At 38.4% G+C, this 59921-nt stretch overlaps 7 protein-coding genes and 1 long non-coding RNA gene across 11 annotated transcripts; 2 read left to right on the forward strand and 6 right to left on the reverse strand.

The window, feature by feature from the left end:
* Window positions 1-1052: 1052 nt before the first annotated feature.
* Window positions 1053-3863, reverse strand: LOC110849924. The gene has a single exon (XM_022097404.1). It carries the CDS (start codon window positions 3861-3863, stop codon window positions 1053-1055), a length of 2811 nt encoding a protein of 936 aa, XP_021953096.1.
* On the reverse strand, window positions 3860-5551 carry LOC110849927. The gene has a single exon (XM_022097407.1). The coding sequence runs from the start codon at window positions 5549-5551 to the stop codon at window positions 3860-3862; it is 1692 nt and encodes a 563-aa protein (XP_021953099.1).
* Window positions 5552-10611: 5060 nt separating this feature from the next.
* Window positions 10612-12422, forward strand: LOC118435736. Its single transcript, XR_004834976.1, has 3 exons — window positions 10612-10700; window positions 10773-12060; window positions 12153-12422. It is a non-coding gene; the product is annotated as an uncharacterized LOC118435736 (long non-coding RNA).
* A 6446-nt stretch (window positions 12423-18868) lies between these two features.
* Window positions 18869-20742, reverse strand: LOC110849928 (tyrosine-protein kinase receptor Tie-1). The gene is made up of 5 exons (XM_035851880.1): window positions 20673-20742; window positions 19855-19964; window positions 19646-19801; window positions 19226-19456; window positions 18869-18898 (listed from the first exon to the last, which is right to left on the reverse strand). The coding sequence occupies exons 1-5, from the start codon at window positions 20740-20742 to the stop codon at window positions 18869-18871; spliced, it is 597 nt and encodes a 198-aa protein (XP_035707773.1).
* A 4002-nt stretch (window positions 20743-24744) lies between these two features.
* On the forward strand, window positions 24745-26478 carry LOC110849857 (glutathione S-transferase Mu 1). The gene is made up of 5 exons (XM_022097320.2): window positions 24745-24904; window positions 24979-25110; window positions 25438-25626; window positions 26029-26124; window positions 26189-26478. Exons 1-5 carry the CDS (start codon window positions 24860-24862, stop codon window positions 26402-26404), a joined length of 678 nt encoding a protein of 225 aa, XP_021953012.1. The 5' UTR covers window positions 24745-24859; the 3' UTR covers window positions 26405-26478.
* Window positions 26479-41302: 14824 nt separating this feature from the next.
* On the reverse strand, window positions 41303-44486 carry LOC110849753. 3 transcript variants are annotated; one of them, XM_035852267.1, is made up of 6 exons: window positions 44295-44486; window positions 44133-44210; window positions 42369-43190; window positions 41863-42298; window positions 41674-41798; window positions 41303-41599 (listed from the first exon to the last, which is right to left on the reverse strand). In XM_035852267.1, exons 2-6 carry the CDS (start codon window positions 44181-44183, stop codon window positions 41516-41518), a joined length of 1518 nt encoding a protein of 505 aa, XP_035708160.1. In that variant the 5' UTR covers window positions 44184-44210; window positions 44295-44486; the 3' UTR covers window positions 41303-41515. The 3 variants fall into 3 exon arrangements, with proteins under 3 accessions (XP_035708160.1, XP_021952887.1, XP_035708161.1); XM_022097195.2 differs by having other exon boundaries at window positions 44133-44213; XM_035852268.1 differs by lacking the exon at window positions 44295-44486 and having other exon boundaries at window positions 44063-44179.
* Window positions 44487-45802: 1316 nt separating this feature from the next.
* Window positions 45803-49353, reverse strand: LOC118435968. 2 transcript variants are annotated; one of them, XM_035852543.1, is made up of 7 exons: window positions 48768-49353; window positions 48626-48703; window positions 47736-48560; window positions 46757-47566; window positions 46240-46685; window positions 46042-46166; window positions 45803-45960 (listed from the first exon to the last, which is right to left on the reverse strand). In XM_035852543.1, the coding sequence occupies exons 4-7, from the start codon at window positions 46780-46782 to the stop codon at window positions 45877-45879; spliced, it is 681 nt and encodes a 226-aa protein (XP_035708436.1). In that variant the 5' UTR covers window positions 46783-47566; window positions 47736-48560; window positions 48626-48703; window positions 48768-49353; the 3' UTR covers window positions 45803-45876. The 2 variants fall into 2 exon arrangements, 1 of the variants encoding a protein (XP_035708436.1); XR_004835086.1 differs by lacking the exon at window positions 47736-48560.
* A 6896-nt stretch (window positions 49354-56249) lies between these two features.
* Window positions 56250-58662, reverse strand: LOC118435643. The gene is made up of 6 exons (XM_035851987.1): window positions 58505-58662; window positions 58339-58416; window positions 57468-58280; window positions 56951-57399; window positions 56749-56873; window positions 56250-56681 (listed from the first exon to the last, which is right to left on the reverse strand). Exons 2-4 carry the CDS (start codon window positions 58387-58389, stop codon window positions 57004-57006), a joined length of 1260 nt encoding a protein of 419 aa, XP_035707880.1. The 5' UTR covers window positions 58390-58416; window positions 58505-58662; the 3' UTR covers window positions 56250-56681; window positions 56749-56873; window positions 56951-57003.
* Window positions 58663-59921: the final 1259 nt, after the last annotated feature.

Here is a 59921-nt window from a genome sequence, read left to right on the forward strand (position 1 = left end):
GTTAACTATGAAGCTAAATGTAAACTAAAAACGCCTACCATTAATTCTGGTTAAAACTGGATTTTATGTAGTCGTGGCTTCCACGTCACCTTAACCTTCACAATAACCTTCATATAAAATATATCATATTCTTACATGCGTATGAGCCGGTCACTTTACTCTATGAAAACTGTCTCTTACATAAAGTGCAATGCTCTCAATCTTCATATCACACAAAATCATGATAAAAATACATGCCTGCATATCATTACATTTAACATACTCCCACTTTTTACTTATGAGTGGGACACGAAATAAGGAAAAACACCACAATGTAATGATAATCAATTATGTTTCGTAACGCACGGGTCTCTTGACACGTCGTCCAGATCTGGTATGAATTGTTTGTGCTGATTTGATCTCAGGCTCGATCTCTTGTTGTTTCTTCTTTTTGGCAACTGCAACCTCTTTAACCACTTCCGGTACCGGTAAACTTTCACTTGTGGAAACCTCTAAGGGGAAAAGTCGTTGTAATGGGCGCTGAAGATATCCATGCTCCGTCTTGACTTGGGCGACACGCACTTCACCGTCCTTCCCTGGATGGAGTCGCGAAATCCTCCCCATTGGCCACAGCAGTCGCTTCTTATCATCATCCCGATAAGAACGACATCTCCAACTTGACACGGAGTCGATTTCCTCTCCTTCCCTCGTTGCACAAGTAGACCCAGATACTCTTTACGGAATCGGTCTCGAATTTGATGTTGCAGCATCTTCATTGACTTATACTTTGCAGTCATTCCTTCAATTCCGACAGCTTCTGCCTCCGGATACTCTGACGACTGCAGATCTTTGATGAACATTGATGGCGTTAGAGGAATCAAGTCATCCCCGTCCTCAGTGACGAATGTGAGTGGGCGCTCATTGATAATCGCCTCGACTAGATACAAACACGTTTCAAGCTGGACATGATTTAGGTGACTGTTGCCCTGCATTCTCTTGATGAGATCTTTGCAACTTCTGATGATGCGCTCCCACGATCCTCCCCACCACGCGGCAGAGGGAGGGTTCATGATCTACTGGATCCGTTGCACCCTTGTTCTTGCTGTAATGCGGTCCCAATCCATATTCTTCATGATGTGGTCTGCTCCCACAAAGTTCGTCCCATTATCGGAGTAGATAGTGGATGGACGACCTCTTCGACTGATAAATCTTGAGAGAGCTAACAAGAATGCTTCCGTGCTCAAGGAGTCCACCAGTTCCAAGTGTATGCAGCGGTAGATAGCGCACGTGAAGATGACCATCCACGTCTTCGACTGGTCCTCCAAATACATTGGACCAGCCAAGTCGATCCCAACAACTTGGAACACTGCGGCGGTCTTGACCCTGTTCTCTGGGAGTGGTGCTGGCTGCACGATGTACGATTTTGACATGTACCTTCTGCAAACCACGCATTTCGAAATAAAACTCCTCACAGCTCGGCGTCCTTGGATAATCCAACATTTCTCTCTCAGTCGACCCATGAGAAATTGTGCACCACCATGACCATTGCTGCGATGCACCTCCGCAATAAGCTGCTCCACGAGTGGATGTGAATTTGGTAGTAAAACGGGACGGCGGAAATATTCGGTGTCTTGACGGAATAGCAATTTTGTTTTGACCCGAATTACTCCATCCTCGTCTTTCTCAGTCTTGAGTCCTGCTATGACCGCTGATTTTTCCTTTGAAAATGCATCCTGTTGCGTCCTGAGGAACCATTTCCTCTCCGCCCGGTCCACTTCCTTTTGACTCAAGTCCCATTTCTTCACTCCAGCTCGATGAAATCCACTGACTTCTTGGTCTTGATGTCGCTTCCGACACTTATCCACAAATCTTATCACCCAGGCAAATAAGCGCAAATTGCTGGTGTAAGATGAGTATCGGGTGAGATACCACGGAATTTCTGCTTCTCCCACCTGCATCCTGGTCGTGACACACTTCTTGACTTCTCTTCTTACTTCCTCCTCGTCATATTCTACTTGTGGTGATGGCCACTCGTGCTGCGGTTTAGTGAGCCACTCCGGTCCCTCCCACCAACGACTTTTCACCAACTGCGATGGCGTGCATCCTCGCGATGGCAGGTCTGCAGGGTTCATGACCCCAGGGACAAATCTCCATTGAGATTGACTCGTCAGCGAACAAATCTCCTTCACACGATTACCGACAAATGTCCCCCACTCGTCATTCCTCCGTATCCATGCTAGTGCAGTACTGGAGTCGCTACAAAAATATGACTCGATATTTTCCATGGACAGTGCCTTTATTACCGACGACCGGAGTCTCGATCCGATAAGGCACCCCAACAGCTCCAGTCGGGGAATGGTAATCTTCTTGAGAGGGGACACTCTCGCCTTTGCTTGGAGTAAATGGACTCGCACCACCCCTCCTTCGTCCACCCTCACGAATACGACGGCGGCGTAAGCTTTGCTACTTGCATCACAAAATGTGTGAAACTGCAAATTCTCAGCAGTTCTCGAGTTCCCAAATGCATGACGTGGGATGTGAATCTTCTTTAATTGAGGAGAGTCGTTCCACCAAATCCTGAACTCCTTGGACAAATTCTCCTCCACCTCTGAATCCCATCCGATATTCTTACCACACGCCGCTTGTAACAACAGCTTTGGAACGAGTGTGGTTGGGCACAGATAACCCATTGGGTCAAAGAACTTCTGTACCAAAGATAACACGAGACGCTTGGTTACCTTCTCCGGTACCTCATCACTAGGTATGTCGACTCCCAAACAGTCCTGGATCTTGTTCCACTTCAACCCTAATACTCCGGTCAGTTCTTGAGGGATGGCGACACTGTCATGTACCAATCCGCAGACCGTGGTGGTCCCGATTCCGGTACCCTCCACAGTACTCCACTCCCACTGACGGAGTTCCATCATGGCACTGGCTAGGATTGATGTTGACTTTTCTCTGTACTCTTCCAAATCTTGGACTGAATCCACGGACATGACGCTGTTGTCGACATACATAGACTTGAGAAGGATCGCTGCAATTTCTGCATCTTCCGGGGCGACATCCTTGCAATGCTTCTCTATCACTGCACCAAGCAGAAAAGGGCTGCAGTTTACGCCAAACACTACTCTCTTGTGACGAAGTTCCTGCACGATTTTCTGTTCGATGTCCTCCCACCATAAGAATCGTAGATAATTGCGATCACTTGGTGATACATAGATCATCTCGAACGCTTTACGTATGTCGGCGATAACCCCAATCTTCTTCTCCCTGAATCTTAACAGTATGGACGGGATGAGTTCCAGTAGGTTTGGACCTTTCTCCAAGCAGTCGTTGAGAGACGGGTTCCTGCTCACTTTACAAGAGGCGTCAAAAACAGGCCTCACCGGCGTTGTCAAACTTTGGGGCTTGATAACTGCATGATGAGGAAGATAGTGAACTCGCCCAACTTCTGATCCAATATCAATCTGGTCCACAACCTCAATAATGCCTTCAGCCAGCCAATCACTGAACATCTGGTCGTATGTATTTATCATTCCGACTGCGGCCAATTTCCGGGTTGTCGACTCGAGTCTCTTCATGGCAATCTGCCTATTGCTTGGAATGGGGGGAGCGGTGCTAATCCATGGTAGCTTAACAGTGTATCTTCCGTCCCCACCTCGTGAAACTGTATTTTGGAAATGCTGTTGAGTTTCACGCTCTCTTTCTTCTTTACATTTCACCTCGGCCGAGTCCATAATCCCAATTGTCTCCAAGCTCCACAACTCAGACACGGAGGCTTGATAACACATCAGGGCTGACGATAAGGTGAGCATTGCTGTCGATTCTATTCGAGGGAGTCGTCCGCTGAGGGTCCATCCGAAGATGGTTTCGATGGCAGTCATTCCGCACTCCAATTGCAGAATTTTCCCGGTGATGAGTCTTCACAAATCTCTGGCTCGTCGAGAACTACAAGTTCATGGTACATGGTCTTGGACATATTTGATAGCCGGAGTCTGAATTTTCTGTGCTTCTGCTTCGCCGCCAAGGCTCCACCAAACAGCACCTTCTGTGACCAGACCTCCTCCAAAGCACGAAGTCCAAGCGTTTCAGTTGTGTCGCGTCTCACGCATGACCCTTGACTTCCGTTGTCGAAGACAAGTCGCACAACTCGATTCTTGCTACCGTCGTCTGTGTAGCAACGAATTTTAAGAGTTTGTAAAAGCACATTTCCCGAACATTGGAAATTTGTCATTGCTGCTGAATTTTCAGGTGATTCTCTCTCTCTCGGGACAAATTCCATCTTCTTTTTATCAAGTTCGGGACACATTACGGCAGCATGCTTCTTGCTACACACGATGCACTTTACTGCTACTTTACAGTTTCTTGATAAGTGACCAGAACGGAAGCATAAATAACAACACTTCTTCGCACGTATCTTCTCGTTCTTGTCCTTTAATGTCATTACTTGGGCCTTAAAACAGTCTGCACTTGCATGCCCAGATCGGTCACAAAACACGCACCCTTGACTTGATGCAGAGAACATGCTCGCTGCTGTGGCACATTCCTCTTTTCTATTGTTGTTGTGACTTGATTTGTCCTTCCTCTTGTCCTTGGCTGAATCCGACTCGAATCCCGCCCTCACCAACTTCCGCTGATTCTCACTTTCGACTTCCTTTCGCAGGAACTTCATGAGAAAGAAGAGTTCTGTTCGGGGCGGATCCAATTGCGATCCATCTTGACCGTAGAGGGGACTGCGCTGCCACGCCACGAATATATCTTCGGGAAGACTGGACTCCACCATTGGGAACACGAATTCAGCCGTCTGCTCAGTGGTCACATTTAGGGTCTCCAACGCTCGTAGATGAGATTCAAGCTTATCGTAGAGTTTTGAAAGTTGCACCTTCTCTTTTGATTTTGTGTTGCTGATGACGAGCTTCAATAATTCTCGCACATAAATTTGTTTTAGCAGTCTGTGCTTCCCGAACCGTTGCTGTAGAGCTTTGATAGTTTTTGGATAATTCTCATCGGTCATGGGATAGCCTTCGACTACGTCACGAGCTCTTGAGCCAACCACCATGCATTGTAACAAATACTGAAATTTGTCACTCGTGTGCAAATCTTCATCTTCATCTATTTTTCGGAATTGTGACCACCATCCGAGCCACTCCATCAAACCCCCACTAAACTTCTTCAGCTCAATCTTGGGGAGTTTGAAACTTCTCTTCTTGCCGGATGAGCCTGAACTGACTGATCGGTCGTCCTCCGTGCCATAAAGACTGCCCGGTGGACTTGGCGAAGTATTCTGCCTCATCTTCTCCATCTTTTGAACGACGGCAATCCAATTCTGTGAAACTGCATCCACATCCTTTCTCTCCTTTTCATAATTTGCTGGGTCACATTTCTCAAGCACTTTGTAGCTCAGTTCTTGATACTCCTTAATTGTGGTCTCCAAAAGAGTGAAGGTAAGCTCCAAATCATCTTTGTCTGTGTCGTCCTTCTCCACTTCCTCGTTGACCTTCACGATCCTCTCTTTCACCAGCTTTAAGACGGTGTCCCTCGCCAGCGTGATTCGTTCCAGGGTCGGAGCCATCTCAGTAAATCAACAGACCCAACAAAACACAAAATTAGTTCAGGACAAATTACAATTCCAAATCGGATCAATGCCACCTCAATCGCTCCCGAATGCTCGGGATTTGGCCCTCAAAGAGGCAAAATTCACACGTGTGATATTTTCTGCAACGGTTTCCTTCCTCACGGATGTGGCGACAGGGTCCCCTCCGGTTACTTGGACAGGAAATACTCAAAATATGGAAATTTATCACCTGGTTGACCCCCGAATACTCAGGGTCGGGTCCTCAAAGAGGCAAAATGTGATGATTCCTATTTCTGATGTCGTCGTCCTCCTCGCCAGGTCACTCAAGGTCTCACTGGTCACAAGGCAGGGCTTCTTAAGTTTTGTTGTCCTCGTCCTCCTCGCCAGGTCACACTAGGTCTCACTGGGCACAAGGCAGGATTTCTGTCCTCACTTTTCCTCAGACGTATCACGTCGAGGTCACCAAAATGTTGAGTATCACGAAAATCTACCAGACTATCGATATAACTCACAAATGTGTCGCTGATTAATGTGAAGACTTATTTGACAACTACAATTCCAATTTAATTTAACTATTGCTTGCAGTGAAGCTTTTATTTCTATAAAATTGGCACAAATTAATAATTTTATGAGGAGACCTCTTGACTTGAGGTGCTTCTCCTTGTGAGTCTACTTCGGGACTTTTTGTTAAAGTTAACTATGAAGCTAAATGTAAACTAAAAACGCCTACCATTAATTCTGGTTAAAACTGGATTTTATGTAGTCGTGGCACTTCCACGTCACCTTAACCTTCACAATAATATTCATATAAAATATATCATATTCTTACATGCGTATGAGCCGGTCACTTTACTCTATGAAAACTGTCTCTTACATAAAGTGCAATGCTCTCAATCTTCATATCACACAAAATCATGATAAAAATACATGCCTGCATATCAGTACATTTAACAGATTTGCTAAGTTCTATCAGTACCATGTAAATTAATTAATTATTTTCGTTTAGAATTCGTGAATTGATCCTATCACCGATAATTAAAGCCAAAATTAGGAACAATCAAGTAATCGATTCACTTGCAGTGGTATGTAAATATTTGAATTTTATAGAATAAATATCTTATTTGTCCTTTAACTTAATATTCACAATGATGAGGTGTGAGGTAGTTATCTCCGATTTTTACCGGACTTATTTTATGCAAAATGTTAACGCTCAGAAACAAGTGAACTCGTATGTATTTTTGCGTTTTCTTTCGCATGGACGAAATTTTTAAATATATTTTCAGCCAAAACTTAGATTTTTCAAAATGCCGTAACTTTTCAAATTTGGTCTCGATTTCAAAATACAAAATTTTTGCTCAGAATTACTTTACTAAAATTATAAAAAGTATTATTTTTTAACTTTTAATTTCCAAAAGTATAAACTTTTTTTTGCATTTTCATAACTCCAAAAATATTTCGCGTGATAATTTCAAATTAAAAAAAAATAAATTTTAGAAAAAGCTGCCGAGCAAAAATTGTTTCCTAGCTTGAACAATTTAAAATTAATCGGTCAAAACCGGAGAATAATAAATCATTCTGACTTGATTTTAGGAAATTTATTACACCCAGCCCGTCTCATCTGTATCACTTCCATCAACCTATCATATCTCAGACAAGGCAAGACAAATGTTTAACAATATTAGCAACACTGACCCTAAAACAAGCGATCCATACTCTGACCTTATCGTAAATACATTTGGGACTCATGTATACAAAAATGCCATGTTTGGCAATTCCAGCCACACAACATTATATTTTAAAAATGTAAGTCAGAACGTCGATATTCCAGATTCTTTATCAGAATATAAACTTTCCCCAAATCCTCCCCGACTCGTGGAGAGTTACGTAACAACCAAAATCGGCAGAAACCCTGCGTATAAAAGAGTGAACTCGGAACATGATCCCCGAGACAGGACAAAAGTTTATGACAGTGAGACCATGAAATCATTCAAAATCCCTTTAATTGACGGAAAACTGGAAAGTATAGAAACTTTTTTCGACCAGAATGATGAATTTTCTGTTAGACGTAGGAAACTAAAAAGTGCAATAGTTTGCTCCGAAAAGCTAGAATACGTTAAAGTGTCCGATTATATTATGACGAAAGTACTCTTCAAAACTTACCTAAAAAGATTAACTGCAACAAAACTTATGTCAACTGTGAAATCCACGATTTTGCATAGAACATGTCCCCTTGACGAGGGGATGATGAATGGCATTTCGTACTTGTTGAAGTTTGACCCCCTTTTTGAAAGTAAAACCAAAGTAATTTGTGTCGACGGAAACATAATGTATGAACACAGCGTACCCTTGTTTCCGCACATGTGCACGTCAATTAATCCTAAAAATTCTCAGTTTAAGAGTATTTCATGCATGTGTAACATTGGATTGCAAAATTTCCCATTGGGAAATTCTTGTGTGTCTGTTTATTCTGGCTATGATTGCAACGAGAGTGATTTTCTTTTCAATATTAATGAAGAAAACTCTGTTGTAAAGGGTTTTAGTGGTGCGGGATCATTTAGAATTTGCTAAGGGGGGGGGAGAATTTGCAGCAAACATTGTGCAAAAAGTGTACATGTTCGGCAACAAATTAAAAATTTGAAATAATTAAGATCATAAATTACTATTTTGTGTGTTTACGATGAAATTTATTCTAATCTAAATGTATATGAATCAGAAAATTAATCTCAATTTTTATACATAATCTCGGCTATCCTCCTGTAAATTTATGACACTGTTAACCTTTTACCGACGAAGTACACAAATTGGTCTTGTATTTTATTTACCGTTGACGTCTTGTGTATTGCATAAATTACCCTGGTACTAAAATTTCTCAAAATAAGAACATTTTTTGGGAAAACTCGATGGTAAAAAGTGTTGTTTTTTATTATTTTTATTCCTAAATTTTGGAATTTTCCCTATACTAATTATGTAATGTAAAAGGTGGATTTATTTTTATTTTCCGTCAAAAGTGTCAAAAATTGGAAATTGGTTGAAAATTTTAATTGGTGTATGCATGTAACATGAGAGAAACATTATAATGGAGCGAAATGTTAGTAAAAAATCTTTAGTACTAAAGAAGTTAATAATTAGTGCAATACATAAAGCGATGTTGTTTAGTAATTTAGCATACGCGTGTATTAGACGTGCATATGTAGAAAATTACACTCCTTGTACATAACTGTCAAAATATTGTCTAGCAAAGTGAAAATAAATATTACATGAAATAACACAAATGCAAACATTATGAAGCATGTTAACAACTTAAATGAATAAAAATTGTTTATAGGAATGTATGTTTTCTATGTATAATCGCATTTGTACTCGTTTTAGGATTTATCACTTTCATCAAATGATACGTATGTGTGTCTCATGGAATTTTACGCTTTTTCTAATATTAACCGACAGTGAATACTTATATGAAGGTATGCACACTTGGAAGGAAGTCTACATTTACTCTCTCCTCCTGACGACTTTTGCTTAAACGCAGATATACATATGTAGTTATTCCTGCATCAAATGCTTCAATGTAATCACATATTTCTGTACATATTTATACACATCCATAGCTCAATAATCTGGACATTGTGTCCCAGCAAAAAAAATTATTTTGCACTCTCCAGCAATGCAAAATGTGCTTAGAAACAAGAAACGGGACTTCAAACTTGTTGTGTCTTGACACGAAGCGTAAGATGAATTACAGATAACACTTTACTCGGCACTGCAGAGTCCGCACAGTGTGCCGGGAACCATACAAAACGGCAAAATAATTTCAAGGTCTACGTACATAATCGTCCCATGATGGTAGAAAAGCATAAAAATGTGGTTGATTTTGGTTTTCGAAGAAAAAAGCACCCCCCCCACCCCCATATTTTACCAAGGTCATTATACATATGTATATGTTAGTTGCATGTTAGTATTTCAAATTTCAGAAAGATTTTCCCGAGCGTTTTTGAGGTTTAAGGACATTGGAGTCCTTCAAATTGGAAGATTTTCACAAAAACACCGATCCTTCGTTACATGTCTTTTTTTGCAAGACAATGGTAAGAGCTACGGACATGTTTAATATCTTATTTTTACCAACGTTCAATTTTGAAAGTGGATGTGGCTTTATGAAGAATTTCAGTCTCTTTGAAAAAATCGTTAAAAATTCTTCTCCTGACCAAACCACCTTACGAAAATAAAAGCGGACCAAATTTTTTATTCTTTTCCACACCCATGAGAGGATTATTGAATGCAAAATAATTTTCTCGATTTTTAAGGTCCCTGACACACCGTGCGTTTGCTCATGAACCCACGAGCAAGAGTAAAAGATTAATCTAATATCATATATGTAATATATACATATGCATATAATCACGGGATCTTTTGCAAAATCTTGGACAGCACAAGCACAGAATAAATCCAATTTCATTAGTACACGAGTGAAGTTCCATTAACAATAAAGTCACAGTGTAAAGTCCCACATCTTCAAAAATACCTAACCGAGAATGACTCTCTTTGGGATATTTATTGTTGTGTTAATGGCTTTAGAAGCCCTTACGTAAGTGGACATTTATTTAACAATATGGGAACACAAATTATGCTAACTTAAATAAAATTCTCCAGTTGCAGTTCGAGGTCTAATGGGGCACCTAAAATCGTTATTAATCATAGCAACATGGTTTATAACGTTAACTTCTACCGATCGAAAATAGATCCGACGTAAGTACAAATCTGCATATTTCATCTTAAGGCCAAATTATTGTTCACAATTTGACTAATTACATACATTTTTTGTTAGGTCTGCAAAACTTGAACCAGTTGTAACTGCAGAAGTGACAACGGGAACGTGTGAAAATTTACCAAATGAAATTGAGCAAATTTCGTTTGGTAAGAACGATTATTTAGTGGATTTCAAGGAAGCCTCTCCGAATTGGGAACACGTAGGGGTACATGAACAGGTAAAAATATTGTCATCTTGCTCAAAGTTTATATTAAATATGTAGATTGTAACAATAAAAAATTGGTCTTGCACATTTAGAATCAAATTCAATTGGAACCTTTTATCATCGTGAATTGTACGTCAATTCAGCAAAATTTACAACTGAATAATGTAACTGATTTCAAGGTAAGAATTGATGTAGATACATGGTCATACGTGCAAAATGAATTTTTTCAATTATTGATTTGTATATTACAGGTTAATCTAAAAGTGGTGAAATACAATTTGAGCAATTTGTACGATTTTTTATTGTACACCCTTCAAACTAAACGGTGACACGGATTTCCTAATATCAATCAGTGCCAAGTATACACATAAAAGTAATCCATTGTTTTCATCTAGAATGTATCCATCGATCTTATCAAGCATTATCGAAGCCATAATTCAGGGCCAACCAGCATTAGACTCACTCATACCTGTGCAAGTGAGTCTCACTTCACTCAACTTCACTCATTTCCACCTCGAACCAAATTGCCCTTCACTCCCCTCACTCGCGTGATGGAAGGCTGAGTGAGGCTTCACTCACTGATAAATCTCATTCTCACTCCTTCATTCCCTTCACTCCCTCATTCCTCACACGTCACTCATTCCCCTCGCTCATCCATTTCCTTCACTCTTTCTGTCACTCAATTCAGTCCCTCGTGTCATCATAATTAAAATATTTTGGCACCATCTAGTGGGGTAACGTGAGACTGGACTGGGGCAATGTGAGATTCGACTGGGGTACTGTGAGACTGGGTTGGGGCAACGTGAGATTAGACTGGGGCACGGTGAAAATTGCATGGGGTAATATGAGACGGTACTATGTTAATATTGCAACGCTTATTTGAGTATGTAAACTAACCCAAGCAACCTCAATGCGAATTTACTGCGAATCCCAATGCAAGTTTATGCAATTTTTGTGCATAAAAAGTTGTAATCATTAATTTGTACAAGATTCGTGCAAAATTTGTATCAATTTTTGTGCTGCTAATATATTAGCACAAGAAATCCACGAAACTATCACAAATTAATTAGTAGCAAATTATTACAAAGGAACAAGTGAATATTTAGTGCGTATTTGTTAGCACTAAATTTTCATGAGATTTCTTGCACCAAATAATTCATGCATAATTCGTACCTGGGAAATTGTACAAACTCAAAATGCAGTAAACAGGTGCCAGCATATTCACACAAAATTTGTACCGATTATTCTGCAATAATTTAGTACTAAATTAGTATCATTTCTCTATTCGCGATTAAATAAACAAACCTCAAGTCAGTTATTCTTTTTGCCATGCCGTGACATCAACTCCATCATCTCTTCTCCATTTTTAATTTCCAACCAAAAAATTTCGACAGTTATGGTCGAAAATCAAATTCCTATTTCGGATAAAAGTTCCTCGATTCCTCGAGTTTGAAGGCGACAAATGAGTGGAGATTGTGCCGTCTACGTGGATTTCAAAAGATTGGACGACTCATGGCATGTGATATGTCGAAAAATACGGTAATTACATATATACATATTGTTGTTGGCTACTTTTGCATTAATATATATTCGGGTTATTTATGTAAATATACGTTTTGCTTAATTTATAGATTCATACGTTGGGAACACATACAAGGAATAAACCTATCGACTCATGTGATAACGGCAAACGGGATCGCCCTAAATTATCAGAAAAAGAGCCTGAGGTGAATAATGAGGCATTTCTCAGGAATTCATTTTAATTTAGTCTTTCTCTATACGCCGTAAGTAAGTATTCTACCGATTAATTTCGATAAATATTTGTGTATCCCAATTTGCAATTATCTGTTAATTAGTTAAGTATTTGGAGATACCTAACATTATTGTAGAAATATGTACGACAGATGAATGTGAAATAAATAAATAATAATTGAAATGCGAGCAATACGTGCAAATGAATTTGTATTAATTTCATGCGTACCATTAGCACACAATTAGTAATAGATTCGCACTAAATTTGCACTAAATTCTCACCTCATTAATGCATGTCAATCATCACCAAATTTACACAAAATTCGTACACATTTGTTTGTGTTAATTTTGTGCATATTTGGTACAAGTAAACTTGCAGTGATAAATTATTGGTATGAATTTTGTAAATGTGACTTGTACAAAATAAACACAAGTCAGCTTCACATTTTAACGGAAAATATGCATTAATCCAGTTGTACAAATTTGGTACATTATTTGCAGATTTTGGTTGCTTGGGAATTATCTGCCCTATATTCCTTCACCCTTCTTCCCAGGAGGAGAAGGAGTGAGAGAGATGAAGGAGATGAAGCCTTCATCTCCTTCACCCTTCATTCCACTCATTTCTCATTTGGGCCTCCCTCACTCACCTTCACTCACTCGATCAAAGTTTTCACCTCCCTCACTCAGCTTCACTCTCCTTCACTCCCTCATCGTGAATGAAGCTTCGATTTAGGTAAATTGAGTGAAGCTGCACAGGTATGGACTCACTTCATGCAGTGGTATTTGAATTTTGCAAAAAAGCGTACTCACATCAGCCTTCACATATCTCGCCAATTTAGCATATCAACATAACAGATTTGCGAAGTCATACATATTTAGCGAATCACTTCATGATAAAATTTTTCTTATCTTCGCAATTTTGTTAAATGAGATGCGATGCGAAATAAGACGTTGTCTATGCTCAAAATAAATAAATATTTCATTTTATCTTTAACTTAATACTTTAACATAATAATAATTATTCCGAATTTTTAGGAAATGGATTACACAGAGCCAATCACAGGTGTCTCGCTCCAATCCATCCAGCACACCATATCCCCAAAGGCAAGAAGCATGTTCGAGCAAATTACTAACAATGACAACGAAACAGACAATCAATATGCAACCTCACTTATAAATATATTCGGTTCGCATGTCTACCAAAAAGCCGCATTTGGAAATTACAAGCATGTAACCTTATTTTTTAAGCAGCGGAACAATACCCCCCGTTGGGATATTCCAGCCTCATTACTATCTAATTTTGGTAATTTTTCCCATGAATCAGACCCCTTTGAACTAGTAGAAAGCTATATAACTCGCTTAGGAGTAATAGGAGCACCATACCATAAATCTACGATTTCCGGCGAAAGCGATATCAAAGCAAATTTAATAGGCGGAGAGCTAGAAAGTATAGATACATTTTTTGACAAACAGGATACCCTTAAACATACAAAACTCAAACGGGCCATAGCTTGCGCAAAAAACCTTGAACATGTCAAAGTTTTCGGCCACATTATGAAAAAACTAGTTATCCTAAATAAGCAAAAAAAAGGTAAATGCAAACAAGCTTATGGCGACAGTGGAGGCTAATCTTTTGCATGGAACGTGTCCAGGCGACGATGTTATGAATGGCATTGAGTCAGTCAGGGATGACCCTTTCCTTAAAGGAAGAATCCAATTAGTTTGCATTGATGAAAATATAAAGTACGAACACAGGGTTCCGTTGTTTCCCCATTTATGCACGTCGATTAACCACAGAGAATCTCAGTTTTTGAAGATTTCATGCATGGGAAATATTGCATTCCAAAATTTCCCGTCGGAAACAAGCTGTGTGTCAGTTTATTCAGGTTATAATTGTGAGGATGGCTATTTTATGTTTAACATTAATCAGAAAAATTCTGATATGAAGGGTTTCCGTGATGCGATATCATTTAAAATGTGTTAATAGGAAAGGATTTGCAGGAAACATTTACAACTATATTAGTAAACTACTTACAATGCCATGACGCGTGTGTTACACATGTATATGTAGGAAATTATACTCCTTGTAAATGTCAAAATATTGTCTAGCAAAGTGAAAATAAATATTACATGAAATGGCACAAATGCTAACAGTATGAAACATACTTAATAACATTCTGCATAATCGCAATGAATATGAACTGATTTGTCAAATCCTACACACTGGTGGTTTTTATACGCATTTTCAATCTCAACGACCACAAGATGAGCATGCATTTAGGATTAGTTATGGTAAGTGGAATAATAAAGGTAGAAAAAACGGACTCACATCTTTTATCGCACAGTAAGATTTACTTTTCAGAAACCAAATTAAAATCAGGACAGAAATATTTGAATTTTTTATTTATTTAACTATTACTGTTTCACTTAAATCAATAGAGAGTGGAAATATGTACATACGTACATATGTTCATATTTAAGTGTATACATAAGTACACTCTAAATAAAAGTTGTGCTAAATTAACCCAAGGTTGAGTAAAAGAAGAGAATCATGCAACAATTTGGCTAAATCTACGTTTGGGTGAATTTTGCACAAGTTGGATAAATTTTGCACAATTGTTGTGTCATCCTCTTTGTACTTAACCTTGGGTAAATTTAGCACAACTTTTATTTAAATTATATAATTATGTATGTAAGTATGCATGTCTGACTTATAACCCTTGTGGCCGACCCAGTTTATACACCGCATCCGCAAACATCTCCTCGTACAAGACACTTTCCCCCACGATTTGAAACATTTTCAACTTTGTCTCCAAATCCCCCTCGAGTCGATCAAAGTAAGTGTTAATCAGACCCTGAAATTTTGCAAGACTCCCGCTCTCAGCAGGATTGTTGTACGTGACAAAATCTCCGTACGGGTGTGGATCGATAACATTTTGGGCCAATTTGTTCATATAACGACCCATCCTGTTCCAGATGAAGTAACACGGATACAAGGCTGCGAGACCTTCAGGGATCGAGGAGTGGTGCGATTTGGAAATTATGTGGTCCACGTAAGCTGCAAAATTAATGAAAATCATTAAATTCTAATTTAGCTTGCAATTTTTGGCAATATGAGAAATTATGATGGGGATATTCACGTCAATTTCATAAACGTCGCTTCACGGATTATGTATATTCACAACTTTGTGATGTTTGTGAAAAGTTGGGATGCGGAATTTCAACCAATTAAAATGTTATATTTTTTTTCAAAAAATCACACAAAAAGTTTTTAGCGTTGGAGACCGGTTATCTAAGTATACGTTATCATACGTTATTTACATATTTATCTACGGTTGAGAAACGGCATTTTGAGTGACGTGAATACCCCCAATGTCTTTACGAAATTGTATTAGCGCCAGGCAAATCTCGCCATATTAAAAAAATCAGCCTTTTTCATAAAAATACTTACCTAGTGTATACTTCTCAACGAAATATGCTTCTTGGAAGTCATAATTTTCATACTGTCGCTTAAAGAAGTTAACCATGTTGTCCGAGTTCTTGTGAAGGCGATGCTTCAATTCCGCATCCGTCTCTTTGTCCTCCATGGCAGTGAACGCGCCATAAAATCCATTAATGTAAATGTGATCTTGTTGCATCAGAATGGCAAATCGATCCAAAGGAAGCGTCCCAGCCCCAATTTCTCGATACAACGCATGGTTCACGACTCCCGCCACGGCGTCAGGGGTGAAGTGAGAGTCCACCAAGTCAGTAAAATTCGGGGCGGGAATAGATTCAACTTGCAGGGCTAAGATCGTCTCGGCAAATTTTAACTCATACTGAATACTTCGCGTGTAAGCGTGTAACATTTTCTTCTTGGTTTTGGTATCATTTCCCAATCGGGCGTAATACTCGTTCAAGACGGTGACAAATTGTGCGGTCTTTTGTCCTCGTGAAGTGCGGGCGATGGGGGTGAAATGAGGATGGCTGGGATTGTTGGGTAGATCTGCGATGGCTGCGACACGAGAGGCAACATGGCCCCAGATATCACGAGCAGGATAAAAGGATGCCAGGGCGACGGCAATTTCGCCATTTTTTGCGAGGCTAAGGTCGTGAACGGAATATTCTAGGGAATAAATATATTAACTTTGGATCATAAAACATATCTCCAAGAAACTGTTTTTAGGTTAAATATGATCTTAAAGCGATGCAAGGCTCAAGAAATGCAAGAAAACAGCACCATCTAGCAGACTATCCCGATTGTACTACAAAGGGCAGCTGCTAGTTAGCGATAAATTCTTACACTTTCTTGAAGAACAATAAGTTCAGAAAACGTTCAAGAAATCAAACACTGAAGCAATTCACGTAATCCTTGATAACATTATAAAATTCGTAAATTCTGTATCAATTTGTAAAACTTTTACAAAATTGCACAAATATTTTTAAGGAAAATTAGCTTACAAATTTTTGTAAACTTATTACGATGAAGAGCGTCATTTTATTTTGTAAAAGCTTGTAAAATGATGTATTTTTCAAAACTTATGGATTTTATAAGTTACCAATTACAGCACGAATTGCTTCACTGAATGTTTCAAATTAATTTGTTTTTACCCAAAACAGGGGGGACCATATGAACCCCTCTGGAAAAGTTGAATTGGACATAAAGCTCTTCCCAGGCAGATCCATAATTCTGGCGGGCAACCCCTTGCAAATATTTCCTCCTGTTGGGATCCATTTCTCGTTTGGCCAAAATTCCAAACGCTTTAAGACGGTTTTCCGAAAATAAGTGGTCTTGTTGAATCAAGGCTTTAAGCGTTATGAGGGGAAGGGTCCCTTTAGCCAGGGCTTCGTGAAGGGGGTGATGAAGGGTGGCATTTCTGAAATATTGAGCAACCGGGATCCTCTCCACCATTTGGGTGAAGGTAAGGGAGTCGTCGATCTTGTAGCTGAGAGTGACATGGCAAAATGCCAATAGAGCGACGAGAAGTATGGGGAGTGGCGTCATGTCGAACATTTTTGGAAAACTTGAGATTTTTGAAGATGATTGCCTGTGGCGCTTATATTCGCACTTTTAGTCGCATAATCATTATCAAATTTCATGTAACCCTCTGGATTAAGAGGTACATATTTCTGAGCATGGTTTTTGCGTCATTGAGACACGAAAAAATTAATAGAATTCTACCGGATAAGGCTATTAATCTGGTAAGGTAATTCTTGGAAGGGCAAACCTTACGTAGCATTTACGGAGTACTTAGGATTAGAACTTCTTAAGCCATGGTGTCGCTAATAACTTATATATGTATGCAACATGCAATAACAACTACCGGAAAAAACAGGGAATCCAACACGTGCGTGAATACCTAAACATATGTACCAACTATGTACATACTACGTATGACATGTACCTACATAAGTACAAATACAGTGGAATTATTTGTGCTAGTCACCTCATTTGCATATTTTAACTCATTCGCGAGAGAGGGTATATTCAACATGTAAAACCCGTATCGCCGAAAATTGACATAGTGAGATTTACGCAAATAAGGTGACACGCACAAATAATTCCACTGCACATATTGTACACGTACGTATACGCATTAAATTCATTGAATCATTGAATCGAATTTATTTAGGTACATATATACATACACGGTATTGCTTACAAGTAGTTAAATATCATAATTCGGAAATGACGATAGTATTTTTTCACTGAAATTCAACTTATCTGGAAGAAAACATCAATTTGTCATATACTTTACAATAACAGGATTTTAGCTTAAGATTAACCAGTACATTATCTGGTATTCCATTTAGGAGAATTTATAATTCACATAAGTCGTGAATACAAATACAGAGTAAAAGGGAAGCAGATTCAATTAAGCTTAATTGCTAAACCGCATGTCAATGTGACACACACATTGATCTTCATCTTCGTGGCATACATACATATATACTTATGTACATATGTATCACTTGCAGAATTACGCGTGCACATATTTATGTATGCAACACACATGTATTTACAAATGTGGGTTAAATATGCAAATAATGTGCTTTATAATTCTCTCTTTGAAATACACTTCTAGAAACCTGATATTGTCAGGCAGGTTTTGATTTATCAGTATTAAACTTGCTACCTCTTGGTATTAAAATTATACCGGTCAGTAAAAATTATATGGCAAAACTTTAATACCGATTTATTACTATTACCACCTACACAGTATTACTTATCAATACCACTTTGGCAAAGCTATATATCACTACCGCTTGGTATTATTTTAATATTGGATTTCTAAGAGTGTATTAAAAATTTTCATTGCATCTTCATAGTTTAAAATCATGAAAAATTACTTCTTAAATTAAATTACTCGTGAATTTACAGATTGATTTATTGATTTTGTAAAAATTCTTGAATTTCCTTCTCATCTTATCGGGTATATATGTAATTTACTCGTTAAAGCACTTAAAAAATACAACTTCACGTATGCCACTTTCATAAATGGACCAAATGTGTATACGCTAAAAAATCTTTCAAATAGTGTTATCTTAAAGACACATGATTTAATTATAACCTTATTAAAGCGATACAAACTAGCATAACTTCAACAATAAAAAATCAATAAAGGGCAATCACAAATTTGAGGTACTGCAATAAGTATATGCGTAATCAATGAACACGTAAGGATTAAGTTAATACATACGTATGGTCATTTTTTCGGCATGATACGGTTTTCATATTCAGAAGCAAGTAGAAAATCCAGATTGGAGGATATTTCCGGAAATCGAGATCTTCTCGATGGATCCGCCTCCCAGCATTTCCTCATCAATAAATATCTATTAACATGAAACCTACATATTTACATATGCAGCAGGTCGAAAAACATATTAATTTCTCAGGTTATGACGCTTACTGCACCACGTGAGAAATATTTTCGTAAACCAATAAAATTTTGAAAAAAATATGTTTCATTACAATGTTTTCATACATTTCTTGTCGCGCGTATTCCGGTGCCTCCAGTCTCAAGCCTTGGTCGAGGAAGGACACGAATTCTGGTCCCCATTGACTTCCGGCAGTGTAAGGTGTATCCCCCAGACTGAACATTTCCCACATGAACACCCCAAACGCCCAGATATCTGACTCGCTAGAGAATTTAGAATGTTTTAGCGTCTCAATGGCAAGCCATCTCCATGGGAGCTGAGTTTCCTAAAAGCAAGTAAGAAATTACTAACAGCGGTGGTAACAAACAGATTGAAAATTATTTCACTAGCTTTTAAAAAATTCAGCTTATAATGAAAAACGAAAAATTAAATTTATTAAATGCATTAATCAGAGTTAAAATTCTGGAAATCAAGGTTTTTAAGGTTAATGCAACCCAACAAATTTTATAATTACCTTTTTGGCAAACACATATTTCTTGTATTGGTCATAAATCTGTCTGGAGAGGCCGAAATCGGAAATTTTCGCGACAAAGTGTTCATCAACGAGTACATTCCGTGCGGCAAGATCTCCGTGAATTATCTGCACGTAACTTCCGGAGTTAATTTTTATCTTAATTATCAAAAAAGAATATAGTACTAGTCTCTACGTTACGAATTTATTACCTGCTTTGCAGACAGAAACGTCATAGCTGAACAAACTTGTTTTGTCCAAAGTAATAGCGTGTGTGTGTCAAACGGTTTAACCGTCTCAATCTCGGTGGGGGCGAGATAACCTGGTAAACCATAAATCTGCATGGGCATAATTTAAAATCGGCGTCGCCAGCTGTTTTCGCCTTTCGCGTAAAAGATTTTCTAATGACCCTCGCGAACAGAATTGTACCGCAACCATTAGCGGAACTAGATTTAGAGAGTAAAATATTTATGTGGAATTATAATTGAGAAAATTGTGAATAATTTCTCAAAATACGTAGGGATGAAGGGGTATTCTCAGATTTTGGCCAATATGATTAACTATTCAAGCCCGAAAATAAGAGACCAATACTTATGCTTGTGGTCGTCGCATTTTTGAATTCTTCCTACTGCATGCATCTTTAGTCGTGGCGGAATTGTCGAATAAATAACAATTTGTACAGTGATATATAAACTTGGAGGAATGACGAATGAAGAATGAGGAATTGCACTTAGGATTAGCACAAATTTTACAATTAAAAAATTTGTGCAATTTTCAAAATTGCAATTAGTCATTTTTATTTCTTGAATTCACAATATCGCCAAAAGTCAGCGTTTTAAAAAATCTGAATTTTGGCACGGGCCAAAGCCAAAACATGCGAGTTAGGAAAAATGCAGAAACCTGTCCCGCTTATTTCTGGGTGTGAACAATTTAAAATGAGTCTAGTCCAAATAGGAGAAAACCACTTAATGCATACGCATTCCTAGCATGTATGTACATAATTTGTACCCATGTAATTTATTTAATTTACCTTTGCCACCTTTATCAAATTGAACTCCAACAAGCTCAACAATGTTGGGATGTTTACCAGCATAGCTCATGATCTTCACCTCGGCCAACAAGGCGGCTTGCTTCGTCTCGTCCGCATTTTCTGCTGACGTCTTCACGGCGATGACCGTTTTGGAGTCTAGTAACCCCTGAAAAACTACACCAAACGCGCCCTTGCCAAGTAAAATGGATTTCTGCACCTTCAATCTCTTGGGAGAAAGGTGCAAATGTGTGGGTAAAGGGAGGCGTTGAACGGCTTGATACATTTTATGTCCATTATCGTCCAGAATGTGGGGATGATGGCTGATCGCTGGCAAGTAGACTGGTTCGTTGGGGTCATGGATTTCGGATGATTGAAATTTCCTGTAGTCTGGCGAAGTCTAGGATTTTGTTTTCAATTTAGACTTGTTATGTAATGATTCATCTAGTAAAACCGCGGCATTTTTGTATGCAAAGCTTTAATAGGCCCACTACGCTTTAATAGGTGCACGGGTTCATCTTTCATTTACCTGGCTTCTTTTCCTAACGATACAAATGACCAATCCTAGACCGAAAATCAACAGTAGAATGACCCCCACCAAGATTAACGCGAGCATTGGTCCTTCCCCTTCGGGACTACTTTCATTTTCAGGAAATCTTGTTGTAGTGGAAAGTGGATCTTTGAAGGTTGAACTAGCAGGGCTTGTGGAGAATTCTGTAGTTGTTTCCGTAGTAGTTTGAGATGGGCGGGTAGACTCGGGTAGCTGTGTCTCCTCGGTGGTGGATTCATTACTGATGTAACCGAGTTGGAAACATTAAAATCTTTCGAAGTATGTATTACATTTACTAATTTTTACTTTTTATTCTAACTTACTCTTCCAAAGGAGGAGCAGGTGTTTTAATGATTTCTGAGACGGGTGTGTCCTACAAAAACCAGGGAGTGAAAATAATGCTATTTGGTCGCTAACAGTTAATCACTAACAATTAATACAGGCTGTACAGTGGGGACAAATGTTTTTGCCAGACTATGCAAAACAGGGTCAACCACAAAGGCTTAATTTCAGATTATGATTTTACAATTATAAGTAGTTGCATGCCTTACGTTAAAAGCTATCGTCAAGTAATCATAGATCGCACTGTTGAGCAAATCCGTGATCTCGGTGGTAAAATAATTCGCTAATCGTTCCCCAGCTTGTGGAAAAACTTCCCCTTCGACGGCTTCCATCCACTCCGATGGGACAGTGTCGGGGCGGAAATTAGTTATATTAGTGGTAACGATTGACCCTGTTTGGAATTCGGTTTTACAACGGGACGCGTTCAGCTTGATGAATCCATTGATAGCGGAAAATTCTCCGTAGAAATCAAATACGCGGTCCGTCCAAACTCTCGCAGTTCCGCCAGGTGCGAAGAAGGGAAACACTAAAACGGTACCTTTCGAGATGATGCGTCCTAATAACAGTATTAGACTAATTTGACTAATAAAATTACTTCGACAATTGAATCAAGCAAGTGTTTAGTATCCCACAGTACGGACTCGTATATAGACTTTTGTTTCGTAAATTTTATCGAAAGTATGAAGCAATTCACGCCGTCTTTCGTAACTTTGTAGAATCCGTAAATTCTATCAACTTTTACAAAATTTTGCAATTATTTCTATGGAAAATTAGCTTACGCATTTTTGCTAACTTGCTCTGATCAAGGGCGTCTCATTATTCTGTCCAAGTCTAAAATTAGGTATTTCGCAAAACGTACGTATTTTAAAAGTTACCCAGTGACTGCGTGAATTGCCTGTATGGTTCTTGCTTGTTCAGTAATTGACAAATGGAACATAGGTATCTACGAAATTGATGCTGAATTTTAATTATTTTACCATCAATTCGAATTTGACTTTTTTCAGAGGTGAAGCGAATATCGAAGAAGCCGTGATGAAGGTCTGGTCCACCGGGAAGAAATGAGCCAGGGTTTTTTCTGTCCGAAAAGTAATTCAACAAGCCGGAACCCCTGACATTTCTAAAGTTAAGCATATTTATATTTAACTAGAGCATATCTCAGAGGATAAATACTACCGATTTGAAAATGATGAATACCCAAACATTGCTTCCATCTCATAAATTGCTCCTGTTAAGTTGAAAAATAATTCCTTGGGAAGAATGTAAGGTTCCGTATACCGTCTCGTTTCAACCAACCAGGTGTGGAAACAGAGCAGTTTCCATTTAACAAAATTTCCAAAGGCTTCCTCTGCCAAAGCTGTAATTTTTCGAGGTGCAGAATGTATTGCTAATTTTGTAATTTTGATTCAATCTAATTCATGAATTTATTTTTCAATACATTAATTTTGGAGTAAGTTGGAGTACAACGAAAAATGGTGCAAGCTTTATTTAAAACTGTGAACAAAGAGTTCAAATTTGCCAAGCTCTTGCGTTTTACATAGATTAAATTAAATATGTTGCTTGTACGTGAAAACCCAAGCTTTTGCACGTAACGTTAGCGCAACCAAAATAAGACCTTATCTACAACTACGTTTGCGTTGTTAATTACGCTATGTGTGAACACACCCAAATGGTAAATATGTATGGATATTAAGGATTTTTGCCCTAAATTCTCTCATAACCACAAAATTTCGCATTTAGGCCAATGGTAAATTTAGCCGTTGCGTAAAAATTGAATGCTAAACCCTAATTTGCAATTCTTAATGTTACATAAATTTAACTCACGTGGCCTCAGATTTTCATCATCTTCTGGTTTAGGGATTTGGGGACAATAACCTTTTAGGCTTGTGACAGGTTCACATTTTATTAATTTAGATAATCTTGCAACTATAATTATAGAGAAAAGAACGAAGTTACGTAATGTTCCAGACCACATTTTTTCCCGAGTCGATTAGAATGTAGGACTTTAAAATCCGAACATATATTAATTTCAGAGTTGAACTTGGGTATGTAGGTATCGATGAATGAAGTAATTTCTTGAACGGTGTAGCCAAAAATGTATATTTAAAATGTAATCAGTCAAATTTCACACAAGGTCTCGTAAGAGTCAATTGCCAACATGTAAACCACTATCAGTATTTGACCAGTGTTTCAATTGTGTATAAGATAAATGTACGTAAATCGAGCCTTTGTCGGCTATATGCACTTACGTAAATTTTTCTAGGTAAAATACAATTTTTAGAAAAGGTTTGTCTCATGTACGTAAGCAGCAACCTGATTTCATATGTCTGTCATATGAAGCCAGTGGAATTAAGCATTAAAGAAATTCCCAATCTGTAAATTTCCAAATTCCATGAAAATTCACAATTCCGTAAATTGTATCCTGGAAACATGTTTGTAGATGTTTAATGGGAAATAAGCGACTAGCGGTATGTACATATATACATACATAGGTAAGTGCATGAAAATATCCAAGTTCGATTTACATAACTAATATGCTCTTTGTCCATGGACATACTATAGAAAGTATTCATCTGTAGTACTATCGCTATAGGGATAGAAATATTCTAACGAGTGAGTATACGTATGTCATGTGGTGAATATTCAGGTGGTAACGTTTTCGTGCACTTGCATGCATACTTATCTTTTGTAATCGCATTTGAGATTCATCAGTGTTATCAAATCGTGGAATGCTGTTTTCTCCAAATTGGAGACTCCAATATGAACGTTTGCATTTAGTATCTCATCATGATGACTTTCGTTTACCTAAATGCAGACATGTGTGCATAGTTACATATTGCTGCCTCAAATACTCCAATGTGCATGATAACATATGTATGTATACACTATTACACCTACTTAAAAATCCAAATGTTCTTATGTATGCACCACGCTCAATCTGGTCAAGCTGTGGTGTCCAAGCAAAAAATGCATTATGCACCCTCCAGCAATGCATGTCTGTAAAGATGCATATGCACGCATTTAGAAATAAGAAACGAGACTTGAAATCGGTGTGGTGTCATGCTAATAAAAAGCATGGCACAATACGTATAACACTTTACCAACAAGTCAACCTTGACAATGTTATCTCCTTATGGATGACGATACTTATGTATATACATATCTAAGCACAAACATATCAATATCTGCATCCACTGCATAGCAACACATTCTTGCCACAAACGTTTGTGCAGCCGGTTCCAAATTGGTGTCGATATTCATTAAAATTTCAGAAATATAACTGTTTTTAGTTCAGTTAAAAATGTCCAACTCGAAACCACTCTTGGGCTATCATGACTTGCGAGGGGTGAGAGATGATAAATTATTGGATTAATTTTTATTGTGCTAACATTAAACGTTTTATTCCACAATCATTCACAGCTCGCGTACCCGGTAAAGTGGGCATTGGCTTATCTAGGAGTGGACTACGAAGAGAAGAAATATCCTCTCAGTCAGGCAGGCTTGGAAGAATATGGGGCAGAGAAGGGAAATTTAGGCCTCGATTTGCCAAACGTATGTAATAAAAAACTCAAGTATTTCGTACACTCTTAGAAATCCGGTATTAAAATAATTCCAAACGGTATTCATGTATGACTTTACTACATATAAAGTTGTATTTATAAGTAATACGGGCAAGTAAAGTAATAGTTCGGTATTAAAGTTTTACCATATCAGTAGCAAATTTCATAGTGACCGGTATAATTTACATACCAAGCTGTACCAACGTTAACACTGAGAAATCAGTACCTGCGAGACTATACCTGATTTCTAACAGCCTATCTCAAAATATTGTAATGATGGTACAAATTATGCATAAATTTTGATCTTAATTCTATTCAGCTTCCGTACTGGAAAGATGGCTCCATCAACCTGACCGAGTCTCGAGCCATTTTGAAGTACATTGCGCGGAAGGAAGGAAACGGCGTCTTAATGCCGAGCGACCCCATCGTTTTGGCAAAGGCGGAAATGATGGAGAATTTCTTATGGGACGTGTGGTACTTCTTGGTTTGGAGATGTTTCCATGACACCGTAAGAATTTTGGAGAATGTGTTGAATTTTATGAAATTTTCATAACAATCTTTAAATTTAAAAAAGTCAAACCTTTTGGGTACTAATTATATTACACACGTTTGTGTACTGTTAAAAATAACTTGTCTGCCAAGGTGTTTTTGAAAATTTTACGTTTTCCCGAATTTTAATATTTGCGAAGTTTTTATTAACTACCAGATTTTTTTTAATCCCCGAAATACTTACATAACTACACGATTTCATGTGTAATTGATAGCTAATTAAGAGAAATAATTTTGCCACACAAATCTGTGTAATTGGTTGGTAAAGTAATATTTCAAAAATATAATCCAATTTTAATTGATATCGCACATTTTAAAAAGATTATCACACAAAATATTTAAACAAATGTAATTATTGCAGGAACCCTTCATCACTTCTCTGAAGGAACGTGGTCCACCAAAGTGGGACATGCTGCATAGTTTCTTGGGCAGCAATAAATTTATTCTTGGAGATAAGGTGAATATTTTACGATTAAAAATTATGATTATTTTTTTTTGAAGATTATAAATTTCTTAAATAGATCTCCTACGTGGATTTCATGCTGTACGAAATGCTGTACCAGTACACCTTGTACGATGCGGATTATCTCGAACGGTATCCAGCTCTGTTGAAGTATAAGAGCAATTTCGAGGAGATTCCGCAAATCAAGAAATTCATTGCTTCTCCCGGATACCTTAAGGGACCCTGTTATCATCCCCTCTTCATGAAATATAAATGTCAAGATTTGACCGTTTAGCCATTTTTTCAAGCTGTTTGCAAAGATTTTTTCAGAAATCTGAAATAAATACAAAAAACGTATTTGCATATGTATGACCTCTGTCTAATTGTTACCGAATCGCATAACATACTTTGACTAAATAATTCCGAAATTTCAAGAAAATCGGATTCTTCGAGTTCTTACCATCGCCTTGTGATTAATTCATACATATTTATACACCTTGCTAAAATTAACAAAGGAGGAATACAATTTCTTCAAATCCATCGCTTTATCCTCTAGTTAAATATATACGAATAAAAGAATACAATAGTAAGAAATATATTTATACTTGTTATATCATGTGACTCATATACATATTTATATAGGTATTTAGCCCTGAATACAGATCACTACCGTGAATGATACCGTGATCTGTCTGTGGGTATTTAGTCTCGCTCTGGATGCACATAAATATGTACGAGTTTCATGTATGTATACATATGTACATGTTTTAATAGAAACGTAATTTTTTTCAACTCGTGAAGTCTGACGTGCAAAGTAAAAATAACTTTAATTTTAGTATATGTATTTTATAGGCCTAATTAGTCGATAGAATCATTTATGTTCAGATATTTATTAGCATATCCTCTTTTCAATGTTGTATTTAAATCAGCTGTTAAATGTTTAAATGTTGTAACAAATATAATAAATTATTTCTCAACAAGAATTTTCACAGCAATCTGATCTGATATCTGCATTTTGTGACGTAATTAATTTTTTTCCAAGTTAAATTATTGAATAACTTAATTATTACATGAAAAAACAGCAAGAGCTGGAGGTAAAGAAAAATATGGATTCAATAAGTAATCCAGGCGGAGCAGTTTGTAACAAAAATCATAACAATTAATAACGAAAAAAGATGAAATGTAAAACAAAAATGTCGATTGTCGTTCGTTCTTAAAAGTCCATTACTTGCGAAACGGATTGAACCGTTCATCCTTCACATTCGGAAAAGTTTCCGCCATCCTTTTGTACAATTGAGTGATGTCATTTTTCCAAATCCAGCAGTCGCATCCAGTCGCACAATCTGGATTCCGATCAAGAAATTCCTTGTCCTCGTCGGGATAGTCGATATCCAAATATCGAACTGTAGTGCAAGGAGGCTCGATTTGCGGAGAGAAGAAATCATGCAGAACGTAGTGCTTGTATTGACCATCACGGAAACGGAATCCTCCATTAATCACAATCGTAGTCAAGGATGGGAACTGTAAATCATAGTCAATCTTCTGGTTCCCTGCGGCCGTCTCAAATACAAAATCGTACCTTGTTCGCGCAGGTGACTTCGATTGTTGCACCTCCATAGTCATCATGGACATCCCAACGCTGATATGAATATTTTTCAACTTTGGCATTTTTGGAATAAGAATCATTGATCTCTTCAAACCTTGGAGCCCCGCTTGTGGTTCCACAGTTTCCCAAAGAACCATGTTCACCTCCATCTTGAAATCTTCCAAAGTATTTGAAAATTTGTTAAAAATTTCTTGCAATCCGCTCAACCCGCTGGCCATTTCAAAGTGCACGTGGATGACGCGAAGAGGACATGGCAACGATAAAATTCCGGCTTGGTGATCATCCAAAAGTTCAAAATTGACTTCTCCCAGTTTTGCGAAACGGGACGCGTCACGGCCAATTTCTTGTCCAAATATTTTGCCGTAACTGTTTAAGTGAAGGTATTCCATATTTGGACAAAGTTCCAGAATAGATCGGGCCAATCCTTCTTGATCTATTTGTTCTTTGATGAAATAATATGCACATTCGCTGAAAGGATCATAGTCGAATTTGATCATCAATCTCTTCACGGATAGCAGAACGAATCCGGCTGGAAATTTGGTTGTTAAACTTGCAAGTCGAGGGTCACTTGGAGAAAAGTTTCTATCATTATCAAAATCCGCTGTATCCATCGGAACCGTGACCACCAATTCCAGTTGAGTGAGATTAGTAAATTTGCTCAGTACTTCACAAAAGTATGCGACATCTTTTGGTGAAGGCCAAATCATGGATAACTGAAATTGAAAAAAATAAACTTCATTTTTCGTTTAATTTTTTAAAATTTAAATTTTCCTCGAATATTATTACCTCTTTCACATGTAATCCAATCAATTCTGATAAGACAAGAAATTTGTTTTGTTCATCAAAATAAACTGACGGTGGCGACTTCACTTCCCTAAACTAGATTGGGAGCAAATCGGAAATAGGTAGTTATAATTTAGTTAATAATATTAACAAAGTACTGATTAATTATTTACTTAATGTAAATGATTATTAAATTGAAATAAAGTTTAAAGTTTACCCATTTTCTTGCTTCCTGTCCCTTAAACCCGGCGAGAAGCGTGTCAAGAAAATATTGTGTCCATTTGTCAGGACAAATTGGCCACGTCTCTCGCGATTGCTGATAAACATGAAATAAAGAAGAAACAACATTGATGACGCTTGCTCACTGCCACGTGAAAAAATATTAGGACCATCGAAATTCAAGATAATCAATGAAAATTAAAATAAGATAGCAGGACTGTTTTAATGGGGGTCAGTTAGCAAGTTCGTATCGCAGTATAATTTCTGCAAAAAATTGCTAAAGTTAACATATTCTAATTTTCGCAGTAGCCTTCGAGATGTCAAGTTCGCAAATAAATTAGCCAAATTTTTTTGCGAACTTTGTTTTATTTTGGTGCGTGCGAACTGGGGATGCCGAGTACTCGGCCGACTCGGCGTGTATTTTTACTACTCGGACTCGGCCGAGTACTGTCTCCCACTCGGCCGAGTATTTTCTTCATTTTTTGGTCATTTTTTAACAAATTATCGTGTCCATGAAGCTGATTTAATGAAGTTTTATTGCATTTTGTGTTTTGCAAAATATACTTCGTAACATTTTTGCGTATTCTAAGTTGAAATTAATTAGCGACGACGAAATTAATGAATATTTTGTATTGTACTAGCATTAGATATCACCCAGCGTATGCTCTGTTATTTTGACCAAATCAATTTAAATCGATCACCTATTTGGATAATATAGTATTTTCAAAAATAAGTATCTTCTAATACTGAAAATGGCAAAGATATCTGCTTCCAAAAAGAAAAAAACGAGCAGTGAATTATAAAACCTACAGTGTGTAGTGTTTATATAGCCCGAGTCAGGGACTGAGTCCGCTTCTAAATGTTTGTCAAGTGACCGGTACCAACTACTAATAGTAGTACCGTCATTATAGGAAAATTTTTGACGATTGCGAATTATTCGCAATCGTCAAAAATTTTCCCAAAATCCAACATGCAAAATTGCAGCTTCTTTAACCAATTCCAAAAACCCACTGGGTCCTCCTGGCAAAAAAATCTTAAAATTTACTTCACATTTATTAAGCTGATTTAACCCTGCAGGATCACGCCAACTTTTAGTCGTCTACGCCCGTTTTCCAAACCAGTGGGGGTGACCAGTGTGTGCAAAAAGGCAGCCTTTTCAAAATGTATAAAAAACGCAATGAATAACTTTCACTTTAATTTTATTTATAAGCAAAAGGACAAAAAGGCACCCATTTTTGTTGGGCAAAAAGGTACTGCCTGCCTTTTTGCTCTGCGCACACTAGTGTTTCTCACGGGTTAACCCGAACCATTACTATTAACATGGGACCCGAAACCTGAACCCGAAACCCGAATGTTAATAGTAATGGTTCGGGTTAACCCGTGAGAAACACTAGCGCACACTGGGGGTGACCCTACTTGGTCCTTCAAAATAGTAATTCGGTCGTTATGACATTGCACTTTCACTTTAGTACACAAGTATGACCAATTTCCCGAATATCAGCTACCAACTTTTAAAATAGCGACTTTTAGAGTATGAATTTAGAAACGGTATGGGTCACCCTTTAGGCTACTCTGGTTCCACTTTGTTCGCTTTTAACTTCATATACTTACGAAACCATTAAGTATCTATCACCGTACCGAATTTCATCTTTTTAAGATTTTCATCTTTTTAAGATCTTTTTAAGCCGCAACGGCAAATTTCAGCTCAATTAAATGGTTTTCAAAAATCGGTATGGGTCACCCTCTCGGGTCCCTCCAGATAAAAAATTTGACCAATTTCATTTCATGTTCTTGCTTAAACCCCATACGCAACCTATCTACCAAATTTCAACTCGATATGACGATTTTGACAAATCAGTATGGGTCACCCCCTCGGGTCTTTCAAAATGAAATTTTTTCAAACTTGAATTCATACTCTTTCACTAGACACCATTAGCAACCTCAGTGCCAAATTTCTGCCTTCTATGACGATTTTGAGATTTTGATGCATAATACCCCACCCACCTATATGACCCCCACTGGTCAACCACTTGACCGATTTCGCCCATCTTCGAACTTAACTCCTCATTTGCCCCATACTACATGCATACCAAATTTCAAGTCGATAGGATGAGTTTAACGAGAGGTATCGTAAGACGGACAGACGGACAGACGGACAGACGGACAGACGGACAGACGGACGGACGGACATGATGGTTCCATAAGCCCTGACTCGGGCTAAAAATGTATAATTTGTTAACTTCACCCCGCGTTTTCACCACTTTGTATGCAAATATGTATGTCCGCTGTCGTCGAGATATTTACATAATTATTTTTTATGAATATATGACCTCTTTAATGATAATGAGAATTTGCATGACATGATAAATATGAGATTTTGTATGGTTTTGGGACTGGAGTCCGGTAGGGAAATTTGAACCGGCTCCAGTCTGCCTACGGATAATTGAGTTTTGTTCACATTTTTGTTCTCTCAATGTGTATTTTTTTTGAAGTTTTGACCTCTCCTCTCCTCCTCTTTAATTTAATTAAATTTCAAGGTGTTCTTTTGTGATTGGTCGAGAGGAGGAAGTGCTTTTGTAAAGTTAGCGTCGTCTTTTTTGTGTGATATTCTTGCACAATTGTGAAAATTAAACAGTGTCGCTCCAGCTCTCAAGATAACCACACACATTTTACCCTCGTCTCCTGAACACTCTAAATTTGTAATTGGCTTTTGTGTGATAATAAATGACACCGCAAAGTAACCAATTGTGACCACGCCGCCGCTTCTTTGCACAGTTTTACGGTCACATTTCGCCACCGCCAGTTACACAAAAGTCACACCACACAAAAACACATACATTTCTCGATTTAAAAAACTACATCCGCCAAACCTGTCCACATAATTGTTGCGCCTTCGCAAATTTTATGTAGTAATCATATTAGAGATCAATTTACATTAATGCCGTCAAAATGAGGTAAAATAAGCTGGGAGGTATGCATTGTTATTAGAATTTGCCCGATTTTTTAATTGCTCGGTACTCGGCCGAGTACTCGTTTCAAGAATTGCCGAGTACTCGGTGCTCGGCCGAGTCTTATTTTTCACCACTCGGTGCATCCCTAGTGCGAACTCGTAATAAATACCTTCATTTTCATTGTTAATAGGAATATCTAATTCAAATTGAATTATTCAATTATTAAATTCAGAAACTCACCCGCTCCATCAAATACCAAAGAACGTTGCATTCATGGACGGATTTTATGTCCCCAATTCGCAATTTGGAATGATATGACCCCCGAGTTTCCATTGCTTCGGTGTAGGATGCCACAGTCTGAGCAAAATCCTTCTTGACCGAGGGCGAAGAAAAATCCAGCAATACGTTTATTAAGAGCTTCTTGCGAGCCTCTATTTCCCACATTTTATTCAATAAGGTGCACGTCAGTAGGTCAGAATTGGACAAGAATTTCGTAACGTGTTCAATAATCTGAACAGACCTTGCCAAATTAGTAATTGACAATTACAATTACAAATTACAAATTAGTAATTGTAATTTGTAATTTCAATTACTTAATTCCAGAAATGTAATTGTAATTGTAATTTGTAATTGAGCTAAATGTAATTGGTAATTTGTAATTTGTAATTGTACATTTCAACATGGTGTAATTGTAATTCAATTACTTCTTCAATTACAATTACTAAATCACCATCTATCGTGGTTAAAACCAACCAAAAATCCCTGTTTTTGTTAAATCGAGTGTATTTCACATGCAAAAATTTTAATGCCTTTCATTTTCTGAATTAAAATAAACATTATTTCGCAGGCGCGAATTTTTTTATTGCATTAGAATTAATTACTAGGGTGTATAACACATTGAGCCTTATGCATGAAAATAAGTAAATTCTACAAATTATGCAATTGAAGTTTAAGATAAATAACTAATTATAATTGAGATTTTTTTAAATGATACTTCATCATTTAATGTTCAAATAATTTCAATACTTGTTCACCTTGAACAATATACATACTGATAAATGCTGTTACTTGCAAAATTTGCCTCGTAAATTATTTTTTATAGGTGGAAATGTTGATGCAAAGGTATTTACATTGTTAAAAGTGAACAAGTATTGAAATTATTTGACTATTAAATTATGAATTTTCATTTAAAAATCTCAAATGTAATTGTAATTTGTGATGTAATTCAATTACGTAATTTGTAATTTGTAATTGTAATTGAAGCGAATTTTTTTTAGAGAAGTAATTGTAATTTGTAATTAGTAATTGAGTTGTATTGAGTAATTGTAATTTGTAATTGTAATTGAACCAAAGTTGTGATTGTAATTGTAATTTGTAATTTGTAATTTGACTTCTAAGTAATTTGGCCAGCTCTGAATCTGAAATATTAAAATATTAGAAATTGAATCAAAATTACTTGGAAATAATTAATAATTTAGTTAGATTGATATACATGCGGCATTTCAAGCGGCACTTGAGGAGCCATCCCTTTTGACCTGGCGACGTTACTTCGTCCAACTTTTTCCATAGTTTCCGAGCTTGTCCCCTTTCCTATTCTAAAAGACATCAGAAGTTACAATTTTATAACATTGTGAATTAAATATTTGCCTGACAATTATTTATGCATCCCATTTGCAAAATCAAAAATTAACTCTTGACTCAAGAGTCTTGACCTAGTTCACGCGGCGAACCCACCTGGCTTTTTTTATTTGGAGTGAGCCAGAAGGGTTCGCGGAAAGTGCATAAGGAAAAACGCATCGATAGAGGGTTCATTTTTCCCCCTTAATCGGTAGTATTCACGCAGCGCGTGGTGGTTGCTTCCGGGCCAAGCAGTGTGCTTCGCCCCACGACAGTGGTGCACCACCGTGCCTCACCGCCACCACCGCCAATCCCCACATATCCTGGCATCAAAAAATGACGTTGAAGTCACAGGTGGCGTCCGCACCCCAATTTCGGAGTCGCGTATTCCCAAATTTTAGGTTCTACGATGGTGGATCTGGTGCAGAAATAGGGGTGCGGACGCCACCTATGTGACTTCAACGTAATTTTTTGATGCCAGGATATGTGGGGATTGGTGGTGGTGGCGGTGAGAGTTGCAGCCACCACGTTTGGCAGAAAACACGAAATCGTGTATGCTCCCAAAATCTCACTTTTTCATCTGTTTTACGTGTGCTTTTTTTCAAATACACTTTCCAGGAACTCCAACTGTGGTTCAGTTAGAGTCCTCGCAGGAACTAGTCTTGACCTAGGCACATCGGAAGCAAGCCCAAAAATGTTTCTTACCTGGAAGTTAATTTGTCAGAATTTCACAGAATTTTAATTTATTTATTTGCATGGGCAAAAATCCAGTCAGTCCAGTGGCTTTCGACTCGACGTTTTTCCTCTGGTCCACCCGCGCGCGTTCCTATGATTTAAAACTCGAGCCATGACCAGGACCCGCCTCTTCCTACCAGTTTCGTATGTATTTTAGAAAATAGAAACGTCATTTTTTTCAACTGGAAAATTATTGAAGTTTAGTCTAATGCTAATGTGCAGTTTAGAAATATCGTTAACTTTAGTATGCATATATGTATTTTATAGTAAAGGCATAATTAGTCGAGTCACGTTATGTTCAGATGTTTATTGGTATATCCTCTTTTCAATGTTGTGTTTAAACCAGTAACAAATACAGTAAATTATTTCTCAACAAGAATTTTCACAGCAATCTGATACAAGCATTTTTTCCAAATTCAATTATTCAACAATTTAACTATTACATAGAAAAAAAACAGCAAGAGCCGGTAAAGAAAAATACAGATTCAAGTTGGAGTAGTTTGTAACAAAAATCATAACAATTAATAACGAAAAAAGATGAAATGTAAAACAAAAATGTCGATTGTCGTTCGTTCTTCAAAGTCCACTACTTGCGAAACGGAGTGAACCGTTCATCCTTCACATTCGGGAAAGTTTCCGCCATCCTTTTGTACAATTGAGTGATGTCATTTTTCCAAATCCAGCAGTCGCATCCAGTCGCACAATCTGGATTCCGATCAAGAAATTCCTTGTCCTCGTCGGGATAGTCGATATCCAAATATCGAACTGTAGTGCAAGGAGGCTCGATTTGTGGGGTGAAGAAATCATGCAAAACTTTGGGCTTGCGTGGACCGTCACTTGTGAAGGGGCGATCACTTTTAATAACAATCGTGGTCAAGGATGGGAACTGTAAATCATAGTCAATCTTCTGGTTCCCTGAGGCTGTGACAAAAACAAAATCTTGTGCTGAAGGCGCACGTAACATACTTTCTCGTTGTTCCGTTTTAGACATGTCCAAAGATGTCATGGACATCCGGACGCTGATATGAATCTTTTTCAACTTTGGCATTTTTGGAACCAGAATCGTTGATCTCTTCAAACGTAGTAGGCCGGCCTGTGGTTCCACAGTTTCCCAAAGGACCATGTCCACCTCCATCTTGAAATCTTCCAAAGTATTTGCAAATTTGCGAAAAATTTCCTGCAGTCCTTGCAATCCTACCAATCCGCTGGCCAATCCAAAGTGCACGTGGATAACGCGAAGGGGACATGGCAATGATAAAATGGCGACTTGATGATCATCTCCATGGTCAAAATTGACTTCTCCCAGCTTTGTGAAACGAGACGCGTCACGGCCAATTTCGTGTCCAAATATTTTGCCGTAATCTTCTACATGAAGGCATTCCATATTTGGGCAAAGTTCCAAAATAGATCGGGCCAATCCTTTTCCTACTTCGTTTTGGATGAAAAAATGTGCAGGTTCACTGTGAGGGTCGTAGTCGAACTTGATCATCAATCTCTTCACGGATGGTAGAGCGAATTCAGCTGGAAATTTGGTTTTTAAACTGGCAAGTCGGGGGTCATTTGGAGAAAAGTCTGGATCCTCGTCAAAATCTTCTTTATCCATTGGAACAGTGACCACCAACTCTACCTGAGTGAGATTAGTAAATTTGCTCAGCACTTCCGTGAAGAATGTGACATCTTTTGGTGAAGGCCAAATCATGGATAACTGTAATTATAAAGTAAAAATAAAGCCATCATTTGGTTTTTAAAACTTCAATTTCCCTCAACGATTATTATTACCTCTTTCACATGTAATCCAATCAATCCTGATAAGTCAAGAAATCTGTTCTGCTCATCAAAATATCCAGTGGGTGGCGATTTCAAATCGTTAAGCTGGATTCAGAAGCAACCGTAAGTAATTAAATAGTATAAATAAATTACTATAATACAATTCAAACGTTGGCCGCGGAAGCATACAATATTCCCCAAACCTCTCGCACCCTATGTCCCCAGATATCCGTAAGGCTTCCGCGGCCACTGAATTCCAATAAAGTTTACCCATTTTGCTACTGCTGGTCCACTCAACCCGGCTCGAAGTATTTCAAGGAAATAATTTGCCCATTTGCTAGGAAACATTGCCCACGTCTCTGCATGTTGCTGATAAACAATGAATAAAAGTAGAAACAACATTAATCATTAATCATATTCACGAAAAGAAATATTGAGATTAGTAATCTCAGATTACTCGTCGTATCGTTAGGTATGTTGGCAAAAAACAAAGTTAGCAAGTTCACATAAAAAGTAGGCTCCGATTATTTTTAGTTTTCGAACTTCTAGATGAATCTCCAAGGCTAGCACTTGGTTTCTCAATTAAAAAAATAAAATCATGCTGAGATGCGAACATTTGAACTCTTAATGAAATCCCCATTGTTAGAAACATCTAATTGTTAAATTAAATTGTTCAATTAAGTTCAGAAAGAAACTCACCCGCTCCATCAAATACCAAAGAACGTTGCATTCATGGACGGATTTTATATCCCCAATTCGCAATTTGGAATGGTATGCCCCCCGAGTTTCCATTGCTTCGGTGTAGGATGCCACAGTCTGGGCAAAACCCTTCTTGACCGAGGGCGAAGATAAATTAAGCAATACGTTTCGTAAGAGCTTCTTGCGAGCCTCTTTTTCCCACATTTTATTCAACAGGGTGCACGTCAGTAGGTCAGAATTGGACAAGAATTTCGCAACGTGCTCAATAATCTGCAATATGAAAATATTAGAAATTGAATCAAAATGACTTGGAAATAATTAATAATTTTGTTAGATTGATATACATGCGGCATTTCAAGCGGTCAAAAGGAACTGCCATCCCTTTTGACCTGGTGACGTTCCTTCGTCCAACTTTTTTCAGAGTTTCCGAACTTGTCCCCTTTCCAGTACGCTTCATTCTAAAAGACATTTTCAGAAGTTATAATTTTATAACATTGTGAATCAAATATTTGCTTGACAGTTATCATTTGCAAAATTAACTCTTGACCTGGGCGCATCGGAAGCAAGCCGAAAAATGTTTCTTACCTGTAACTCAATTTGTCAGAATTTCACAGAATTTTAATGTATTTATTTGCACAGGCAAAAATGTCAGTCCAGTGGCTTTCGACTCAACGTTTATCCTGTCGTTCCACCCGCTCGCGTTCCTATGATTTAGAATTGGAGCCACGACGAGGACCCGCCTCTTTTTCTTGGCTTTGTTGATGATGCACAACGATTATGTATGATTTGGTTCACCAAATCAAATAAGCACCAGAATGGAGCAAGGACGAAAAGTTTAAGTTATCAGCCTTACAATAAACACAGCTTTTGATCTTTTCACGATTTTTAAAAGATTTTTTTCCGCGTTGACCCGCCAAACTTTGTTGCTGCAAAATCGTCCGTCATCAAAAGTGTAAGCACGCGGTAAATAACATATGTGCCTTTACTGCATAAGCCTGACAATCTCGCTATCTAGAAATTACAATACATAAATTATGATAACAAACTAAAAAGGTTGGGGTGAACTTAAAAGCATGATGTTAACCAAGGCTTGTCGAATTTTAGGGTCAGCTCTTTTTCATTCCAATTCGTCATACTCCGTCAAGTTGTTTAATGGAATATAACCTTTTCGTGGTCATCAAGGTCTTCGATAATCGTCCTATTTTGATTACGCAAAGTCAGGTGTAAAGTTTCTCGAAGCTCGTTAATGGTCGCTTGAAGATAATCCAGTTTACGAATTATCATATCTGCACCAAAAAAATAGATACGCCCCTGAAATTTAAATTGTTACTGTAGAAGGAAGTGAACTATTGTAAAGTAACTGGCTGGATAGGATAGACTTAAATTTAAAATGTGACCGCTTTCAACTTTATTACGGGTGAATATGAGATTTTCAGAGCAGCGCCGTAGCATACGTTATCACAAATAAAATTTATTAAACGTCGGCCAGACATGGGCCTCATCGCCGTTATATTAGCCGAGTGAGCCGAATTATCCTATAATTTTACACTTGTTTATTTTATTTTGGCGTTCAAATTATTCAATTCGTGTCAAGAATTTGGATAGTTGAATGATTTGAACGCCAAAATAAAATAAACAAGTGTAAAATAATAGGATAATTCGGCTCATTACGGCGCTGGTTTCTCGGCTCTGTCACGTGATCAGCAGCTCGAGTAGAGCGGAAGAATTTTTATCCTATTCAGCCAGTTATTCTGCAATACATACCATCAGTTTTTGGAGTAATTGTTCCATTAAATGACCCTTGATCAATATTCTGGCTTCGTACCTGGGACAAAGAACTCATCGGGGCTCGTCCTTTGAAAAATTAGTTATTTTAATTATATTAATTAATGCAAACAAGTTAGAATGAAACGGTAAATTATGTTTACGAATGAGTATCACAAATGTAGCTCATCTTTAACGGACTATCATTCTCGTCATCGCCACTTGAGTCAGCGTTAAAAAGTTTTCCGTTGACGGTCTTACGTAGTCTTCTTCCCCAGTTCTGCACAAAGGAAGGCTTGGTGGCACATGTCAAGGGGAAGCATGGGGTTGATTTGGTGTATGATGAGCATAGGGCGGATATGTATGTACTTAAATTCCTCAAAATATGTATGTAATATGTACTTAAAAATCTCGAAAATATGCACATAAAAAATATTTTCCAAAAGAAATTTCCAACCTTATATATATTCTAGATTTGAGAAGATGCAAATTTTTAACACTCTTATAAGTAAATTATGTCAGAATTACATTTAAATCTTCATTCAATGACGTATAAGGCAAGACCAGTTCCATGTCAAGATTTTCTAGTGTAATTTTTGGCTTGAAAAATGCGGAAAATTGGATTGGCACATCGTTCACACGAATTGACAACCCATTATCATGACAATGTAGATAATTTTGAGAAATTCTTAATTTCTTAAGGAAGAAAAATATTTTTGCATAAAAAAACTCGAAATATATATTGAAATATTTAATTAAGAAAAATACTCGAAATATGTAAGGAAATCTGCATATATGCATATATGTAGGGAAAAACTTTAAAATATGTATGAAAATATGTATATGTACGAAAACCCCAAAATATGTAAAATATGTAAAACTATGTTTGAATTTTTGGGATCCTACTAAGATGGGATGTTAGTGGACGAAGTTTAAGTACGATCTGATTTGGTATGAAAAAGTTAGAAATACATACATATCCGCCCTCTGATGATGAGCGGAGTAAGACCTGGATAGAGGGGAAGGTCAAGAAAGGGCGAAGAAAGAATAGAAAATTCTAAAGGCTGAGAATCTCGTGGACATGGTCAAAATCAATTTAAGCTGTTGGCAATAAAGGCTGCAAATTTGTACTGCAGAAATATTGAATTTCGCACGTATGCAAAATTAATTTATTATTCGATCTATTGCTTAATAATGGCATGATTACAGCATTCAAATAGTCATTTATCACATTTAATTTTCACAAATGATAATGTTGATCATAATTTTATATATCATAACTCGAAAAACCTTGTGTCACAATTCCAAGGGAATCCGAGACAGGTACAAAACGCGGAAGGAAGTCCGGTCGACCAGCAGAACGACCCATAGCATCCCGACCCCTTGTCACCACTTTTGCACATTTCGTTGCACCTGTTTCCGGTGCAGGCATTTTCTTTGTCTGCGGTTACTAACAAAAGTGGTTACTTAAGTTTTGTGCAATTTATTTTAAAAAAATTACAAAAGGAAGGGCCTCTACACACGTATTTACATACATATAAATTTACCTTGCGCAAGGAGGATGATCGCCAAACTTGTCACGAATATTCAGGGGTGGGCAAGATACTTGGTCAAGATACAAGATAAAAGATACAAGATAGTATCTTTATCTTGTATCTTCGTCGCCTGATCAGAGAAGTATCTTGTATCTTCTATCTTCTATCTTTTAGAAAGTCGAAAGTATCTTGTGTAAGTATCTTATCTAGATATGCATGGCAGAAAAGTATCTTAAGATACTTTCGACAAGATACAAGATACTTTTTCTCAAAATTCCGTCAAATTACGTCAATTTCTTACTAAAGTCAGTCAATTTGACCATGAATTTGTCGTAACCAGAATTTGGTGAATTTTTAGTTTATGTTTTGCCAATTCGTAACAAACTTGTACATATATGCACATATATATATATATATATGTACATGTGTACTCGTACATACATACTGATACATACGTTGCACATTACATCTACGCTGAACTAATGTATAGATCTTATAGGGTTTAGTTTGAATAAGCAGGGAATATTGTAAAAATAATACCAGCTTCTTAAGAATATACGTATGTTAGGTAGAGTTCTAGTTTTTCGAAATTTAGACCTTTTTCGATGTATAAGCACTGGCAACAAAATTTGTAAAATGATTCTAGAATGATTTTAAATTTTGTACTCACTAGATTTTTTCGGTTAAATGATTAAACATGACTAATTGGGCATGAATACCAAGCTAAAAAAGAAAGTATCTTATCTAGTATAAAAGTATCTTAAGATACATATCTTGTATCTTGTATCTTGACTACTCAATTTTTAGAAAAGTATCTTGTATCTTGTATCTTGTGTACTTAAACAAGATGTATCTTTTATCTTGTATCTTATATCTTGTCTTAGAGAGTATCTTATCTTGTATCTTGTATCTTACGACCAAAGTATCTTGCCCACCCCTGCGAATATTGTAGCGAGCTTGAGATTCATTTATGTATGTACACTATTTTGTAATTCTACAGTTTTGCACCTCAAATTCTTTTATTATTTAATTAATGATTGTATTCACATGTTAACAGAACCTTAAATATTTAACGAAGTGTAAAGTTTTCAGTCATGTGTCAGAGGACAAAGACTACGGGAGTTAATTCGACGACTGGTGCCAACATACACAAGCGTGTAATTTTTTCCAGTGAAAAAATACTAAATAGGAAGTTGATTTCTACGTAACGTGCTGTTAAACAATAACATTAACCTTAATATTCATGCATTTTAATATCCGTTGCACATTTTATCAATGCAAGGACAACAATAGGTTAGCAAGAAATCGGCTTTACGTCAATAAAAATTTGCTGACGTTTTACAAAGATTGTCACTTCTGCCTGAGCCTGATATGCATACATATGTACTGACATGAAAGATTTTATGAAGTGCTAAAAGTATTTGATTGACAAAATACCAGTTCATTTAATTTGGTATTATCAATTTTTTGAGCTCGAGGTCAGGAAAAAATTAAGCCGTAACTTTTAAACTAAAAAATATTTTTGGGTGAAATTTTTATTTATCATGGACGGACCCAAAATGTAACCCAAAATGCGTCAATTCTAGGTGGAAATGAATAACAATTTTGTGAAGGATAAAAAACGACCCGACCATTCGAACAATTAAGTAAATTTCTGCATATGTAATTCAGCTACAAATTTTGTTTACATATTAACTAGTTAATTTGCAATGAATATTAATGAATGGTGCTTAATTCACCCAGTTCAACAAACTGATCTGGAGAGCGTGTTCCTCAATAAACTCTTCAAATTTTTTTCTCTCCTCCTCCTCCATCTAAATTTATATGAAAATTATTAATGTTCCTAATTTTCATAAAGTTCGTTTATTATCTAGCTTGTAAAACCTACCCGAAATCCCGAAATCTTAATCCACCTAAGCGATCGGCACAACAACAGAATCTCTTTCATCTCATCGTCCAGGACAAACTTGGGACTCTCCAAAACATCAAAGTTAACTGCTGTGTGTGCCAAACCTATTTAAAATGCAAATCCAATTACCATATTTAAATATCCCGTTACAATTATTTTGTATTTTACCCTGCCACCAAACAACCCCTCGCAACACGGCCAGAAGGTCAGTTGACTTCTGACCACTCTCAATCTCCACCAAACCAGACGTCAAATCCCACGTGGCAAAGGACTGCAACATTTCCGGTAAGTTCAACTCATCAAAAACGGTCAACTTCAATCGAAAGTTTGTTACTGATGGGAAAAGTCGGACGATTTTAGCCGCAGTTTCCACATCAGTGTCGAAAAATGTGTAGAAAGCTTCCACGTCAAGTGAAGTAATCCGTTCATGGGGAAGATCAAAATTTTGAAAAATGTCAGTCAGACTGAGACATGACGAGTTGTAATCGGAGAAGGTGACGTGGGTCAGATTTGGAAGATTGACGGGATGCAGAAAATTTCCCAAGGGGTACATTTTTCTGATATTGATGACCGACAGATTTGGGATTGAGGGGAGCATGAAATTCTGCAAAAATTGCAACAATATTTACAATTTGCGTAATATTAATTATTATCATTCGTCTGAAATTTCTTACCACCGGGGCAAAGTTCTCCAAATCACGCGGGAACGACAGGGTCAAACCGGTCAACGAATTTCGACATGCGTCTAACATCCCGGTCAATTTGGACATGTCGACGTTCCCGTATTCTTCCACCCAGTTGTACAAGAATTGGACCAATGTGTAACTAAGAACCTCCAGGTTTGTACAAGTGGTGAAATCTGGGAAAAAACTGGCATGGATATCGACATTGAGAATGTCAGATGCGGAATTGAGTAGTCCTTGACAAATCGAAGATATCCCGTCGTCCCGACCACTGTCATATCGATCACTGACGACTATCTTGAGAAACGCCAGGTTTGGCAAGGCCATGAATTTCGGGATTTTCGGAGTCACCGCGATAAACTCCACATCAACATCGGCTTCTTCATCATGCAAGTCAGAGTTATCCTGATCATCAACTTCAATAGTAACGACAGTAATAGTGAGCTGTCGAAGGTTCGGGAAGTGATGCATAATCCACATTTGTTCCAACGCCGGTACAAATTTCGAGCTCATTGTAACATCCAATTCCACAATGTGGTGGGAAACGTGTGGCAAATTTGTGGCAAAGTTTTCGGGCAAGGAAATCCAACAGCAGGGCGGTGGAGCCATAATCAGTATGACACTTCTGGTCAGTTTCGGGTCAAGGGATCCCAGTTCCTTGGAGATTTCTTTTCGGCAGCATTGCTCGGCTGTGAAGGTCACGGAGACCTGTTTCGCGAGAAGTGAGGCGCCCAAGTCAGCCCACAGGGTGCACACGGATCGGGCGGATTTTAAAGTGGGGGCGTCCATATAAGACAAGACGAGCTTCAGTATCTGTGTTAAAAAGGGTGATTAATTTTGTTAAAAAAAGAGACCCAAAAAAAGGAAAGCTTAGATGAGACTAAGAAGTGCGATATTTAATAAATTTCTTCTCCAGTGAAGGATATAAAATTTTAATATTTCCAGCATCAGCGCCCCATTTTATTTTAAACTGACTAAAGTAAATAAGCAACATGTTCATGTATGTTACCTATGTATCATGTATCAACTCAAGTATAATTGCAAGCATTCATAATCTTTTAGTGACAAGAACAAGTAACAAATGATTTTAATATTTTTCGCTACATTATATTTGAAATTTGATAGTTATTGTATATTTATATGATAGTGAATGAAACGGGGCGCTGATGCTCGAAATATTAAAATTCTATATCCTTCACTGGAGAAGAAATTTATTAAATATCGCACTTCTTAGTCTCATCTAAGCTTTCCTTTTTTTGGGTCTCTTTTATTTATTAGTTTTTATTCGCATTGTTAGTAATTTAGTAATTATCACTCTGGTGGGCCTTAGCAACTAAACTTGGTGGTGGTGGGAGAAGTAATATTTTGACCACCATCAAAACTTTCTCAGTTTTAAACCGATTTTGGGTATTTTAATTTTATATTTTTCTAAAAAATATTTATCAACTTTTTTCCCATTTACATTTATCATATATGCCTTCATTTTTTTCTAATCTCCCAAAAACACATTTTTGATGGTGTTTTTGTTGCATATCTCAGAAACAGGTCAACATTTTAGCCTCCCGTTCGGCAGTTCAATTCTAATTTCCCATAATTAACTCTGGACACTAATTTCATTAAAATCGGATGGAAATTGACCTAGATCTGAAAAAATTAAGCTTTTCAAAACCGTAGTGATTGCTTACTTAGATGATTTTTTTCCTGCAGTAACTATAGCCTCATCTAAGAATAAGCTTTTAAATTGATATTCCCTACCAGAGGATTCATCAGCGCCTTGGTGGATGCGAGCATGTCCGAGTTGTCCATCTTGGTCCAAAATTAAATGTCCACCTACTTCTTAGGATTCGTAAATCATCACGGATTATTTATGAGTCTGATGACTGAATTAATTAACTAATTGGATTATTAATTAATTACCTCTTTATTATAAGATGTGAATAAATGTGAAGATGATAACAAAAATGTTGTGTCGTGTGCCTCTCAATTCCTTATTTTGTCGTTACTTTGAAACGTATAGAAAACGAGTATAGTTTTAATTAATTGTTCGTCAACAGAGTTATGAAGCCAGCTGTGTTGTCCTCGTCATTGATTTGCCAAAATGCAAATTTCCTATGGATTGAAACGTTTAACCCGGTTTTTCTGTTGGGGAATAGTGAGACCAATAAAGTAATATGCCTTATTTGTTTTAATTTTAAGTCGATAATTATTTAATTTACATAAAGCAGCCGATTATATTTATATGCTGAGTAAACAATATTATTTGACACTTTATCATTCTATACATGTTGCGACAAATGAATTGTTACCAACACAAATTTTCATTTTTGAAGAAATTAAATTTTAATTATGATGTATGAAAAAATGGTGTGAGTGGACCGTTGCTAAGTTGGAAGATTAAGATGACCCCTTAGGTCAAATCCGGGTCAAGTGATCTCACACCCTCCAGTGGGGTGTCAATCGATCGGTCTAGATCATACGACCATTTTGGTATATTATAGAATTTTGTGAGATAAGAATTGGCTGAAAAACTTATATTTTTGAGATATTCTTCAAAATAAACGTTTTAATTTTCGAAATAGTACACTCGAGATTTTTAGCTTAAAAAATCAAGCTAAAAATTAGGATGATTTCGTTCTCAGGAATTAAGTCCCTATGTTTGCCTGTTCAAAAGTTATTCAGGGTCAAAGTGGTTGGTTCAAATATGACACTTTTGAACCAACGATTTAAAAAATGAAAATTTTATAAAAAATAATCCATTTGTCGCAACCGTATGGGGCACCCCCCATAGAAACGGTGTCAATTAATCGTGCTGAGTAAGGTATCAAGCAATAAATAAACAGCACTTGTTTCTAATTACATACATGGATACAGCAGAGAAGCAGAAATTCAAAGTGAAAGAAATTTTAGAAAATTATATAGGATGTGCCAGAAAAACGATGAAAATAAATAAATAAAAGTTTTGTCGATGACAAAAACGACCCGACCATTTGAATAATTAAGGTTCCCTTGCATGGGCCTTGAATTTGAGTTTTTATGTTTCAACTTTCCCATCTTCCATGCATTCAAATGACGATTTTGAAATCTGCACTGACTGGTCTCCCTGTTTTTTTGAATGATTTTATTGCATCTATGTATAATCGATGATACTTCCATCAGAAAATATTTATTTTTTATTATTGTATCTATTTTATTTTTATTTTCTCATGGATGAAAAAAAAATCAAAATTCCAACCTCCTAACTTTCCAAACCTAAAAATTATCGATTATTCGATGCAATAAAATATATTTTTTACAAATCAAAACGTACGGCAATGAACAGGTTTCTAAATCGCCTCTTGAATCCAGGGAAGAAGGGACAATTGAGACAGAAAATTCTAAGTCCAAAACCCGCATGCAAGGGAACAACCTTAAGTCAATTTCTGCAAGTGTAATTCAACTACAAATTTTGTTTATATATTAACTAGGTAATTTCCAGTGAATATTCCTTAGTGAATGGTGCTTAATTCACCCAGTTCAACAAACTGATCTGGAGAGCGTGTTCCTCAATAAACTCTTCAAATTTTTCTCTCTCCTCCTCCTCCATCTAAATTTATTATACGAAAAATATGAATATGTAAGTATGTTCCCAATTTGCATGAAGTTAGTTTATTAGCGTAAAACTCACCTGAAATCCCGACATCTTAATCCATCTCAACGATCTGCAATATAACAGAATCTCTTCCATCTCATCGTCCAGGACAAACTTGGGGCTCCCCTTGACTTCAAAGTTAACTGATGTCCGTGACAAGCCTATTTAAAAATCAGAGCCAATTAATAAACTATCCTCGTTTAAAAATCACGCAACAATTAACTTGAATCTCACCCTTCCACATTGCCACCCCTCGCAACACAGCTAGAACGTCTGTGGTCTCCTGGTCACTCTCAATCTCCACCAAACCAGACGTCAAATCCCACGTGGCGAAGGATTGCAGCAATTCCATTACGTGAGGATCGTCTTCCCCCTCATCGAGAATGGTCATCTTGAACCGAAATTTTTTCACTGATGGGAAAAGGCGGACGATTCTCGCCGCAGTTTCAACATCTTGGTCGAAATATCTGTAGACGGCTTCCACGTCAAGGGAAGTAATCTGTTTGTGGGGAAGATCGAAATCTTCAAAAATGTGTGGCAGACAGAGACCGGCCGTTTCGTAACCGGAAAAAGTAACGTGGGTCAGAAGGAAGGTGGACGCTGTGCAGAAAATTTCCCAAGGGAAAAATTTCTTCGATATGGAGGACCACCAAATTTGGCATTGAGGGGAGCATGAGCGTCTGTAAAAATTAAAATCATATTAATCTCAACGTATAATTTTCGCAATATCAAGAAATTTGAAGTTTCTTACCCCCGGGTCAAAGGCCTCCCAATCATGTTGGCCACTTAGAGTCAACCTGGTCAAATAATTTCGACAAGTGCCCAACATCCAGGTCAATATGGGAATGTCGACGTACACTTGGCCGAAATCCTCAAAGTGGATGAAGGTGTAAGCAAGCATGTCTAGTTTCGTACAAGGGGTGAAATCTGGGTAGAAACTGGCATCGATTGTGACATTTTCAACGCAGGCGGCGGAATTAAGGAGTCCCTGACAAATCGAGGATATCCCGTCGTCCTGGTCGATTTCACTTTTATCTTTGACCACTATCTTGAGAGACTTCAGGTTTGGCAAGTTCAGAAACTGCGGGATTTTATGGGGAGGATGATTCTCGTTATAATTGTCATCCTCATTTTCAGAATTATCAGAAGTATCAATATTTATCATAACGAAGGTAAGCGTGAGAAGTCCAAGGTTCGGGAAGTGATGCATCATCCACATTCGTTCCAAAGTCGGTTCAAATCTCGAGCTCAACGTAACATCAAATTCAACAATGTGGTCGGAAATATGTGGCAAATTAGTGGTCAAGTTTTTTGGTAAGGAAATCCAACCACAGGGCGGTTGAGCCAGAACAAGTACGACACTTTTGGCCAGTTTCGGGTGAAGGGATCCCAGTTCCTTGGACGATTTGGAGATTTCTTCTCGGCAGCAATTCTCCGTTGTGAAGGTCACGGAGGTCCATTTCCCGAGAAATGAGGTGCTCAACTCGGCCCACAAGGTGCACACGGATCGGGCGGATTTTAAACTGGGGGCGTCCAAATAAGGGAAGATAAGGTTCAGCAGCTGTGTTGAAAAGGGGATACGGGTTACTTGTCGAATCCTATGTCGTCGAAAAGGTAAATCGTCGAAATCAACTTGTCGAATGGAAAACTCGTCAGAAAGGCAAGTCGTCGAATTTAGGTGGCATGAAACTCGTCGAATTTCATGTAAGATTTTTACTGATTTTACCTACCAATATATAATGAGTTCACAAGTATGCACAGCACATGTGCATTGTGGGACGGATATACGCTGCGAACATTCCAAAATACTTAAAACACTATACAGCAGTAATTGGGAGGATTGTTTTGTTCTTCTTACCCTTAAATTTTACATTAAAAATGTCAAATTACTGTGACGAACTAATGTAACGCAGCAAAGAGAAACTTAAATTTAAAGATAAGCTGTTCTGATGGATTTTGAACAAGCTGAAATAAAAGATGTACACGACACGTTTCCAGACGCCGTACTTCAAGGGTGTCATTTTCACTGTACTCAAGCGTTGTTTAGACATTTGACACCCAATTTAAAGAACCAGTACGACTAAGACGTTACAATGGCATTATTAATAAAAAAATATTCGGTGTCTCATTTGTTCAGCCCGATGATTTAAGAGTGGCATTCCGAGAATTGAAAGTATCGTTCAATTTTAAGGGTCAAACTAAACTCGTACTAGATGATTTTTTAGTTATGTTCAAAAAACCTACATCAGTACAGTGTACGATCCACCAATGTTTCAATACTCTTCTGGAATGTGCACCAACGTGTATTAGATAAAATTTCCACAACCGATAATGCAGTGGAGGCCTGGAACAGGCGGTTTAAGCATTCTTGCTGAGAGTTCTCATGTAAATGTTATTTTATAAAATTATAATTTATATTTAGAATCTTATTTTATTGAAAAAAATACTCTCGACAAGTATTATTTTCGACCACTTGCCCAATGGACGAGTTACCCTTCAGACGACTCGTCCTCGACGAGTGGCTCTTTCGACGACCATATTTTCGACGAGCTACCCTAGACCCGTTGAAAAGTGTGATTATTTTTTTTATTGGACGGGTTTCTAAATTAATAATTTGTACCAGAGGATTCATCAACGCCTTGGTTGACGCGGGCGTGTCCATGTTATCCTCCTTGGTCCAGAATTTAATGTCCACGCCCTAATTAGTGAATTACCAAAGACTTTTAAATCAATTACTAAACTTGAAATTATTAATTAATTACCTCGTTCAAGATGTGAAAATGATGACCAAAATGTTTTGTCGGATGTGTCTCTTACTTATTTTGTCGGTACTTTGAAGCGTACAGAAAACAAGTACACTATTAATTAATTGCTCCTCAGCATAATTGTGAACCCAGCTGTCCTTGTCGTTGACACTTGACAAATGCAAATTTTTTATGGATTGAAACGTTTAACCCGGTTTTTCTGTTGGGGAATAGTGAGACCAATGAAATAATGTGCCTTTACTTTATTTTTTGAACTTTAAAGCGATAATTATGAAATTTACATAAAGCAGCTGATTAAATTTACTATTTACATGCCGAGTGATGTATCAAACAATACAAAGCAAAAATCACTTGCTTCTAATTACATACATAGGTACAAGTCTTGGATTGGGAGAAATTCAAAGTGAAGGAAATTTTAGAAAATTAGGATGTGTAAGAAAACAATGAAAATTTTGACAATGACAAAAACGCCCCGATCATTTGCATAATTAAGGTTCCCTTGCGTGGGCCTTGAATTTGAGTTTTTGTGTCTCAACTTTCCCATCTTCCATGTATTCAAGTGATTTTGAAATCTGAACTGATCTCCGTGCTTTTTAGCCCGAGTCAGGGCTTATGGAACCGTCATGTCGGTCCGTCCGTCCGTCTGTCCGGCACGATAGAGCCAAAACGGCTGAACCGATTGACTTGAAATTTTTACCATATGCATATAGGGCAAAGTTAGGAAACGAGTTCGAAGATTGGCGAAATCGGTCAAGTGGTTGACCAGTGAGGGTCATCTAGGTGGGTGGGGTATTATGCACCAAAAGTTCGAAATTGTCGTAGAAGGCTGAAATTTGGTACAGAGGTTGCTAATGGCTCCTAACAGATGAAAATGACTAAAAGTTGGAAAAATTTTCATCTTGAGGGACCCTATGGAATGACCCATACCGATTTTTCAAAATCGTTATAACAAGCTGAAATTTGGTAGATAGTGTAGTGTAATGCGTGTGAGATGCTATTAAGGTAGCGTTGGCCATCGAGAGCAGGCACTGGCGAGTTACTATACATGTCTTTATTCTCCAAGTAGCAGTTGGTGACTGACTGGGCAAGTGAGACGAGCACAGTCAGAGATACAGAAATATGAGACTTAACTATACTCTATGACATACCATACACCACACCCCCCTTTCTAAGCTAAAGAAATCATTCATACATAAAGGACAAAAATCAATAAACAAAGGACATCAATTACAATCATAAATTCATTTCATATGTAAATCAAATGCATATTCTTAACAACTATCACTTTTCACACAAGAGACGTTGCACAGGCTTGACAACACGACCAGAACGCGTAACGTAGTTGCCATCATTTCTTGAAACTTGATCCCGAGGTCGGCGATCTTGATTCTGTTCAGGTGGGTCCTTCGTATTTTGTCCATCGACGAATGACTGGGATGGGCAGTCCAAATCTGGAGCAGGAGGTTCGGGGAGATCATTCGTGTGAGCACGAGTCAGCGCCAAGGAGTTGCGTCGAAATTTTCCTCGCGGTGTGTCCACAATGAGAGAACGCGGAGCATTGGCATTCTCTAACAAGGTTCGAAGGTCTTTAACCCAGACAACTTCTTAGTTGTCTGGGTTAAAGACCTTCGAACCTTCAGGTTGGAGGTCTTCCTTCGGCTGGACACGATGATGAGAATCATAGTCCTTCTTCTGTCTTGACCGTCGCAGCTCTTCTTTCGAGTTGAGGTCTTCCTTGTCCACTGAGATTGGCACAAGTCGAGTTGGATTCATTGGCAGTAGAGATCTGATCCGGCGACTCATAAGCAAGTCGCTTGGACTGTATCCATTCGCGAGAGGAGTTGCTCGGTACTCTAGGAGCGCAGCGTACCAATCGGAATTTTTCTTGAGCAGATTTTTCACAATTTTCACTCCAGCTTCTACAAATCCATTGCTTTGCGGGTACCTCGGGCTTGAAGTTGTCGCGATGAATCCCCATTCACGAGAGAACTTGCGGAATTCCGACGAGTCGACGGGAGCAAACTGAGGTCCATTGTCACTCATTACTTCTTCAGGTACACCATGACGAGAGAACACGGCTTTACAGCAATTGATGACGCAAGTTGCTGTTTGATTGAGCAATTGGTATACTTCAGGATACCGAGAATAATAGTCTGTGATGATGATGAACCACTTCCCATGAGATTTGAAGAGGTCCATTGCAACGCGCTGCCAGGGTCGAGATGGGAATTCCGACGGAATCAGAGGCTCATGTCGCTCTCCTCTTTCCTTCACGCAGATTGGGCACTTCCGCACTACTTCTGCAATTTCCTCAGAAATTCCTGGCCACCACACAGATTCACGGGCACGGGCACGACACTTCACTACTCCCATGTGACCAGCATGAAGTCGTCCCAAGAGCTCCTCTTGCATCGATGAAGGGAGGACCAGTCTGCATCCTTTCATGAGGAGTCCGTTGCTGACAGACAGTTCGTATCTTGAATTCCAGAACTTCTTCAGATCAGCATTCACTGGTGTCTTCTCTGGCCAGCCTTGGTTGCAGAGGAGAGACACTTCTTTCAGCAGTGAGTCTTCAGTTTGAGCTTTCCAAATCCGACTCAAAAATTCATCTCGTACAGGCAGTTGAGAGATGATGTGACACACGTGGGCCAATACTTCTTCGAATTCCACATCTCCTTTGTGGTCTAGCGGTTGTCGACTCAGGGTGTCTGCAGTGTAGAGTAATTTTCCAGGCACGTACTTCACGTCGTAAGAGTATCTCATCAGGCGTAGACGAAAACACTGAAGTCGTGGAGAGAGATCATCCAAATTCTTTGAGACGAGAATTTGTAGTAGGGGTTTATGGTCGGTCTCGATCAAGAAATGAGAACCGGCCAAAAAATCTCGAAATCGTTCGCAGCCCCAAGTACTGGCAAGGGCTTCTTTCTCGATCTGTCCGTACCGTTGCTCAGCATCGGAGAGAGTACGGGAGGCGTAGGAAATAGGTCGTAGTTCACCGTCGTCTTGGCGCTGGAGTAGACACGCACCCATTCCGTAGGAACTGCTGTCAGCCGACACGACAGTCTCCTTCTTAACATCAAAAAGAGCGAGAACTGGTTCTTCAGTCAAGATTTTCTTAATCTTCTGAAACGCTTTCTCTTGGGTTGGACCCCACACGAACTCATTCTTGGCCCGAAGCAGGTCATTCAGGGGTTGGCTCACATCCGCCATTCTGGGAACAAATCTTCCTAGGTAATTGGCCATACCCATAAATCTTCGCACACCCGGCACATCCGTGGGTCTTGACATTTTGGCGATTCCCTCCACTTTCGCTGGGTCAGGGCGAATCCCATTCTCGTCGAGGAGATGACCAAGAAACTTGACGGTGGTCACTCCAAACTCACACTTGGCTGGGTTGAGGGTGACACCAGCATCCCTCAGTCTCTTGAGAACGTCACGAAGTCTTGCATCGTGCTCCTCCATCGTCTTCCCCCACACTAAAATATCGTCATGATGCACTACACAGATTCGACCGCGAAGAATCTCTGACATCCTCTTCTGGTAAACTTCCGGCGCTGAGGTGATCCCAAACGGTAATCTCTTGTAGCAATAGCGTCCAAACGGGGTTAGAAATGTAGTCAGTCGTCTCGATTCTGGTGAGAGGACAATCTGGAAAAATCCACTATTTGCATCCAGTTTCGTAAAGTACTTGACTCCAGAGATCTGGCCAAGCGTGTGCTCAACAACAGGCATCATGTGAAACTCTCGTTCAACATTCCGGTTGAGTTTTGTTAGATCAACACAAACTCTGATGTCACCATTCGACTTCGGCGCAATGACGACAGGAGCACACCATTCGGTCGGTTCATCCACAGGTTCGATGACGTCGTCGCGGAGAAATTCATCAATCTTCTCTTTCAGCTTGTCCATTAGTGGGAGTGGCACCCTCCTTGGGCAGTGAATCGCGTACGGGACCGCGTCGGGTTTGAGCTTGATCGTGTAGGGGTGGTCAATTTTTCCAAGACCCGAGAAGAGCATCGGAAACTCCTTCTCAACGTGGGCAGGATTTTCTGCTGACTTCGGCACCTCATCATTCCACACACGGTCAACTCGACGAACAAGACTCAAGTCTTCACAGGCTTGCAGTCCTAGCAGTGGTCGCTGGAGCCCTCGAATCACATAAACAGTTTCGCTAACTTTTAAATTCCCATGGCTCAGTTCACACATAAAACTTCCCACAGAATTCAGAGATGATCCATCCGGTCCATTCAGTGATCGCGTCGGATGATCCAATTGGCGAGATTTCCACTTTTGACGGAAAAGAGTGAGTGGAAGCACGGTGACGTCAGCCCCAGGGTCGAGCTTGAAGAGGATTTCGGTGTTGTCCACCTTCACCAGGGATGACCAGCGAGAGTCACGCGACTGGGCTGTTTCCAAAAAGCCGATGGTTCTGATGGATCCAACAAAACCACCTTCACGATCGCGCACTTCACCGTCCACATAATTCACTTTAACAGTCCCCTCTTTACTTTTGCACAGTTTAGAGAAGTGATTTTTCTTGCCGCAGGTCTTGCAATCCTTCCCCCATGCTGGACAGACTTCCTTCTTCATTTCATGGGTCCTCCCACAAAACTTGCAGTTCTTGGAGGAGTCGGACGGCGAAGATTTTACAGACTTCGTCTTGGAGTTGGGCTTCTTCTGCTTCTCTGGCTTGGCCCCAACCCTTGCAAGATTAGTAGTAGTAGTCGTTTCGCCACGAAGATCTCGTTGCTGCCTCTTCACGGTCTCATGCTGACGGGACATCTTCACAGCTTTCTCCAGAGTGAGCGACTCGTCCAACTGCATCTTCTCGGCCAGATGACGATCACGCACCCCAACAACAATTCTGTCACGAATCAGTTCGTCCTTCAATTGCCCGTACTCACAGTATTCAGAAAGAGAGTATAGCGAAGTGATGAATTCGTCGACACTTTCTCCGTTCTCCTGAACGCGAGAATTAAAACGCGAACGCTCATAGATTGTGTTCCGTTTAACGATGAAGTGAGCTTCAAACTTGGCCAAGACGGTGTCGAACTTCTTCTGATCGTCACTGGAGAGCCCAAATGATAGTAAGATATCATCCGCCTGGTCGCCCATAAAATAGATAAGAGAGTTGACTTGCTCCCATACCTGTGCAGCTTCACTCATTTTTGGCAAATTGAGGCTTCATTCACGATGAAGGAGTGAAGGAGAGTGAAGCTGAGTGAGGGACTTCAAAACTTTCATAGAGTGAGTGAAGGTGAGTGAGGGAGGCTAGAACGAGAAATGAGTGGAATGAAGGGTAAAGGAGTGAAGGAGATGAAGCCTTCATCTCCATCACTCCTTCATCTTCAGGGAAGAAGTGTGAAGGAATATAATAAGTTTACATAGTAAAATGGCCGTTCACATACTATGGCAAATTAAAATAGTGCGTCTCATATCACCCCAGAAAATTCTTGTCTTGCCGCAGCCCAGTCTCACATTACCCCATCCCAATCTCACATTACCCCAGCCCAGTCTCACATTACCCAGCCAAGTCTCACATTGCCCCACTACATGGCGCCAAAATATTTAAATTATGATGACACGAGGGACTCTATGGAATGAAAGAAGGAGGGAAGGAAATAGATGAGTGAGGGGAATGAGTGAGTGAGAGTGAGTGATAGAGTGAAGGGAATGAAGGAGTGAGAATGAGATTTGTCAGTGAGTGAAGCCTCACTCAGCGTTCCTTCACGTGAGCGAGGGGAGTGAAGGGCAACTTGACTCGAGGTGAAAATGAGTGAAGTTGAGTGAAGGAATTTTCACTTGCACAGGTATGCTTGCTCCACTTCAGTCTTGTTGACTAGGCCAGAAGCGATCCGGAACCTTTCGAACCGACGTTTCCATCGAGGCCAGTCTGAGGGGGACGAGAACGAGAATTGCTCAGGTGGGCACACTTGAAACACTGACGCTTTATCTGCCATCTCTATGCGCAGAGTAGTACTACAGTTCAACGTGCAGACACCGCAATAAACTTCCCCTCACAGAAAATCACTGATAAGTCACCTTTTCGACACGACGGGAGTTCTGACCCGCTGCCACCATGTAGTGTAATGCGTGTGAGATGCTATTAAGGTAGCGTTGGCCATCGACACACCATTAACACCGATGTCGAAATCAGTCAGAGAGCAGGCACTGGAGAGTTACTATACATGTCTTTATTCTCCAAGTAGCCGTTGGTGACTGACTGGGCAAGTGAGACGAGCACAGTCAGAGATACAGAAATATGAGACTTAACTATACTCTATGACATACCATACACCACAGATAGGTTGCTAATGGGTATTAATAGAAGAATATGACATGAAATTTGGTAAAATTCTTATCTGGAGCGACCCTATGGGGTAACCCATACTGATTTTTAGAAATTACTTTAAAAACATGAAATCCGGCACGGTGATACCTAATGGCTTCTCACGAACGGATATGAAGCTAAAACTGAGAAAATTTTAACCAGAGTGACCCTGGAGGAGTCAGGGACTCTGTCCCTGACTCGGGCTATATGGAGTCTGCACTGTAGGTTTTTAAAATGATTTTATTCCACTTAAAATCGACGATTCTTCCATGAGAAAATATTTAATTTTTACCATTTTATCTATTTTGCTACTATTTTCTCATGGATGAAAAAAAATCAAAATTCTCACATAACTTTCCAAACTTAAAAATTGTCGGTTATTACATCCAATACAATCTATTTTTACGAAACAAAACGTACCATGCCTGGAATTTCTTACAAGAATTTCGAAGTGTTCTCCCAGCAAATTGTTTAAGTGTTCTCTGAAAACATGTACATTTTTTTTACAGATTTTCGCTAAGCCACGCTGCTATGATGAAATAAAGAAAAATTTCATCTTTCATCTTTATTATTATCGCCTATTCAAAAATTGGGAAAAACTTTAGTATGCCACCCGTGAGATATTGGGTCATACGATATGTCGTGATATATTGTGACTTTAGTTGTAATTTATTATTTCACGTATTCGTGCATTAATCTACTCAATATTCTTTTTATTGTCGAAAGCTATGAAAATTAACTCCATATAAAACGCTGCATGCAGTATCCTTCTATAAAAAATTTCAAGCAGTATGTACAATAGATCGGGATATCACGATAAGAATACATGCCTTATAGACCTAAAACGTGCATGTTTTTTAATCTGCTTTCAATTATGAAAAATATCTAGCTATCCATTAATTTGTTGAATTTGCTATCTGCGCTAAAAATATCTATTTTGAAGTTGCATAAGTTTTTGTATTTCATTTGAATCTTGCATCGCCTATGTAATAGTTCTTTGAAATTTTTACATTTATACATTTCCATCTTGAACCCTAGATGGGATTGAGAACGAGTAATAAAATTAGGGGGGTAAAGTCATGCTCGCACTCTCTATCGTCAGAAAATAAATTGGCATCACAAAAATTTAGTGGAAATTAAGACTGGAAAATGTATTTTCTGGAATTTCTTATAAAATCAAAATTGGTGGACATTTAAAGTCTGTAATATTTCTAAGCATACATATATATATATTGCAGTTACGTATCTAGGCATGAAGTGGTTGTCTCAGATTTTAGAAAACTGCTCATTGGCGTACGACGTACGCCAATGAGCAGTTTTCTAAAGCGTCACTTAAATCCAAGGAATAATAAAGGGTTGAAACACAAAAAATCAAATTCCAAACCCGCATGCAAGGGAACCTTAAGCAAATTTCTGCATGTTTATGTACAAATGTTGTTCGCATATTCATTAGTAAATTAAATGTACTAAATTTACAATCACTATTGATGGAGGTTAATTCACCCAGTTCAATAGAGTCTGATCGGGAGAGCGTGTTCCTCAATAAATTCTTCAAACAGTTCTTTCTCCTCCTCGGGCATCTAAAATTATTGCATTATTAATAGGTTTCCAATTTGCATAAAGTTTGCTTATTTAGCTTAAACCCACCATAAATCCTAATAGCCTGATCCATCTCAGCGATTGGCACGATAACAGAATATCCTCCATATCAGCGTCCAGGACAAATGTGGGACCCTCCGAAACTTCAAAGTTAACTGATGTCTGTGCCAAACCTATTTACAAATAAAATCCAATCAATAAGATATCCTCATTTAATAAAATATCGCGTCGAAATTAATTTGTGCTTTACCCTTCCACGCCACCACCCCTCGCAACACAGCTAGAACGTCCGTTGTGTCGTGATCACTCTCTATCTCCACCAAACCAGACGTCAAATTCCACGTGGCGAAGGATTGCAACACTTCCGTTACGCGATGGATCGTCATCTCCCTCATCAAAAATAGTCAACTTCAATCGAAATTTTTTCACTGATGGGAAAAGTCGGGCGATTTTCACCGCAGTTTCAACATCTTGGTCGAAATATCTGTAGACGGCATCCACGTCAAGCGAAGTAATCCGTTCGTGGGGAAGATCGAAATTTTCAAAAGTGTCTGGCAGACAGACACCGTACCTGTTGTACCCAGAGAAAGTGACATGGGTCAGATTTGGAAGATGGTCTTGATGCAGAAAATTTCCCAAGGGAAACATTCCTTTGATATGGAGGACGACCAATTTTGTCATTGAGGGGAGCATGAAAATCTGCAAAAAATTATAATAATATTAATATCAACGCATCCATAATTTAAAATCCGTCTTAAATTTCTTACCTGCTCGTGAAGGTCGTTCCAATCATGTCGGCAACTCAGAGTCAACCGGGTCACGTAATCTAGACAAGTGTCCAACATCCAGGTCAATATGGGAAAGTCGACATACACTTCTTCGTGGGTCCACTTATCACGGAAGTGGACGTAGGTGTAAGCAAGCATCTCTAGTTTTGTACAAGGGGTGAAGTCTGGGTAGAAACTGACATAGATTGTGACATTTACAACGTTGGAGGCGGAATTTAGGAGTCCCTGACAAATCGAGGATATCCCGTCGTCCTGACCGATTTCATTTTGGTCTTTGACCACTATCTTGAGAGACTCGAGGTTTGGCAATGTCAAAAATTGTGGGATTTTGGGGGGATAATTCTCTTTACTGTCATCCTGATCTTCAGAATTATCAGAAGTATCAATATTTATCATAACGAAGGTAAGCGTGAGAAGTCCAAGGTTCGGGAAGTGATGCATCATCCACATTCGTTCCAAAGTCGGTTCAAATCTCGAGCTCAACGTAACATCAAATTCAACAATGTGGTCGGAAATATGTGGCAAATTAGTGGTCAAGTTTTTTGGTAGGGAAAGCCACCCACAAGGTGACGGAACCATAATCAATAGGACACTTCTGGCCAGTTTCGGGTGAAGGGATCCCAGTTCCTTGGACGACTTGGAGTTATTTTTCCGGCAGCAATTCTGAGTTGTGAAGGTCACGGAGACCTGTTCCCCGAGAAATGCGGCGCCCAAGTCGGCCCACAGGGTGCACACGGATCGGGCGGATTCTAAAGTGGGGACGTCCATATAAGACAAGACGATCTTCAGCAGCTGTGTGGAAAAGTGTGGTTAATTTTATTACACAAGCTTTTAAATCCGTATTTCGTACCAGAGGATTCATCAACGCCTTGGTTGACGCGGGCGTGTCCATGTTATCCATCTCGGTCCAGAATTTTATGTCCACCTCCTAATTAGTAAATCACCACGGAATGTGTGTGTAACAATAATTGAATTAATTAACTAAATTGTAATTAATTATAAACAAACATAATCACCTCCTTCAAGATGTCTAACGATGTGAAAATGATGACCAGAATTTTTTGTCGTATGCCTCCCTTCCCCACTTTTTACCTACTTTGAAACGTATAGAAAACAAGTACACCTTTAATTAATTGCTTGTCAGAATTACGAAACCAGCTATGTTGTCTTTGTCGTTGACAAATGCAAATTCTTCTCTGCGGGATTAAAACAACCCGGTTCTGCTAGTTGGGAATAGTAAGACAAATGAACAAGTAAGTCGTATTTTTATGAATTTCAAGTCGAAATTTGTATTTAATTTACATAAAACCGAGTATATTTACATGCCGAGTAATGTAATATGGATCAAAGAATAAAGCACGCGTGTTTCAAATTTTGAACGGCCTTTACATTTATGATTTATGTAACTACACATTTATTTGCATTGCAAAAATTCGAAAAAAGTTTCAAAATCGTTGGCTTATTTCTTGACTAATTTATCTCAGATAAAAATGTACATAGAATAGACGTAAATATGTAACTTGTAACTTCTTAACAGGTTTAAAATACCGCTGCAAAATTTAATCTAATTTTAATCATAAGGAAAGTAATAGCTTGGTCGCCATCTTAATGCAAAAAGTCATCATAACGAGAGGCGTCTTTCTATCTACGTAATTGTTCCCGAATCTGATCTTTATCGGGGCACAGGAAGCAATCTCCCGTCGAAAGATTTTCCTATCAAGGTTCACCTGTCGCTGCCTCTTCAACAAGTTTATTCCCATTTTCGACTTTTGATTAACCACTCCAGACAAATACCCAAAAATCAAGATTACCACCAGACTATTGAAGAAAACAATGACAAACATCCAGTTTCCTATCTCCGAGAATAAACGTGATCCAACAGAAACACAGAGAAATGTAGCGATTATGTTAAAAAAACAACAAAAGAAGTACATTCCAGGATGAAATGTGGTTCGGAAACATTTGTTGAATTGCGATTCCAAAATTTTGAGATGTTTCATCCTCGTCAACATTGCCCTGTATTTTGTCCCAACTTCAGTGAAATTAGAAGACTTGGAAACCTGGTGGCGTCTGTGGTATTAAGGATCAACTTACTTAATGACAATTAAATATTTTCATGGGCAAATTTATAATATAAAATTCGTACCCAACAATCCATTCCTGACAAAGACGGAGGCTGCATATCGATGAGATAAATACATTTCCGGTCAAGAAAACGAAGGGAATTGCAAGTTTGCAGTACTCCAAGGCTTGAAAGAGCAGGGCAATTCCGTGCAAAAATATGACTAAGGGTCGAAAGGTCCTGTCTGTAAGACAGGACAAGCTCATAATACTTCAGGTAGTAAAGTTTTACCATATCGGTGGCAAATTTTTAAGGATCTGTATAATTTTAATACCAAGCGGTAGAAACTTTAACACCGAGAAATCAATACC

This window comes from Folsomia candida, unplaced genomic scaffold (genome assembly GCF_002217175.1).
Source record: "Folsomia candida strain VU population unplaced genomic scaffold, ASM221717v1 Fcan01_Sc005, whole genome shotgun sequence".
Classification (NCBI taxonomy): Eukaryota; Metazoa; Arthropoda; class Collembola; order Entomobryomorpha; family Isotomidae; genus Folsomia; species Folsomia candida.

Bases quoted from the DNA above. Each gene is read 5' to 3' on its own strand.
- LOC118435643 (XM_035851987.1), bottom strand. From the start codon at position 58,389: ATGGATAACATGGACACGCCCGCGTCAACCAAGGCGTTGATGAATCCT. The intron at 58,281-58,338 runs GTACGAAATACG...TTTTCCACACAG, and splicing joins AGGCGTTGATGAATCCTCTG to CTGCTGAAGATCGTCTTGTC. The intron at 57,400-57,467 runs GTAAGAAATTTA...AATTTTTTGCAG, and splicing joins GGAACGACCTTCACGAGCAG to ATTTTCATGCTCCCCTCAAT.
- LOC110849857 (XM_022097320.2), top strand. From the start codon at position 24,860: ATGTCCAACTCGAAACCACTCTTGGGCTATCATGACTTGCGAGGG. The intron at 25,111-25,437 runs GTATGTAATAAA...AATTCTATTCAG, and splicing joins TAGGCCTCGATTTGCCAAAC to CTTCCGTACTGGAAAGATGG. The intron at 26,125-26,188 runs GTGAATATTTTA...TTTCTTAAATAG, and splicing joins AATTTATTCTTGGAGATAAG to ATCTCCTACGTGGATTTCAT.
- LOC110849753 (XM_035852267.1), bottom strand. From the start codon at position 44,183: ATGGACAACTCGGACATGCTCGCATCCACCAAGGCGCTGATGAATCCT. The intron at 42,299-42,368 runs GTAAGAAATTTC...CAATTTTTGCAG, and splicing joins TGGAGAACTTTGCCCCGGTG to AATTTCATGCTCCCCTCAAT. The intron at 41,799-41,862 runs GTAAAATACAAA...CATTTTAAATAG, and splicing joins AGGGGTTGTTTGGTGGCAGG to GTTTGGCACACACAGCAGTT.
- LOC110849928 (XM_035851880.1), bottom strand. From the start codon at position 20,742: ATGAGCTATGCTGGTAAACATCCCAACATTGTTGAGCTTGTTGGAGTT. The intron at 19,802-19,854 runs GTAATAAATTCG...TTGATAATTAAG, and splicing joins CGTTTCTGTCTGCAAAGCAG to ATAAAAATTAACTCCGGAAG. The intron at 18,899-19,225 runs GTAATGAAACAT...TACTTATTGCAG, and splicing joins AAGAAATGTATGAAAACATT to TACCTCAAATTTGTGATTGC.
- LOC118435968 (XM_035852543.1), bottom strand. From the start codon at position 46,782: ATGATTGGGAGGCCTTTGACCCGGGG. The intron at 46,686-46,756 runs GTAAGAAACTTC...TAATTTTTACAG, and splicing joins GGGAGGCCTTTGACCCGGGG to ACGCTCATGCTCCCCTCAAT. The intron at 46,167-46,239 runs GTGAGATTCAAG...ATTTTTAAATAG, and splicing joins AGGGGTGGCAATGTGGAAGG to GCTTGTCACGGACATCAGTT.
- LOC110849927 (XM_022097407.1), bottom strand. From the start codon at position 5,551: ATGGCTCCGACCCTGGAACGAATCACGCTGGCGAGGGACACCGTCTTA.
- LOC110849924 (XM_022097404.1), bottom strand. From the start codon at position 3,863: ATGACTGCCATCGAAACCATCTTCGGATGGACCCTCAGCGGACGACTC.